The 72089-nt window shown below is 36.2% G+C and overlaps 2 non-coding genes and 1 pseudogene across 2 annotated transcripts; 1 reads left to right on the forward strand and 2 right to left on the reverse strand.

The window, feature by feature from the left end:
• Positions 1-925: 925 nt before the first annotated feature.
• LOC138804752 (U6 spliceosomal RNA) lies at positions 926-1032 on the reverse strand. Its single transcript, XR_011365336.1, has one exon. It is a non-coding gene; the product is annotated as a U6 spliceosomal RNA (small nuclear RNA).
• A 35246-nt stretch (positions 1033-36278) lies between these two features.
• LOC138804751 (U6 spliceosomal RNA) lies at positions 36279-36385 on the forward strand. The gene has a single exon (XR_011365335.1). It is a non-coding gene; the product is annotated as a U6 spliceosomal RNA (small nuclear RNA).
• Positions 36386-60772: 24387 nt separating this feature from the next.
• On the reverse strand, positions 60773-60872 carry LOC138804749 (U6 spliceosomal RNA; annotated as a pseudogene).
• Positions 60873-72089: the final 11217 nt, after the last annotated feature.

A 72089-nucleotide genomic window follows, 5' to 3' on the forward strand; every position in this document is an offset into this window, starting at 1 on the left:
GCAAGTTAATTAGTAAATTTCCTAATAAGCATTGTTATGTCCTCCTTCATATTTCCCCTACCATCCCTTCCCTCCCACATCCAGAATTATGCTCCCTTCCCCCTTTCTCCCCACCTAAATTTTAAAGTTCATTTTTCAACATAGTGTCTTGTGCATCTCATTGTTACAATGGGTCAAACTGTATCCTTATTTGAGCATTTTTTCCCCTTCCCCTCCCCAAATTAGAGAAGTGTACATACAAGATGTAGGGGAACCAACTTCAAATACAATGAAAACAGGGGTTATAGCGTGGAGGAGGAACATATAAAGAAACCAAAAATGACATAGCACATTATAAGTACGTTAGAAACAATAGCAAGAAACAAACCAACAAAAAAACTCGTGTCCTTATCTTGGTGTTCATTTCCCTTAACATCATCGTATCTGGTCATATGCACATAGCTTTTGACCTTTTCTGCTTATCCCAGACATATATTCGTTATTGAAAATAAGGGAAACCATGGGACCTATGTTTCTTTGGGCTTGGCTTACTTCACTTAATATAATTTTTTCCAAGGCTTTCCATTTCCTAACAAATGGGGCGATGTCATTCTTTCTGATGGAGGCATAGAATTCCATTGTGTATATTTACCACATTTTCTTGATCCATTCATCTACTGAGGGGCATCTGGGTTGGTTCCATATCTTAGCTATGGTATATAATGCAGCAATAAACATAATTGTGCTGGTAGTATTAGTATGTTCTTGTTTCTGATCATTTGGGTAAATCCCCAAAAATAAGATTGCTGGGTCCTATGGGATTTTTATGTGGAGTCTTTTGAGGAACCTCCAGACTGCTTTCCAAAGTGGTTGAACAGTTTACACTCCCACCAACAATGCCGTAAGATTCCAGGGTAGGCACATGCCCTCCAGCATCTGTTGTTGTATATATATGGAACGATCCAGGAATTTGCATGTCATCCCTGTGCAGGGGCCATGATAATCTTCTCTGTATTGTTCCAATGTTAGTGTATGTGATGCTGAATTGAGTACAGGATATTTTTATATAAAAAGTGTAATTAATTTTATTAAACTAGACAATTCAGCAAAAAGTATGTTCAAAACAATTGTCATGAAATTTTAGAACCAAATATTTCTTACATAAACACACATTTAATTAAAAAGTCTAGATTGATATGTCAAAAACAAAATAATTCCAGATATTTGTGGTTCAAGAGATTTGTAGGAGGAGGAATTCAATTATTCTATTCAAGGCACCTGTCATAATAAACACTACAGCAAGTGTTAAGGTTTGTTAAAAGTTTTAATGTTTTAAATATGTTTAATTTTGGGAATTTGCTTATATATGCCAAAATTAGGACAGTTTGGCAAGTATAAACTTTTCTATAAAGTATTTAAGATTTATGGTAGCAGACATATACTACTAAGTATGTACATTTCAGAGTTTATAGAAACTTTATTAATGAGAAGTTCCAAAGTATTTGTGTAAAGAAGCAGAATGAAGAGTTAAGACTTTAACTACACAGTTTCTTTTAAAACTTCAGGGATTCCTAACTTTATTTGTTAGCGAGAAACAAATGATGATGTAAGCCATAAACAAATGATGAGATGAGCCATAACTGGTAATCTTAGTGGCTAATTTTAAAGACTACTCATATTCTATAAAACTCTTTTTGAGCATCATAAACTGCCGGAGCCTGCAGGCAATGAAAGGGAATCCTGAATTAGGGGGTGAGGACGGAAAAATAAAGACATAAGACAAAGGATGGGGTCGGGAGGTCTGTAGCTCAAGACTAGAGCACCGTTTATTTTTAACTCTCCTTAATATATACTATTAGAATTCAAGAGGTAACCTAAGGTCACCATAGTGCAGAAAAGGAAGGAAAATTTTAATAAAAACAAGGTGCAGATTGAAACAAGACAAGGTCAACTGATAGAAAGTAAAACTAACACTACAGACACAAACCTGGGCACCTGGTGCTTTTCATGAAAGCCAGTTCCTTGTACGCGCCTGCAAGGGAGCACAAGGGTCAAGATGACCTTGGAGCTTTACTGTCGGCTCCCAACAATAAACTTAGCCATAGTTAAATTTACAGGAATATCAGAAAATAGTAAAATCTAATATGCAGTGTACTTCAAAGACTGAAATTGGTTTGTTCTTTTATTTTTTTAATCATTAATATTTAATTATTGGTTTCCTTTATTTGTAGCAATTTTTTACTTGCTATAATATAATAAAACATTTGTAAGTCATCATTAGGAGGTCATCATTGAGAAGGTTACTGGGATGTCCATACCATTTTTTATGTGTGCATGTGAATTTACAAAGAGGAAAATTAAGAACAAAATATTTATTTAAAAATGAACAAATAGAGTCTGAATCAGGAGAGTTGGTAAATGTAAACACCTAAAATCTTAGCCCTAGGCTGACACAGCATTATTGCAGAGTTGAGGCCACAAAAGTGAGAGACTGTGTTTTGTTTTGTTTGGTTTTGTTGATTTTGTTGGTCATGGCGCCTGTTTTCTGTACCTCAGCTCAGGGCTAGCGCTACCACTTGAGGCACAGCACCTCTTCCATCTTTTTCTGCTTATGTTGTGCTGAGGAATCAAATCCACGGCCTCATGCATGCAAGCCAAGCCCTCTAACACTGAGCCACCTTTTCCACACCTGAGAAACTGTGTTTTAAAAAAATCATCTAAACAATATTTGCTTTCTGCTTTCGGTCATATAATGAAATATATGAATATCTTTTTATGTTTTTGTGAATTGTCGTACTTCTAAATTTATACTAACTTCAGCCTCTTTATCCTTTACCAAGTCATGAAATATATCTAAGAATTTGTTTCTGTGAAGATTGTTTTTCCATTTATAATTTCTTCTGCATCATTTTTATTTTTATCAAAATAGCATTATATTTCATGTTGATGGGTTATCATACATCAAATATGAATATTCTCATACTGCTCTTGTTTATCTGTTATGCACTTTAAATATTATGATATTTCTCTCTCTCTTTCACTCTTTCATTTCCTCTTTCTCTTTCATGCTCCATGTCTGCTACTTAGAATTTCTGCTGGTCTACTATTATCCTTAAGGATCCACTGGTTTTGTGGCAGCATGATAGTGACCATCAGTTACTTTTGTATTCTTTAAGAGTTATAAAAGTGACGTGATATTATTCTTTGCGATTCTAAATGGCAAAACACCAGATCTCCCTTTTACTACTATTTATGTAAATTTTATCTCATAGGAATCATTGGGATAAATAAGATACTTTAACCTATAACCTAAAAGTACTTTTTGTTTTACAAACAATCTTTTTCTTTTATTATCAGTTAGTAACTTCCTGTAATGAAAACAGAGCTATCCTATAGAAAGTAGACAGAAATTGTTCACAGGGATGAAAAACAAAGGAATGGGGGAAGTGAGTACAACGGATGCACATCATACAGCACAGATCCTCAGAGCAATTTATCTTGTACACTTTGTGAGAATGACAATGTGCTGGTAACTATAGAGTAAAACACTGAACAACAGATATATATGCACATATATTTATATGTGTATATTTATTTACATATGCATATATGTGTGTATATGCTCTTATATGTGTACACATGTATGTTACTATTCACAAACATACATATACACATGTATACATGCACACATGGAGAAAGACACATAGTTACAGCCAACACAAGTTTCACAAGTTGTTGAATATGACTTACACGGAATGCTTGGAACAATATATTCTGAAGATATATTTGTCCCTAAGATTTCTTTACCACTCCTCTTATCTCTTAAATCCGGTGGTTTTAGAGAGATTTGACTGGTAAAATGCAGTACAAGTGATAGCAAGTCACTCGGAAATCTCAGTAAGTATAAGTCATATTGTGTCACCCTGCTCCTCATGGAATGCTTGCTCTGGTAGACACTCTCAACACCCAAAGCAGCAGGAGAATACCATGGTAAAGAATAAAGTTATAAGGCTTTAAATGGCATGCTTCTTTGAGCTCTTTTCCAACAGGCAGCATCAATTCCTAAGCAAAAGAGTGAGTCCTCAGAAGACTGGATTCTATATATATATTTAACCAACCCACGTGAAAAGTCCTATGTGAGAAATGCTGACTGAGGTCTTGCTGATTTCCTGGTCAATAAAATAAATAAAAAAGAAAGTATTTTTAATGTATTAATGTTTAAGCATAATTTGTAACCTGTCAATAAATGTGTAGAAAAAAATTATAAGAACTGACAAAGAATGATGTTTCATTTATGTGCTCTTGGATTGGTGAGTGATTTTAGGTGTGTCTACACAAGTAGAATCAGCATAAATCAAGCTATCATTACTTCAATTAAGATATAAGGAAAGAATACAGGTTGACCCATTGTAACAATGAGATGTACAAGACACTCTATCAGTGGGGGGGAGGGGTGAATGGGGGAGTTGGGGAGGTGTGAAAGAAAGAGATGGTAGGGGAAAAACAAAGGAGGGAGTAACAGTGTTTAGGAAAAATGTGCTTATATCTTAGCTATGGTAAATAATGCTGCAATAAATATAGTTGTGCTGGTAGCTGTAGTGTGATCTTGTTTGCAATAACAAGTATATGTCTGAGTCAAACAGAAAAGGTCAGATAAGTTGATGTTAGGGAAATGAATCCCAAGATAAGTATTTAAATGTTTTTTTTTCTTTCACGGGATTGTTTCTAACATATTTATAAGATGATTTCTTTGTTGCTTTGTATGTCCTTCCCCCATGGTATAAAACCTGCTTTCATTGTACTTGATGTTGGTATAATTTGTGGAGGGGAATGGAAAAAAAAAAACAAATCGTTTAAATAAGTTGGACCCATTGCAACAATGAGATATACAAGTCTTTATGTCAAAAAACGAACTTTACAACTTCGGTGGGGGGGGAGGATCAGGTTGGGGGGCGTGGGAGGGTATAGGAAGGGATAGGAAGGGGAAACAAAGGAGGGGGCAACAATGCTTGATAAAAAAATGTACTCATTGTCTTGCTCATGTCATTGTAACTCCTCTATACAGTATTTTCACAATAAAAAGAAAGAAATGTACCCATTACTTTACTTATGTAACTGTAACCCCTCAGTACATTATATTTTATGTATATACACGCACACAAACATAGATAGATAGATAGATAGATAGATAGATAGATAGATAGATAGATAGATAGATGATAGATAGATAGATAGATAAATGATAGATAGTTAGATAGATAGATAGAAGGAAAATTTCTGTACTTATAAGAAGTTGTAGGGGGCGGGGGGAGGCTGGGAAGAGATGTGAAGGGTAAACAAAGGAGGAGGCTGCAATGGTTGATAACAAATGTACTCATTATCTTGCCCATGTAATTGTAACCCCTCTGTACAGCATGTTCACAAAAAATTAAAATTAAAATAAAAAAAAGAAGTTGTATTTGTCACTCAATATCAGTAAGGTATTGGTTTTAGGACCAGAGGTATATTAAAACTTTGGATACTCAAATTCTCTACATGAACACAGTAAATTATTTACATTAGAATCTGCCCACAAGCTAGTGCAGTATAATTCCTATGATAATTTTTACTGCATTCTACGTTTGTAATGAAAAATAATAATATATGCGCTATCAACAGATACAAAATTTTTCAAATAAATTTTGTCTGCAGTTTGTGGGTGGAATTGGGACAGCAATTTTGAAAAGCACAAATTTCATCACCAAGACCTGTCTGCAAATTATAACAAGGAGCTAATACAGCATCATTGAATAGTATGGAAGTCCACATAGAAGTACTTGAATTGAGACATTATCAGAAAGTGTAACAACCCAGGGACTTTGATTTTATTATTGTGAAAATACTGTACAGAGGGGTTACCATTACATGGGCAAGATAATGAGTACATTTCTTATCAAGCATTGTAGCCTCTTCTTTTGTTTCCCCTTCCCATCCCTTCCCACCCTCCCTCCGCCCCCCTACCCAATCCGCCTGGCGACCAAAGTTGTAAAGTTCATTTTTCGACATAACGACTTGTACTTCTCATTGTTGCAATGGGTCCACCTGTATCCATATTTAAACGATTTGTTTTTCCCCTTCCCCTCCACAAATTATGCGGACATCAAATACAGTAAAAGCAGGGATTATACTGTGGGAGAAGGATATCCAAAGCAACACAGAAATAATCTTATAAATGTGCTAAAAACAATTTTCAATATCTAGTATATGTCTGAGTCAAGCAGAAAAGGTCAGATAAGGTGATGTTAGGGAAATGAACCCTAAGGTATGTATTCAAACCCAGGGACTTTTTAGAAATGCAGCTGCTAGTTCTCTGAAGGAGAGTTTTCAGAACACTTATTGAAGCACAAATCAGAACCTCAGTGAAGTGTAGATGGTTTTCCCTCATCTTTCTGACATACTCAGTCATTATTAATCAACATGTAGCTCATCTTGAATAATCCTCTAATAACGAAATGTTGATGGAGTGTTTATATGCCGAAAACGTGGAAGGCTAACTTTTTCCATTTTGGACAGTCTGTATTCTATGATCCAGCAGAGAGAAAACTAAGTATCAATTTAGAACCTTCTAAATAATTCTGATTTTGCCCACATCAGTTATTTATCCATACTTGTGCCTCAGTGAGATGATTTTAAAAGAATTTAGTCATTTAAAATTTAAATTTAGATATGGAATGAAATTAGTTCCAATGCATTACATTAAAATATTTAGCAACAACTGAAAAACCTAAAGGTCTATAAAAAAATTTTAATGGAATGAAGGGATGTTGGAATTTGGTACTCTTCAGTTTAAGCAATTTGCAAAAAGAATTGGCAAAATAAAATTTACATTTGCAGAAGACTTGACACTTATTAAAATTTGTATATTGAAAGGAACACAAGCCTCAACAATATGTTAATGCTATCCTCTTATTTATCTTTAAAGGTTTATGCTTCTGTTCTCTTAATAATAAAACTTCAAAAAATTTATTTTTACCTAGTTGTGCAAAGGGGTTTCGCTTCATCATGTCAGTGTTGAATAAAGTGTATGTGCATTTCAATGTATAGTGCATCTGGATCATTGTCAAACTTGCCATTTTTCTTCCTTCCCTTACCCCAACCCCACCTATCCCTATCCCTAATTATATTCTCACATATGTACATTGAGTGCTATATGTATATTGACTATATTAGTCCACCATTTCCCTCTCCATTATTCTGCCCTACTCCCTTCAAGCCCAGATCCCCTTTTAAGACTTGTTTGAACTTCATGGTATTTTGTTAAATATCTTTACCTTTGGCATTTGGCTATGGGCTTGCCACATCCACTGTTCCATGTTAGACCTACATAAATGTGTATATTTCTCTACATTTCTTATGTCTGAATGGCCAAGATAAGTCTCCTTTACTATTCACCTTCTCTCCTAAATTTAGAATTTGACCTTCAGGGCCATCCAATAGTGCTCTTTTTTTTCTCTACACTCTTAAGATGGAAGGGAAATAATTTCCATGTTCTTAGCATTATGGTTCCATCATGAATTTCCATCACATATTACTTTAGCAGTCTAAATTTAAAGTAATATTTTCTGCATTATATTCACACAGTTTAAGTGAATATCAAGGGTAATTTACCTAGTATTGGACGATCTTCAATTTCTGATGATAGAAGCAGGAGTCAGTTTTAATTATGCAGATAAAACTATTTATTGAGCCCTGTAGTCTAAATTTTTAATAAATTTCGAGTTACTTTTTATTAATAATTTTAAAAGTTTTATTTCAGTATTTGAAATGCTGCTCCAATTATTTTAAAAGTTTCACAATAAGTTAGACTGAACTTTTCCCCAATTTTCCCTTCTAGTTCAGATTGTCTCCTTTGGCTTTATTGTTTCAGAAGCCAAGGGAAGAGGATAAACAGAGAGATGATCATTACTCATGTATCCCCTTCCTTTTCTGTTTCTTCTATACTTGATCAGAGGAAGACTGGAGCAGAGTGATGCTTGACTTCACCATACAGGGAAGCATTCCTGGCATGTCAATTATTGTTTCTCAGAATCACTTAAACTGCTTACTCTTGCCTTCTCTGTAACAGTAACCTAACTGTGGCTACCTTGCAGCAGGAGGAAGCACACTAACAGGTTGTTACCTGTAAATCGTTATTTTAAATCTCAGCTTACTACTACCAAATATAGAAAGCTTTGTCTACAAATATGCAAAGGTACTGATTGTCCAAAAATACCTTAGTGAGGAGTAGACAATTCCACTCAGCTACCCCTCCTCTCGTATCCTCCCTTCCACTCCCCTCACCTCATTTACCCAGCCTTCCCTACTTATTTCTTTGTGTCTCTCTCCTCCATATTCATCTCTATCTTCTTTTTTTTCTTTTCCATTAGCAAGTGATTTGGTTTATCACACGACACATAAATAATTGAACAAATATTTCTTTCTCCTCTTTTTGTGATTATTTATTCTTGAGAAGTGAGTTCTAGATCTCTCTGTTCTATTCTAGCTCTCTCTGCTACCTAGCTCTTTCTCTGTTCTTTTCTAACTCTCTCTGCTCTCTCTCACTGCTCTATTTTAGCTCTCTCTGCTACCTAGCTCTCTCCCTGCTCTTTCCTAGCTCTCTCTGCTCTCTCTGCTCTTTTCTAGCTATTTCCCCTCTCTTTCCTCTCTTTCCCAGCTCTCTCTCATTCCCAGGCCTTTCCCAGCCACGTGGAGTTCCAATCTTGCCAGGTCCCAGCAGGTCTACTGAATAAACCTACCCCTTACCTGAAAAAAAGTGAGTTCTAGCAGAACACCAATGGCTTACACATAGATACTGGGTAGGTTCAAATTTGACAATTGCAATTCAAAGCTTTTCCAAGTAGACAAACCTAAGAGATTCTTTTCTCAACTTGTGGTAAAAGGAAGAAGTGAAGTTGTGGCCCAGGTGGTATAGAGCAAACATTGAGAATTAAAGCCCAGATAGAACTCAAGGCCAGGAGTTCAAAGCCCAGTATCAGCATAATATTAAAAAATGAATCCTTTGTGCTTGAAAAGGGATATTTCTCCAAAAATTCATACCCAGGACAATTTTCAAGGTCCAAGACTCTTTGAAAGTCTCTTTCACATATTAAACTGATTCAACTGTTTGATTCACATTATGGAAAATAGGAGTCACACTTCACATTAGAAAGTATGCCCACTGCTGAACAATTCTTACAATTTTTAATATAAAGGAAGCATGAGAGCAGAATTCACCTCACTTGGTTGAGTTAGGTTTGACTCACTGACATACTTTTGCAAGTAAATTAGGGACTTTTTACATGTAAGGAAGTCTATATAAATGGTTTTCTAGGAGAGAGAACGAGCTAGCTGCTGTCCAAGTTTGAAACAGAGTAAGTTTATTCCTATGATATGGTAAAGAGAAGCTCATCTCATAGAACACTATGCAGACAGTAATTCCAAAGGATTAAAAACCCATGTCTATGTTTTGAACAGCCAAGTTTTCACAAACAAGAAAGTTTTCTGAGTCAAGAAAATATAAGTTAGAGCAAAAGGAACTATGTTAAATATAGTTAATGGCTGAGTGACATGTGTAATCACAACCAAACTATAAAATTTTCATCATGTCCTTAACAAGAATCTCCAAGATAGGTCTTGCTAAATCTGTCATAGAGTACTGGGTTTATGCAATTGTCCATTTTGTTTAGGGTCCAATATCTTCTACAGTCACTTGGGTTGCAAACCGCTCACATGACATGCAATGTTTAGAGAAAGGTGCAGTCTTGTAGGCACCTACGGGATTTTTGTGCCACTGTGAATATTGATCGTTTCTCTTCTTGTAATTATACATGTCAGTGTGAAGTCCTTTCATGTAAGAAAATGCTTAACATGTTTTATAGAAATAGGTTGACTTTAGTCCAATGAGTTACTCTATGCTGCATTTTTATTTACTTTATATCCAGAAAAGCTAAATTCTTACCTTATGATTTTCCTTGGAATTAATACACAGGTTTAAGCTCTGATGGGTGACAGATAAAGATATAAACATTTATTAACAGTGGCTAAATTTAGGCTGAGGAATCTAGGTAGAACTATACTCATGCAGATAGTCCTCATAAGTCATGAGACCAAGATATCCAAATGTTAACCTATGCTTCCTGAAATCATGCTTATGAGATTTTGTGTATTATAAATAGTGGTTATTCGCATGTTTTATAAACTACATCATTTCATGTGTTAGGAATTGAAATGAGATATTATACTCAGAACAAAATTTAAGGAGGCATCCAAAATTAGTTATCAATATATACATCATTTAACACAATGTTTTTAAAATGCAAGATAAAGGAATTAATTTATGAAAAATAAACATTTACAATAAATATGGAATTAGTATGACTTATTTTTCTTTTATCCCAGTTGCAATATGGCTTGTATGATGACTTTTATGGTTATATGTTTGGTTAGAACTTGATATTTAGTTGGAGAACTTATGTTCTTTGATTTATTTATTTGTCAGATCAGAGGAAATGAATTCCATGCCAGAGTCAGCATCCATAATACAGTTGTATTCTACTACTTTGCCAAAATTTCAAATCACCTCAAGTAGCTTGGGTCTTTTTTGGATCTAAATAAATATGTATGCAATTTTGTCAGTACTAGATTTTGACCACCCTTTATTTAAATAATATTTTCCAAAAACTTCTTCTATTGTTTTTCATGAGATTTTTAAATTCATTTATATAATGTGCTGATGTTTTCCTTTAGATAACCCACATTCAGTCTTCTATAAGCAGTGTAATTTAGAGTACTTTTAAATTATGTACACTCGTGCACTTCTCAGATTCTATTCTTTGCATATTTTGTTGTTGTAAAGTCCGTAGTACTTAGTTCTCATTATGAATATTTTGGACTTACTAAATGCATTTCTGAATTTTTAAGTATGTCATGATCTTTTTGATTTGATAATGTAACATTTTTAATTTAAATATGTGCAGATCCTACTTCATATACAGTTACATTCATTTTAAACAATTTGATGCATTCAAGGGATTTGCTATATTAGGTTCATACAGATGAATTTAATTACAAATTAACAGAACCTTATTTTTGAGAGACAGTTATCCTTATAGCTCTACTCAAATTAACATGTACTTGAATGTTTTGTAGTTTAAAAAATAAACTGGCACAACATATTTTTGTTACTGGGCAAGTTCCAATTTGTTGGTTGTTTTTCCAGCTGTGATGGCTTCAACATATATTTGCATTTTATTTCAATTTTTTTGTGTCTATATTTTGATTCCTATAACAGAAAATGCAAAAAGAATCAGTGATTTAGGATTTTTCCAAATTGAATTCTAAGAGAGAAGCTTGAAGTTTTGTGGCACCTGGGAACAGGGAGGTCTTCTTAGTGGAGGGGTTAGCAGAATAACCGAGACGTTGTTTGACGTGATTTGAACTCTGCCACTTCTTGCCTCACTATTTCCAATGGCATTACTTCAAATTCTTTAGTGGAAAGAAAATAATTTTGTCTGTATGAACACAGAATTTTTGGTTTAATTGAGACACACTACATATTCATATTTGATTTTAACTCTAAAATATTTTTCCTTAGTTTAAAACCACAGATGTGAATTTATAATGCTAAAATAGCACCTAGAATTTCTATGAAATGGTCCAAACTACTTTCACTTCACACTATATGCAATATACAATGTAATCATAATAGTGTGTGAGATATAGTATGTAATAATTGACCTTGGGGAAAGTCCATTACAGTGGATTATTGTGAAATACTTCATAATAGTAAGAATTATATTTCATTCTATTAAAAAATTCAGTTACATCTAAAAATAACTCATAGTTATAAACTAATCTTGAAAAAATAAGATTGTTTACTGGAAAAAGCTAGAAGTTTCAATAAGCTTGCTTTTTTAACATTGACTTTGACACCAGTAAGGAGGTAAGAATTGACTTAAATTGTTTGTTCCATGTATCTGTTTCTGTTCTCAGAAAGTTCGAGTATGTAGGAGATGGTATGAGTATGCCTTAAAAAACAGCTTATGAGTAATGCTGGTATGTAATTTTTGGCTGTGATTTAACATTAAAACTAGCATGTCATTCTCTATTTTCATCTAATGCCGTGTCTTAAGCAGTCTGTGTATAATTTTGTAAGCAACTAAACAGGAGATTTGATCATCCATCTGAGGGATGCAGTTTAGCCCAGATCCTGCCTGGACCATCCCACCTCCACCACAGTACACTGGACTCCTGCCTGACTCCATCACACACAGCTGATTAATGGTAAAAGACTGCTTTACATTTACAAAAACTAAGACTTTTGTGGGACACTCTCTGACCTGAAAAAAACCAGCTATGTTGTTATGCAATTGAAACATGTATAGGCCAGGAGAGCCTCTTATACACTTTGGTTATCAGGTTTTCCAGGCAGCCAAGCTATGCTCAAACTCTCATCCTATCTATTGAGTTTTGTCATTCCAGAGTTCTGGCAACTATTTGTTGATCAATTCTTGACGGGATGCACCTAAGTTTTACTTGTTCCAATGGATCTCCTTTTTGCTTTTACTGGAAATAATGAGGGGTTTTTGGCCAAGATTGCAGTTCAAAGTCAGGCCAGGCAGAAAAATCCCTCTGAGATTCTATCTTCCAACTAATCAGCAAATTGCCAGGCTGGAAGCTGGCTCAAAAAATTAACCAGCCAAATGCTAAATGTGGCCTGTGATTCAAAAGTGTAGGAGCAGAAGTGCTCAGAGAAATTGCTCAGGCCTTGAGTTCAAAGCCCATATCCCAGCCACAAGCACCTAGATCCCAGGAGAAGGTGGAAAAGAATAAGAGAAAATGATGTCACATCAGCCACATTGTGCCTGCCCTTTCAAAATTAACCAGAGCCAGGAGGTCAATAGAAACAAGTGAGAAGCTTGTCCATCTAATATCCATATCTGTCTAACTTCTAACTAGACAGGAATTTACATTCTTGCCTTTGTTACTTGCTATTTATAGGAAATGATCAAGGTCTCTCACCAGGCCCTTAACTACTCCAATCCAGTCCTAGTTTCTGACTGGTTATGGGCTCATGATCCAAATGGAACTTTTCTGACTTGTTCCCAGGGTGTACTATGTGACTCATATCAACTAGTCCTGCCACCTTGTCAGTCTTTTGCTTGATCTCAGCGTCTTCAAGTATCTCTCTTACAGGATAACATCCTTCACTAAAGACCTGGGACCAAGTCAAGGCCATCCTATTACTACAGACAACCAGAGGCTTTGCTTACAGGGCCCTGTACACAGCACACACCTGGACCTGAAGACCGCAGCCCCAGTAACTCCTTGACACCCCCATGCCAGCTGGAAGTAGCCAGAAAAGATCACTATGCCCCTCCACCTTTTATACTCCAGAGTTTAAAATGATGGAATCTGTTTTGTTCTCATAACTCCATGATACTCCTCTCTCAGCCCAATTCTTTTTATGTATCCAAAGATCCTATATGAAGAATTTGTCTCTCCTCCCTTGGCCCTATCATTTTATGTATCTAAAGATGGAATATGAAGGATTGACTCCCACCCTACTGTCAAGTGCCCATACAGACTCCAGAGAAAATCCCAGGTATATGTGAACTCCTTTGAAGTGTAGGCAGGGCAATCCACCTAATCCCAGCTGTAAACATCCCATTGTTGCCCCAACTGAAAGGCCCCCACATTCCTTGACTTTGGGGCTTTTCATTAGCCTCTACCACCTTGCTCAGACCTCCTATAAAAACCCAGATCCTGTCCCAGTTCCCTCACAAAACCTCCAAACCTGCTGGAAGGGCTGTGCCCCTAGCTGTTCATCAATAAACACTTCTCACCTGTTGATGATCAAGTCTGGCCTCTTCATTTTCCATTCTCCTCCATTTTCCTAACACGGATAGTCTGCATTCTATGATCCAGAAGAGAGAAAATTAGGTAAGCATCCATTTACAACCTTCTGAATAATTTTGATTCAGCCCACATCATTTATCTGTCCATACATATGTCCAAGTGAGAGCATTTTAAAAGAATTTAGGGTTTTAAAATTTAAACTTAAATGTAGAATGAAATTGGCCCCAATGCATTACATTAAGTTGTTTAGAAACAACTGAGAAACCTAAAAGTCTATACGAATTTTTTTATTGGAAGTGTAGGGATAGTGGAATTTGCTACTCTATATTTTAAGCAATTTGCAACACAAATTGGCAAAATAAAATATACATTTGCAGCAGACTTAACACATTAATTTTTGTATATTGAAAGGAGCACATGCCTCAACAATATGTCAATGATATCCTCTTATTTGTCTCTAAAGGTTTATGCTTCTGGTCTCTTAATAATAAAACTTCAAAATTGTTTTCATCTTCAGCAAGTTGTGCAAAGGAGTTTTGCTTCATCATGTCAGTGTTGAATAAAGTGTATGTGCATTTCAGTTGAATAAAGTGTTCATTTCAATGTACAATACATCTGGATTATTGTTAAACTTTCCACATTTCGTCCTTCTCTTACCCCAACCCCACCTATCCCTTCAAGTTTCCTATTTAAATTCTCACATATGCACATTGAGTTTTATGAGTGTATTAGTCCACCATTTCCCTCTCCATTCTTCTGCGCTACTCACCTTAAGCCCAGCTCTCTGTTTTTAGACTTATTTCAATTTCATGGTATTTTGTTAAATTTCTCTGCCACTTTGGCATTTGGCTTTGGGCTTGTAACATTCTCTCTTCCATGTTTGACCTACATAAATGAGGCTATTTCTCCACTTTTCTAATCTCTGAATGGCTGAGATAGGTCTCCATTACTATTGTCCTTCTGTCCTAAATTCAGAATTGGTCCTTCAGGGTCATCAATTAAAGCTTTTTTCTTCTCTACACACAGATGATGGAAGGAAAATAATTTCCATGCTCTCAGCATTATGCTATCCATCATGAATTTCTATCACTTATCACTTCAGCAATCTATTTTTTAAATTTATCCATTTTTTATTGTACAGAAGGGTTACAGTTACATGAGTAATGCTTTCTGCATCATATTCAAACACTTTAAGTGAATATCGAGGGTAATTTATCTAGTATTGTATGTTTAGTAGCAGTCTTCAATTTCTGATGATAGAAACATGAGTCAGTTTAATTATGTACATTCCACTATGGAATGAGTCTTTTAGTCTTCTAAATTTTCAATACATTTAGAGTTACTTTTTATTACTAATTACAAACATTTTATTTCAGTATTTGCAACACTACCCCAATTATTTTAAAACTTTCACATTAAGCTAGACTGAACTTTTTCCTGCCATTTCCCCCACCGTTTCAGGTTAAGTCTCCTTTGACTTTATTGTTTGAGAGGCCAAGGGAAGAGGGAAAACAGAGAGATGATCATTACTCAGATATATCCTTCCTCTTCCTTTTGTGCTATCTTGTTGAGAGGAAGACTAGATTAGGGAACAAGAGTGATGCTTGACTTAACCATAAAAGGCAGCATTCCTGGCATGTAAATAGTAGTTTCTCAGAATCATTTAAACTGCTTGCTCTTGCCTTCTTTGTAACAGTACTTCACGGTGTTACCCTTGGTGCAGAAGGAAGCACACTAACAGGTTATTACGTGTAAATTGGTATTTTATATTTCAACTTATTACTACCAAAAGTATAAAGCTTTGGCTACATAAATGCAAAGGCACTGATTGTCCAATAACACCTTATAGACAATTCTATTCAGCACGCCTCTCCTCTCACATCCTCCCTTCCCCTCCCCTCATTTACCCTCCTTTCCTTTTTCTTTCTTTGTGTTTCCATCCTCCATATTCATCTTTAACTTCATGCATTCTATCTCCCAGTAGCAAGTGATTTGATTTATCAGACAACACACAAATAATTGAATTTTTTTTTCTCTTTTTTGTGATGATTTATGTTTAAGAAGTGAGTTCTAGCAGAGCACCAATGGCTTACAACTAGCTACTAGGTAGGTTCAAATTTGACAATTGCAATTCAAAGCTATTCCAAGTAGACAAACCTAAAGATTCTTTTCTCCATTTGTGGTAAAAGGAAGAAGTAAAGGTGGGGGTGAGGAGGTATAGTCCAAACATTGAGAATTAAATCCCAGATATAACTCAAGGCCAGGAGTTCAAACCCAAGTAACAGGACAATATAAAAAATGAGTCCTACCTCTTTGAATGGGGAAATTTCTCCAAAAATTCATGCCCAGGAAAATTTTCAAGGTCAAAGACTCTTTCAAAGGCTCTTTCACTTCTTAACCTGATTCCTCTGTTTAATTCACATTATGCAAAATAGGAACCACACTTTCCATTAAAAAGTATGTGCATGGCTAAACATGCACATGTTTACCATTTTTAATGTAAGGGAAACATGGGAGAGGAATTCACCTCACTTGGGTGAGTTAGGTTTGAATCACTGGCAGACTTTTGCAGGTAAATGAGCATTTGTTGACATATAAAGAAGACTGGACAGATGGTTTTCTAGGGGAGGGAATAAACTAGCTACAGTCCAAGTTGGAATTAAAGTAAGTTTATTCCTATGATACTGTAAAGAAAATTTCATCTCATAGAACACTATGCAGACAGTAATTTCAAAAGGATTAAAAACTAGAAGATGGCAGAGGAGAAGCTGGATGCTAAACAGCGTCTTGCAAAGAAAGCAGTTTTAGAGTTCCAGTGAACAGTCCTAAGCCAGAGAAGCACAAAAAATCCCTTAGGTGTTTAGCTAGACAGCAATTGTTTCCAGACACTGCATGTGGTGTGAGCAGTTTGCAACCCAGCGACTGTGAAAGATATTGGACCCTAAAAAAAACTGACAATAGCATAAACCCAGTCCTCTGTGACAGATTTAGCAAGGCCTATCTTGGAGATTGATGTTAGGGACATGACGAAAGACTTATAGTTTATTTGTGAATACAGAAAACATTTACACATATCACTCAGCCATTAACTCTATTTAACATAGTTCCTTTTGCTCTAACTTATTTTTTTGGCTCAGAAAACTGTTTTTTGTTTGTATAAACTTGGCTGTTCAAATTATAGACATGGGGAAGTGGTGCTGTAGCTCAAGTGGTAGAGTGCTTGCTTTGAGCTGAAAAGCTGAGGGACAGCACCCAGGCCCAGAGTTCAAGCCCCACGACCGACCAAAAAAAACAGAAAAACAAAAAAAACCAAAAATATAGGCATGGGCTTTTAATCCTTTTGAAATTACTGTCTGCAAAGTGTTCTATGAGATGAGCTTCTCTTTACCATATCATAGGAATAAACTTACTCTGATTCAAATTTGGACAACAGCTAGCTCGTTCTCTCGCCTAGAAAACCATATATATATATATACTTCTTTACATGTAAACAGACCCTCATTTAATTGTAAAAGTCTGTCAATGAGTCAAATCTAACTCACCCAAGTGTGGTGAATTCCTCTCTCATGCATCCTTTACATTAAAAATGGTAAGAACTGTTCAGTAATGTGCATACTTTATACTATGAAGTCTGACTTCTATTTTCCATAATATGAATCAAGCAGAAGAATCAGTTTAAGATGTGAAAGAGCCTTAAAAAGAGTCTTGGACCTTGAAAATTGTCCTGGGTACGAATTTTTGGAAAAATATCAATTTTCAAAGACAAAGGACTAAATTTTTTTTTAAGTATTGTACTGGTAATGGGGTTTGAACCCCTGGCCTTGAGCTCTATCTGGTCTTTAATGCTCAATGTTTGCTCTATACCACCTGAGCCACACCTTCACTTCTTCCTTTTACCACAGTAGAGAAAAGAATCTCTTAGATTTATCTATTTGGAATAGCTTCTAATTGCAATTGTCAAATTTGAACCTACCTACTATCTAGGTGTAAGCCACTGGTGCTGTGCTAGAATTCATTTCTTAAGAATAAATAATCACAAAAAGAGGAGAAAGAAATATTTGTTCAATTATTTATGTGTTGTCTGATAAACCAAAGAACTTGCTACTGGAAGAAAAAGAGAGAAGACAAAGATGAATATGGAGGAGAGAGACACAAAGAAAGAAGAAAGGAAGGGAGGGTAAATGAAGGGAGGGAAGTCGAAGACAGGATACGAGAGGAGGGGGTAGCTGAGTAGTATTGTCTACTCCTCACTAAGGTATTGTTGGACAATCAGTACCTTTGCATTTATGTAGACACCGCTTTCTATATTTGGTAGTAGTATACTGAGATATAAAATACCAATTTGCAAGTAATAACCTGTTAGTATGCTTCCTCCTGAACTAAGGAAGCCATTGTGAGTTTACTGTAACAGAGAAGGCAAGAATAAGCACTTTAATTGATTCTGAGAAACAATAATGGACATGCCAGGAATACTCCCTTGTATCGTGAAGTCAAGCATCACTCCTGTTCCCTGCTCCAGTCTTCCTCTCAACAAGAACAGCAGAAACAGAAGAGAAGGAGATACTTGAGTAATGATCATCTCTCTGTTTATCCACATCCCATGGCCTCTCAAAAAATAAAGACAAAGGGGCCTTAACCTGAACTAGTGGGAAACATGGGGAACATGGGGAACATGGAGCAGTATTTCTAATACTGAAATAAAACTTTTTAAATTATTAATAAAAACTAACTCGAAATTTATTGAAAATTTAGAAGACTACAGGGGTCACTATATAGTGGAATCTGAAAATTAAAATTGACTCCTGCTTCTATCATCAGAAATTGAAGATTGTCCCTAAACTTCCAATACTATGAAAATTACCCTTGATATTCACTTAAACTGTGTGAATATAATGCAAAAAATATGACTTTAAATTTAGACTGCTGAAGTGATAAGCGATGGAAATTCATGATAGATAACATAAAGCTGAGAGCATGGAAATTCTCTTCAGTGTGTAAAGAATAAAAAATGCTCTAATGAATGGCCCTGAAAGTACAATTTTAAATTTAGGACAGAAGGTGAATAGTAAAGGAGACATATCTCAGCCATTCACAGATTAGAAATGTGGAGAAATATACTCATTTGTATAGTTCAAACATGGAAGAAAGGATGGGGCAAGCCCATAGCCAAATGCCAAATTAGAGATATTTAACAAAAAACCATGAAGTTGAAACAAGTCTTGAAAGGGGATCTGGGCTAAAAGGGAGTAGGGTAGAAGAATGGAGAATGAAATGGTGGACTAGTACAGTCATAGCACTTAATGTACACATGTGACAATATAAGTAGGAAACTTGAAGGGATAAGTGTGGTTAGGGTAAGGGGCCGAAGAAAAATGGAAAGTTTGACAATGATCCAGATGCACTGTATATTCAAATGCATATACACTCTATTCAACACTGACATGATGAAGCAAAACCCCTTTGCACAACTAGATAAAGATAATTTTTTGAAGTTATGATATTAAGAGACCAGAAGCCTAAACCTTTAGAAATAAATAAGAAGAGAGCATTGACATATTGTTGAGGCGTGTGTCCCTTTCAACATACAACATTTAATGTGTCAAGTCTGCTGCAAATGTAAATTTTATTTTGCCTAATGCTTTTGCAAATTGCTTAAACTAGAGAACCAAATTCCTATATCCCTTCACTTCCAAAAAAATATCTTATACACCTTTAAATTTCTCACTTGTTTCTAAACATCTTAATGCAATGCATTATTGGAATTAATTTCATTCCATATTTGAATTTAATATTTTTTGTTGTTGTGAAAATACTGTACAGAAGGGTTACAGTTACATGGGTAAGATAATGAGTACATTTCTTATCAAACATTGTAGCCTCTTCCTTTGTTTCCCCTTCCCATACCTACCCATTCTCTCCAAGTTCCGCCAATTTAATCCTCCCCCCCCCCACAAAAATTGTACAGTTCTTTTTCGACATAACATCTTGTACATTTCATTGTTGTAATGGGTCCAACTGTATCCCTATTTAAACGATTTGTTTTTTCCCTTACCCTCCACAAATTATACAAACATAAAATACAAGGAAATCAAGGGTTATATCGTGGGGGAGGGACATACAAAACAACAAAGAAATAATCTTATAAATGTGTTAGATACAATCACATGAAAGAAAAAAATTCATTTGAATTCACATCTTAGGGCTCATTTCCCTAACATCAACTTATCTGCCCTTTACTGCTTGACTCAGATATATACTAGTTATTGCAAATAAGGGAAACCATGGGACCTACGTTTCTTTGGGGCTGGCTTACTTCACTTAATATAATTTTTTCCAACTCTTTCCATTTCCTAACAAATGGTGCGATATCATTCTTTCTGATGGGGACAGAATTCCATTGTGTAAATATAACACATTTTCTTGATCCATTCATCTACTGAGGGGCATCTGGGTTAGTTCCATATCTTAGCTATGTTAAACAATGCTGCAATAAACATAGTCGTGCTGGTAGCTCTAGTGTGGTCTTGTTTGTGAACATTTCAGTAAATACCCAAAAGTGGAATTGCTGGGTCATAAGGGAGCTCTATGTGGAGTCTTTTAAGGAACTTCCATACTGCTTGGCAAAGTGGTTGAACAAGATTACACTTCCACCAACAGTGCATTAGGGCTGCCTTCTGTCCACATCAACTCCAGCATCTGTTATTTGAGTTCTTGATTATAGCCGTTCCAACTGGAGTGAGGTGGTATCTCAATGTTGTTTTGATGTGCATTTCTTTTATGGCTAGGGAGGTTGGGCATTTCTTCCTGTGTCTATTGGCCATCCTTCTTTCTTCTTCAGAGAAGTTTCTCTTTAAGTCTTTCGCCCACTTATTTATTGGGCAGTTGTTTCTTTGAAGACTTGTTGTTGGGGGGTTTAATTTTTTGAGTTCCAAGTATATTTTAGATATGAGACCCTTGTCCGTTGTATGGCTAGTAAAGATCTTCTCCCAATCGGTGTGCTTTCTATTGGTCTTGCTAGCTATGTCATTTGCCCTGCAGAAGCTCTGCAACTTTATGCAATCCCATTTGTCCAACCTTTCTTTGATTTGTTGTGTTTCCGGGTCTCTATTCAGAAAATTTCGGCCTGAGCCAAGGAGACCTAGGGTTTCTCCTATTCCATCCTGTAATGATTTCAGAGTGTCTGCTTTGAGTTCAAGGTCTTTGATCCATTTGGAGTTGATTCTGGTGCAGGGTGATATATAAGGTTCTAGCTTAAGTTTTCTACATGTAGTTAACCAATTTTGCCAGCACCATTTACTGAAGAGGCTGTCTTTCTTCCATTCTACTGTTTTAGATCCCTTATCGAAGATTAGATGGCTATAGGACTGTAGGTTCATTTCTGGGTTTTCAATTCTATTCCATTGGTCCTGAGGTCTGTTCTTATGCCAATACCAAGCTGTTTTGATTTCTATGGCTTTATAGTAGAGTTATCAATTTGGTATTGATATTCCTCCAGCAGTGTTCTTTCCGTTGAGGAGCGTTTTTGCTATTCGGGGTCTTTTATTTTTCCATATGAATTTTTAGATTGCCTCTTCTATTTCCTTGAAGAATGAGGTTGGAATTTTGATAGGTATTGCGTTGAATTTGTAGATAGACTTGGGAAGAATTGCCGTTTTCATAATGTTAACCTTTCCAATCCAGGAGCATGGGAGCTTTTGCCATTTTTTAAGTTCTTTGTTGATTTCCTTTGTTAAGATTTTAAAGTTTTCATCATAGAGGTCCTTCACTTCTTTAGTTAAGTTAATTCCTAGGTATTTTATTTTTGTGGGGCTATTACAAACGGAGTTGCATTCCTAATTTCAGCCACACTTTTCTCATTGTTGGCATACAGAAAAGCCATTGATTTTGGGGGGTTAATTTTATAAACTGCTACTTTGCAAAAGTTTTGAATCAGCTTGAGTAATTTGGGAGTGGAGTCTATGGGATTCTTTAAATACAAGATCATGTCATCTGCAAAGAAGGAGAGTTTTATTTCTTCTTTCTCTATTTGGATCCCCTTTATGTCTGCACCTGGTCTTATTGCTGTAGCTAGGCATTCTAATACTAGACTGAAGAGAAGTGGAGAGAGTGGGCATCCTTGTCTTGTTCCTGAGTTAAGAGGAAATGGCTTTAGTTTTTCACCATTGAGTATAATGCTGGCTGTAGGTTTGTCATATACAGCCTTTATTGTATTGGGGAATGTTCCATGGATTCCTAATTTTTCCAAAACCTTCATCCTAAAGGGGTGTTGGATCTTGTCGAATGCTTTTTCTGCATCTATTGAGATAACCATGTGGTTCTTATTCTTGCTCCTGTTGATGTGATGTATAATATTAATTGATTTGCGTATATTGAACCAGCTTTGCATCCCTGAAATGAATCCTGTTTGATCATGGTGTATGATTTTTTGGATGAATTATTGAAGTCGATTGGCCAAAATTTTGTTGAGAAGTTTTGCATCAATGTTCATCAAAGAAATGGGTCTATAGTTCTCTTTCTTTGATGAGTCCCTGCCTGGTTTTGGGATGAGGGTTATGATGGCTTCATAGAATGTGTTCGGTAGTGAGCTTTCTCTTTCAATTTCATTGAAGAGTTGGAGGAGTATTGGTGTGAGCTCTGCTTTGAAGGCCTTGTAAAATTCCGCTGTAAAATCATCTGGTCCTGGACTTTTCTTAGCTGGGATGTCTCTTTTTTTTTTGGGTCCGGTCATGGGGCCTGAACTCTGGGCCTGGGCGCTGTCCCTCAGCTCTTCAGCTCAAGGCTAGCGCTCTACCACTTGAGCCACAGCGCCACTTCTGGCTTTTTTTTGTTTTTGGTTATGTGGTGCTGAGGAATCGAACCCAGGGCCTCGAGCATGCAAGGCAAGCGCTCTACCACTGAGCCAACTTCCCAGCCCAGCTGGGATGTCTCTTATTTGTGTTTCTATTTCAATGCTTGATATGGGCCGGTTGAGCTGGTTTAACTCATCTTGGTTTAGTTTTGGTATGTCAATTTTGCTAGGAAAAGGTCCATTTCTGTCAAGTTGTCGAACTTATTAGCATAAAGTTTTGAGAAGTATTCCCTTATAATGTTCTGAATCTTGGTTGTTTCCGTGGTGATGTTTCCATTCTCATCTCTGAGTTTATTAATTTGGGTGTGTTCTCTCCTTTTTCTGATAAGATTTGCTAATTGTCTGTCAACTTTGTTAAGTTTTTCGAAGAACCAACTCTTTGTTTTGTTGATTCTTTCTATAGTTTTTTTGGATTCTAATTCATTTAATTCTGATTTAATTTTTATTATTTCTTTCCATCTACTGGATTGGGATTATCTTGCTGCCCTTTTTCAACGAGGTTTAGATGTGTCATTAAATTGCTAGTTTCAGATCTCTCCAATTTGTTGATGTAGGAGCTCAGAGCAATAAACTTGCCTCTGAGTATTGCCTTTGCTGTGTCCCAGAGGAGCTGGTAATTTGTGTGTTCATTTTTGTTGAATAGCATGAACATTTGAATTTCTTTTCTAATCTCTTCCATGACCCACTCTTGATTCAGCATTGTGTTGTTCAGCCTCCATGTGATACCGGAGTTTCTTTGGTAGCGTTTGGTGCTGAGTTCTAATTTTATTCCCTTGTGGTCAGAGAGAATGCAAGGTATAACTTCAATGTTTCTGAATTTAGACAAGTTTGCTTTGTGGCCTAAAATGTGGTCTAATTTAGAAAATGTTCCATGCGCTGCTGAGAAAAACATGTATTCTGATACTGCTGGGTGAAATGTTCGGTTGATGTCTGTTAAGTCTAGTTGATCTATGCAGCTGTTTAGTATTGTGGTTTCTCTGTTGAGTTTTTGCCGAGTTGATCTATCTAGTGGGGAGAGTGGTGTGTTAAAATCACCAACAACTAAGGTCTTTGGATCTATATGGGATTTGAGGGAAAGTAGTGTTTCTTTGATAAATTTGGGTGCTCCATTGTTTGGCGAATCGATATTTAGAATTGTAACATCCTCCTGAAGGAGAGATCCTTTAATTAGTATTTAGCGACATTCTGTATCTCTTCTCACGAATTTTAATTTGAAGTCTATTTTATCTGATATTAGGATTGCAACTCCCGCCTGTTTATGAGGGCCGTTTGCTTGGTAGATTTTGTTCCAGCCTTTAACATTGAAAATGTTTTTGTTTTTACGGGCAAGATGTGACTCCTGCAGGCAGCAGATAGAAGGGTCTTGTTTTTTAATCCAACTAGACAATCTATGTCGCTTAATTGGAGAGTTCTGTCCGTTAACGTTAAGAGATAGGATTGAGAGGTATTTGGGAGTTCCTGCCAAGTTATCCACCTTCTTGGGGGCTGCGAAACCTGGGTTCTTCCTATGGTTCTTGGATTCTCAGTTTGGGTGCATTTTCTTGGCCTTTGTTGCAGTCTTATTGGTTTTCTTTGTGTAGGACATCTTTAAGAATCTTTTGTAGGGCAGGTTTGGTGGAGATGTATTGTTTCAATTTTTCTTTGTTATGGAAGGTTTTTATTTGGTCTTCAGTTACGAAGGAGAGTTTAGCTGGGTACAGTATTCTTGGTTGATAGTTGTTTGTTTTTAGGGCATGGCATACGTCATTCCAGGCTCTTCTTGCTTTGATTGTCTCTGCTGAGAAATCTGAGGTGATTCTAATTGGTTTTCCTTTATAGGTGATTACCCTTTTCTCCCTGACAGCTTTAAGGATCTTTTCCTTGTTCTGAGTTGATCCTGTGTGGATTATAATGTGAAGGTGGGATGTCCTATTCTGGTCTGGTCTATTTGGGGTTCTAAAAGCTTCTTGTATCTGAATAGGCCTATCTTTTTGTATGTTTGGGAAGTTCTCTGCTAGGATCCTGTTAAACAAATTTCCTAGACCATTAACTTCTGTTTCTAGGTGCTCCTCTACACACATTATCCTTAGATTAGGTCTTCTGATGGTGTCTTCCAGGTGTTGGATAAATCTATCATATTTCTTGGATTTGTCTTGGATGGTTGTATGTTCTGTCTCTATAATATCTAGGCTGTCTTCAATCCCTGAGATTCGATCTTCTGCATGGTCTAACCTGCTGTTAAGACTCTCTACTTTGTTTTTTATCTCTTTTCCTTCTAATTGGTCAACTTTGAGGGCTTCAAGTTCTTTGTTGAAGCTCTGTTTTAGGTCTTGTATGAATTTCTTTACTTCCTTAATTTGGTGTTCAGTGTTTGTTCTCAAATCACTTAGTTGATTGGTTATGGTTTCTTTGGACTCCCATTCCTTCTGTTGGGTTCCATTCAGCATTCCCTTTGTGGTCTCCCTGACTTCCTTCAGCTCTTTGTTAATGGATTCCATGAATGCCTTTAGTGATCTTTGTGTATTCTCATCCTGGTCTCTCAATTCCTGAATAACTCTTTGATTAGCTTCCTCCCGTTTGTGGGATTCCTATATTAATAGAAGGGTAGGGACATAGAGGAGAAGTTAAAATCTTAAGAAAATGCTTAAAATATTATATAGGTACAAAGAGGTAGTACTGCTATTAAGGAATTTAAGTCTCAGAGGTTTTGAATTGGGTAATAAATTTGTGGATTAAGTGTGTACACAATGGGGGATAGGGTCTACTATTTAACTACGGGTTAATCTGAGGATGTGCAGGACAAGAGTTAAGTCACATACAGAAGAGCAAAAGAGAGGAAAAGGCGAAAAGGATTAGAAAGGGAGAGAAAAAGATCAGAAGTTCAGTAGAGCTAGACAAAAAAACAAAAAGATAGTTAAGAAAGAAAGAAAAAGAGAAAGAAGACAAGAAAAGAAAGGAAAACGCACATTCATGTATTCCTAATATAAAAATTATAAGAGGAAAAAAAGTTACTGGAAAACAATTATATTTTCAAAAAAGGCAAAAATTAAAGATTAAAAAAATTTTGTAAAAGGAAAAAAAATTATATATATGTATATATATATATATATATATATATATATATATATATATATATATATATATATATGTATGTTACCAAAAAAAAAAAAGAAAAAAAAAAAAGAAGAGGAAGAAAAAAAAAAGTTCTTTGATTTTTTTTGGGGGGGAGGGGTGGGAAGAATCCTGTATCTCCCTTTTGTCTGTAAACAGCCTCTTGTTGGAGTCTCTGGTCAGCTTGAGGTCCTGTGGCTTGATTGGTTTCTTAAGTCAGTTTGTTCGAACAGGCAGAAAAATGTTCTGCTTTACCCAAGATTTTGAGATCCCCCTCCCAGATTAGTTTACTGGGAGGTTGATGTGCTTTGAGAATCACAAAAGAGGGGGATGCAGTGGTGAGGCTAGGTTCTGGGTAGAGTTGAGGCCTTTCAACAATCAGTAGCTTTTTCCTGGGGCTATTTTGTGAAAAAAAAACTCACAGAGCCCAGCCTGGAGCCATTCTCAGGGTTTCTGTTTTTCAATTGATTGTTGAGGCTGCTAGAGGGAGGGGCAGCCTCTGGCTCTGGTTACCCAGTGAGGAAAGCCACTCCAATGGCTGTTTCCTGAGCTGGGTGACTTTTCCCTGGATGGAGCCGAGTCTGGCAGGTCACTTCGCCGCCATTAACTTCTTGTGACCTGCTAAATGACTCATTTTATTCCAAGGCCTGGGTTGGAGCTAGCAGCTCCTCCGAGCTTTGTCGGTATCCAAGATGGAGATCACCGGTGCTGGGGGAGGGGAGGGGTGGCCTTCCCTCCTCTGCTCCCTGAGAAGGAGTGAGGATGTCGGGCTTCTACTCACTTCGAGTAGAAGCCATCTCTGGTCTGCGAATTGTAGGATGAAGATGTCCACTCGTTGTCGGTTCTTGTTGTTGTTGAGTAGAATCCTCTTGCCCGCTGCGTCTGGCTCCTTTGTCCTGGACTCTCTGTGTGAGCGCTCAGTTATGGCCCCGGCTGCGTTCTCCGCCGCAACCCTGCCGCCGCTGCCACAGCGGCTGCTGGCAGGCGCTCAGATGTGTCTTTTTGCCTTGGCTTCCCCTCTCTTGTCTAACTCTCTGTCCTGTGATGGCACACTTGGTGTGATTCTCTGGCTTAGGACTGTTCACTGGAACTCTAAAACTGTGAGAGCTTGTTCAGATTCCAGTTTCTCCTCCGCCATCTTCCCTCTCCTGAATCTTGGTTGTTTCTGTGGCGATGTTTCCATTCTCATCTCTGAGTTTATTTATTTGGGTGTGTTCTATTATTTTTCTGACGAGATTTGTTAGGGGTCTGTCAATTTTGTTAATTTTTTCAAACAAATTCTTTGTTTTATTGATTCATTCTATGATTTTTTTTGTATTCTAATTCATTTAATTCTGATTGACTTGTAATAATTTCTTACTGTCTACTGGAATGGAGTTTATCTTGCTGCTCTTTCTCAAGGAGGCTCAGATGTCTCATTAATTTGTTGGTTTCAGATCTCTCTAATTTGTTGGTGTAGGAACTGAGAGCTATAAACTTGCCTCTGAGTACTGCTATTGCTGTGTCCCAGAGAAGCTGCTCTTTTGTGTGTTCATTTTTGTTGAATATCTTGAAGATTTGAATTTCATTTCTAATCTCTTACATGATCCAATCATGATTCAATAGTGTGTTGATCAGCCTCCATGTGCTACAGGAATTTTTTGGTGCTTTTGGTGTTGAGTTCTAATTTTATTCCCCTGTGGTCTGAGTGAATGCAAGGTATAACTTCAGTGTTTCTGAATTTGGACAAGTTTGCTTTGTGGCCTAAAATTTGGTCTATTTTGGAAAATGTATCCATGTGCTGTTGAAAGAAACGTATAGTCTCATGCTGCTGGGTGAAATATATGGTAGATGTCTGTTAAATCTAATTGATCTATGCAGTTTTTTAGATCTGCGTTTTCTCTCTTGAGTTTTTGCCGAGTTGATCTATCTAGTGGGGAGAGTGGTGTGTTAAAGTTCCCAATAATTATTGTCTTTGGATCTATGTGGGATTTGAGGGAGAGTAGTGTTTCTTGGATAAATTTGGGTACTTCGTTTTTTTTTATCATAGATGTTTAGAATTGTAATGTCCTCCTGAAGGAGAGATCCCTTAATGAGTATGTAGCAACCTTCTTTATCTCTTCTCACTAATTTTAATATTAAGTCTATTAATCTGATATTAGAATTGCAACACCGCCTGTTTATGGGGGCTGCTTGCTTGGTAGATTTTGTTCCAGTCTTTCACATTGAAAATGTGATTGTTTTTATGGGTAAGATGTGAATCCTCAAGGCAGCAGATAGAAGGATCTTTCTTTTTAATCTAGAGACTCTATGTCCTTTAATTGGAGAGTTAAGTCCGTTAATGTTGACAGATAGGACTGAGAGGTATTTGGGATTACTTGAACCCCGTTGCTGTGGCAACTGGGTTCTTCCTATGGTTCTTGGATTCTCAGTTTGGGTGAGGTTTTTTGGAATTTATTGTGGTCTTGTTGGTTTTCTCTGTTTAGGACATTTTAAAGAATCTTTTGTAGGGCTGGTTTTGTGGAGATATATTGCTTCCATTTTTCTTTGCTATGGAAGGGTTTTATTTGACCTTCGATTATAAAGGAGAGTTTAGCTGGGTACATTATTCTTGGTTGATAGTTGTTTGTCTTTTGGGCCTGGCATACACCATTCCAGGTTCTTCTTGTTTTGATTGTCTCTGATGAGAAATCTGAGGTGATTCTAATTGGTTTCCTTTATAGAGAAACTGTAAGGATCATTTCCTTGGTCTGAATTGATCCTTTGTGAATTATAAACTGACGATGTCATATCCTGTTCTGTTCTGGTCTATTTGGGTGTCTAAAAGCTTCGTGTATAGGAATAGGTCTTTCTTTTTGCATGTATGGGATGTTCTCTGCTAGCATTCTGTTAAACAAATTTCCTAGACCATTAACTTCTGTGTCTAGGTTCTCCGCTACACCCATTATCCTCAGATTAGGCCTTCTGATGGTGTCTTCCAAGTGTTTATTAAATCTATCATATTTCTTGGATTTGTCCTGGATGGTTGTATGTTCTTTTTCTATATATCTACGCTGTCTTCAATGCCCGAAATTTGATCTTCTGCATGGTCTAACCTACTATTAAGACTTTCTTTTTTTTTAGTTTTCACTCTAGTTGGTCGGTTTTTATGGCTTCACATTCTTTGTTGGAGCTTTGTTTTAGATATTGTATGAACTTCTTTACTTCCTTAATTTGGTGTTGTGTTTAATCTCAAATCATTTAGTTGATTGATTATGGTTTCCTTGGACTCCCATTCCTTCTGTTGTGCTCTATTCTCTTTGTGGTCTCTTTGACTTCTTTCAGCTCTCTGTTTGTGGATTCCATGAATGCCTCTAGTAATCTTTGTCTATTCTCATCCCACTCTCTGAATTCTTGTATTATTCTTTTTTAGCTTCCTCACTTTCATGCAATATCTGTAGTTCTCTTTGAGTGTTCTCATCCTGCTCACGCCATTCCTGATTTTCTCTTTGTCTGTTCTCAGCCATCTCACGCAATTCCTGTCTATCTCTTTGGCTGATCTCAGCCTGCTCACGCCATTCCTTTATTTCTCTTTGAGATTTATCAAGCTGCTCATGCAATTCCTGTATCAGTCTTTGAGTAGCTTCTTCATCCTCATGATATTCTTGTATAGATCTTTGCTTTGCATCCTCTCTCTCCCTGTCATGCTCACACAGAGTCCTTTGCAGATTTTCAATATTTCCATTTACCCTGTTTACCAGTAGTTTTTAGAGAGCTTTTTGGGATCTCTCCTCTGAATTATTCATTATCTGTCCTTTCCCCTAATTATCGTGAGTGGGAATTGAGATACACGGACTTGCCATTTTTGTTATGTTTTTCCAGCTTGATCTGCCCATTTGGGATGAGAGTAACACCAGTTTTGTTCTAGAACACTATCTTAAGGCAAGCATCAACCAAAGTCTTTAGTTTCACAGTCAAAAGTGTTCAACAGAAATATCTATTAAACCTCAAACTACTATGTATTAATGGGCTACCAACCACAAAGAATTTGGCAAACCAGAAATTATAATGTTTAGGGAGAGATGTGGGTAAAAATAGGAATAGAGGGATGTGGAAAGGTAGAAGGAGAGTTAACTAAGTCCTAATCTCAAAGCGGGAAATAGGTTGGATAACTGATATTAGAGAGAAAATAAAGGAGAAAGAAAAAAGAGACAAGAAATGATAGAAAAACAAAAATTAAAATTAAAAAGTGAAACACTTTAAAATTATGCAAATTTAAAAATGCAATATTCAGAGAAGAACAGGAATAGGATAAGAGGAGAGGGATAGAAAGGAGACATGAAAAATTTAAAAATAAAAATGCTTAAAATATTATATAGATATAAAGAGGTTGTACTGCTATTAAGTAATTTAAGTCTAAGAGGTTTTGAATTGAGTAATAAATTTCTGCATTAAGTGTGTACACAATGTGGGGTAAGGTCTACTAATTGACTACGGGTATATTTGAGGAGCAGAACAGCAATTCAGTCACATAAAGAAGAATGAAAGAGAAGAAAAAGTCAAAAGAATGAGAAAGGAAGAAAAAAAGGATCAAAAGGTGAGTAGAGATAAAAAAAAAGAAAAAAAAGCACACACACATATACCCCTAAAATAAACATATTAGAAGAAAAAGAAGTTAATAGAAAAAAATTTAAGTTAAAAATTAAAAATTAAAAAAATTAAAAAATTTTTAATAAAATTTATAAAAAAAGAGTTCTTTCCTTTTTATTGGGGGGGGGGGCGGGATGGGAAGATCCTGTTTCTCCCTTGTGTCCATAACAGTCTCTTGCTGGAGTCTCTGGTCTGCTTGTGGTGTTTGATTTTCCTGTTCTTGGCTGGTTTCATAAATCAGATTGTTTGTGCAGGCAGAAAAATGGTATGCTTTACACAGGATTTTCTGATCCTCCTCCCAGGCTAGTTCAATGGGAGGGAGATCTGCTTTGAGTATCACAAAAGAGGGAGATGGCTGTTTCCTCTAGTTTGGAGATGCTGCGATGAGTGTAGGTTCTGGGTAGAGTTGAGGCCTTTCAGTGAACAGTAGCTTTTCCCTGAGAGGCTAGCTTCTGAGACACTCAGAGAGCACAGCCTGGAGACATTCTCCAGATTTATGTTTACCGAATTTCAATTGATTGTCAGGGCTGCTAGTGGGAGGGGCAACCTCTGGCTCTGTTTACCCAGTGAAGAAAGACATTGATTTGTATGGTGGCCCAGGCTGGGTGATTTTCCTGGGTGAAGCTGAGCCTGGCAGGTCAGGTAAGCTTCCTGTGACCTGCTAAATGACTATATTGTTTTCTTCCAAGGCCTGAGTTGGAGCTAGATGCTCAGCCAGGCATTTGTCAGTATCAAAGATGGAGATCTTCGGTAGTGGGTGGGGAGGGGTGGCCTTCCCTCCTCTGCTCCATGAGGAGGAGTGAGGATGTCAGCCTTCTACTAATGCCATAGTCTTGGTTCCTGGGTCATCTCTGTTCTGTGATCTACAGGATGAAGATGACTGCTTCTTGTCAGTTCTTGCTTGAGTTGAGGAGAATCTGCTCACCCGCTGCATCTGGCACGTTTGTCCTGGCCTCTCTGTGTTTCAGGTATGGTGGCTATGGATGCTGCAGCTCTCGCGGCAGCCGCAGTTGCTGGCAAGTGCTCAGATTTGTCTCCTTGCCTGGATTTTCCCTCTCTGACATAACTCTCTGAACTGTGATGGCACACTTGCTGTGATTCTCTGGCTTAGGACTGTTCACTGGAGCACTAAAACTGCTTTCTATGCAAGAGCTTGTTAGCCTCCAGGTTCTTTGCCGCCATCTTCCCGGAACCATAAATATAAATTTTAAATAACTAAATTCTTTTAAAATCCTCTCACTCGGTCACAGGTATGGATAGATAAGTGATATGGGCAGAATCACAATTATTCAGAAGGTTATAAATGGATGCTTACCTAGCTTTCTTTCAGCTGGATCATAGAATAGACTCTCCTAATTGGAAAAAGTTAGCCTTCCCAGCCTTTCTGCATATAAACACTCCATCAACATTTTATTAAAGGATTATTGAAGACTAGCTATATGTTGATTAATAATGACTGAACATGACAGAAAGTTGAGGGAAAACCATCTACACTTCAGTGAGGTTCTGACTTGTGCTTCACAAAGTGTTATGAAAGCTCTCCAGGAGAAATCTAGCAGCTGCATTTCTAAAAAGTCCTTGAGTTGATACACTTTCTGATATTGTCTCAATGCAAGTACTTCTCTTTGGAGTTCCATATTATTCAATGATGTTGTATTAGCTCCTTGTTAAAATTTTCAGACTAGTCTTTTTGATGAAATTTGTTTTTCAAAATTGCTTTCCCAATTCCATCCACAAACTGCAGACAAAATTTATCTGAATAAAATTTGTATCTGTTGATAGTGCATATACTTTTATTTTTCATTACAAACATAGAATGTAGTAAAAATTCTCATAGCAATTTCACTGCACTAGCTTGTGGGCAGATTCTAACTTAAATAATATATTGTGTTCACGTAGAGATTTTGATTATCAAAAGTAATAAGCCTGTGGTCCTAAAACCAATACCTTACTGATATTGAGTGACAAATACAACTTCATATAAGTGTAGAAGTTTTCCTTGTATCTTTTTAATATATATTTTTGTTGTAAATATACTGTACGGAACGGTTACAGTTACATAATGTAATGAGTACATTTCTTATTGAGCATTGTTACCCCCTCCTTTGTTGTTCCCCTACCATCCCTTCCCTTCACACCTCCCCACCTCCCTCCTTCACCTCCAACTCTGGTCGAGTGTCTTGTACATCTCATTGTTCCAATGGGTCAACCTGTATCCTTTCTTTATATCTTAAATAAAGAAATGCTGGCTTGATTTATGCTTATTCTGCTCGTGTAGACACACCTAAATCCACTCTCCATGTCCAAAAGCACATAAATGAAACGCCATCATTTTTCTGTCAGTTGGTATAATTGTGTTCTACACATTTATTGACAGATTACAAATTATTCTCAAACTTTAAAACATTAAAAAGTACTTTCTTTTTTTCTTATTTTCTTGGCCAGCAAATCAGCAGGACCTCAGTCAGCATTTCTGTCATAGAACTTTTCATATAGGTTGGTTAAATGTATATGTAGAGTCCAGTTTTCTGAGGACTCACTCATCTGCTTAGGAATTCATGCTGGCTGTTGGAAAAAGCTCAAGTAAGAATGCCATTTAAAGCCTTATACTTTATTCTTTACCAGGGTTTTCTCCAGCTACTTTGGTTGTTTAGAGTGTTTACAAGAGCAAATATCCCATAGGGAGCAGGGAGACAACACATGACCTATACTTACTGAGACTTCCGAGTATTTTGCTGTCACTTGTACTGCATTTTGTAAGTCGAATCTCTCTAAACCTACCAGATTTAAGAGATAAGAGGAGTGGTAAAAAAAAACTCTTAGAGACAAATACATCTTCAATATATATTGTGCCAAGCATTCTGTCTAAGGCATATTCAGCAAGTAATGAAACTTGTATTGGCTGTAATTATGTGTCTTTCTCCATGTGTGCATGTATACATGTGTATATGTATGTGAGTATAGTAACATACATGTGTACATGTATAAGGAAATATACACACATATATGCATATGTAAATAAATATAGATATCTAAATATATGTGCATATATATATATATATATCAGTTGTTCAGTGATTTAATCTATAGATCCCAGCACATTGTCATTCTCACAAAGTGTACATGATAAATGGGCATCCTTTGTACTCACTTCCCCCAGTCCTTTGTTTTTATCCTTGGGAACATCTTTAGTCTACTTTCCATAGTATAGCTTTGTTTTCATTGCATGTACTTACTGATAATAAAAGAAAAAGTTTGTTTGTAAAAGAAAAAGAACTTTTTAGGACACAGGTCACTGTCTTTTATCCATCCCAATGATTGCTATGTGATAAAATTTATAATAGTAGTAAAATTGAAAAGGAATTAATAGATTTGTTGTTTTGCCATTTAAATGTTAGAGAATAATATCACATCACTGTTATAACTCTTAAAGAATGCAAGGGTAAGTGATGGTCGCTATCATGTTCACACAAAACCCCTGGATCCTGAATGATAATAGTAGACCAGCAGAAATTCTAAGTAGCAGACATGGAGCATATAAGTGAAAGAGAGGAAATGAGAGAGTGTGAGAGTGAGAGAGGAATATCATAATACTGAAAGTGCATAACAGATAAACAAGAGCTGTATGAGAATATTCATACTGCTATCTTTAGACTCTACTTGTACATTTGAAGATATTTGATGTATGACAACAAATCAACATGAAATATAAAGTTATTTTGAGAAAAGTAAGAGTGACTCAGAAGAAATTATAAATGCAAAAACAATCTTCACAAAAACAAACACTCAGAGATATTTCATGACTTTGAAAAGGATGAAGTGGCTAAAGTTAGTATAAATTTAGAAGTATTAAAATTCACAAAAATATAAAAAGTATTCATATATTTCATAACATAACCCAAAGCAGAAGTCAAATGTTGTTTAAATGATTTTTTAAAACATAGTCTCTCAGGTGCTGGGAAGGTGGATCAGTGGTAGAGTGTTGCCTTGCATTCATGAAGCCCTTGGTTTCATTCCTCAGCACCACATAAGCAGAAAAAGATGGAAGTGGTACTGTGCCTCAGTGGTACTGCTAGCCTTGAGCTGAGGTACAGCACTCAGGCCCCAGAGTTCAAGCCCCATGACCACCAAAATCAAAAAAAATAAACAACAAAATGTCTCTCAAGTTTATGGCTTTAACTCAGTAATACCGCTGCTTCAGCCTAGGGCTAAGCATTCAGGTGTGGACATTTATCAACACTCCTGATTCAGACTCTACTTGATCATTTTGTAATAAATATTTTGTTTTTAATTTTCGTCTTTGTAAATTCACATGCACCTATAAAACCTGGATTGGCGATCCCAGTAAGCTTCTCAAAGTACCTCCTAATGATGACTTACCAAATGTTGTATTATATTACAACAAGGAAAACAATGCTACAAATAAAGAAAACCAATAATTAAATATTAATGATTAATAAAATAAAAAACAAAACAATTATCAGTATTTTCAGTATTTGAAGTGGAGAAATATTAGATTTTATTATTTTTTCAAATATCTGTACATTTAACACTGGCTAAGGTATTGATGTTCAACCAGAGTTTTATAGAATATGCATACTCTTAAAGTTTCCCACTAAGATGACTATTTATGGCTCATCTCATCATTTGTTTATGACTTACATCATCATTTTTTCCTCACTAACATATAAAGGAAGTTAGCCCTAATGTTTTAACAGAAACTGTGTAGTTAACATAGTCTTAACTCTTCAATCTACTTCTTTACACAAAGACTTTACAACTTCTCATTAATAAGGTTTCTATAAACTCTGAAATGTAAGTATTTAGTAGTTAATATCTGCTACCATAAATCTTAAATACTTTATAGAAAAGTTTTATACTTCCCAAACAATCCAAATTTTGGCATATATAAGCAAAATCCCAAAATTAAACATATGTAAAACATTAAAACTTTTAACAAAACTTAACACTTGCTAGAGTGTTCATTATGACAGGTGCCTTTTATAGAATAATTGAATTCCTCTTCCTGCACATTTCTTTTTTTATTTTTTATTTTATTTTATTTATTTTAATTTAATTTAATTTTATTTGTGAACATACTGTACAGAGGAGTTACAATTACATGGGCAGGATAATGTGTACATTTCTTACCAAGCATTGCAGCCTCCTCCTTTGTTTACCCTTCACATCCCTTCCCAGCCTCCCCCCTCTCCCCCAATCCCAATCCTTCTCCTTCCTCCCCTTCCCCTCCCCCCCCCCGCACCTACGTTGTAAAGCTCATTTTGGACATGACAACTTGTACTTCTCATTGTTGCCACAGGTCCACCTGTATCCTTAAACAACTGGTTTTTCCCCATCTCCTCCACAAGTTATACTGAAATCAAATATAGTGAAAGCAGGGGGAAGGACATACAAAGCAACAAAGAGATAATCTTATAAATGCGTTAGAAACACATGCATGAAAGAAAAAAACATTAAAATACACATCTAAGGGTTCATTTTCCTGACATCACATTATCTGACCTTTTCCGCTTGACTCATACACATACTAGATATTACAAATAAGGGAAACCATGGGACCTATGTTTCTTTGGGCCTGGCTTACTTCACTTAATATAATTTTTTCCAAGTTTTTCCATTTCCTAACTAATGGGGCAATGTCCTACACATTTCTTGAACAACAAATACCTGGAATTATTTTGTTTTGACATGTCAGTCTTGATTTTATTCTTAAAAGTGTGCTTATGTAAGAAATATATGGTTCTAAAATTACACAACAATTCTTTTGAACTTACTAGTTTTGAACTTACTAGTTTAATAAAAACTTACTAGTTTAATAAAATCAATAAAAGTATACTTTATATATAAAAAAAGTTCTTTGCTCAATTCAGCATCACATACACTAACATTGGAATGATACAGAGAAGATTAGCATAGCCCCTGTGCAAGGATGACATGCAAATTCGTGGAATATTCCATATTTTTACAAAAACAGATGCTGGAAGGGATGTGGCCCCCAGGGAACAGCACTGCATTCTTGGTGGGAGTGTAAACTTGTTCAATTACTTTGGAAAGCATTATGGAGGTTCCTCAAAAGACTCTACATAAAGCTCCCCTATGACACAGCAATCCCACTTTTGGGGATTTACCCAAATGATCACAAACAAGACCATACTAAAACCAGCAGGACAACTATGTTTATTGCAGCATTATTTACCATAGCTAAGATATGGAACTAACCCAGATGCCCCCATTAGATGAATGGATCAAGAAAATGTGGTATATATACACAATGGAATTCTATGCCTCTATCAGAAAAAATGACATCTCCAAATTTGTTAGGAAATAGAAAGACTTGGAAAAAAATTTATTGAGTGAAGTAAGCCAAGTCCAAAAAACATAAGTCCCATGGTTTCCCTTATTTTCAATAACGAATATATATCTGGGATAAGCAGAAAAGCTCAAACGATATGTGCATAATACCAGACAAGATGATGTTAAGGGAATTGAACCCCAAGATAGGGACACAAGTGGTTTTATGTTTCTTGCTATTGTTTCTAACTTACTTATAATGTACGATGTCATTTATTTTTGTTTCTTTGTATGTTCCTCCCCCACACTATAACCCCTGTTTTCTCTGTATTTGAAGTTGGTGCACTACATCTTGTAGGAAATTTGGGGAGAGGAAGCGAAAAATGCTCAAATAGGGATGCAGTTTAACCAATTGTAACCATGAGATGCACAAGACACTATGTTGAAAAATGAACTTTACAATTTAGGCAGGGGGATAGAAAATGGGGAGGGGAGTGTATTTGTGGAGGTGGGAGGGAAAGGAAAGTAGGGGAAATATAAAGGAGGAGGTAACAATGCTTGTTAGAAAATGTGCTAATTTCCTTCCTCATGTAAATGTGACCCCTCTGCACAGTATTATTACAATAAAAAACATATAAAAATGTTCTGAGATGGAAGAGTTCATTTCCTCTATTTTACCCATATATTATCGTTAACAAAGAAATTAATGCAGAACACTGATATGAAGGTAATTTGAATGTGTGTGTGTGTGTGTGTGTGTGTGTGTGTGTGTGTGTGTGTGTGTGTGTGTGTGTGTGTGTGTGTGTGATCTCGGCAGCGCACCAGCAAACATACGTGAGCATGCAAACGCACCCAATGCATGTGTGTTGGAGTGCTCAGAGTTAAAATCAGGGCTTCAAGGTCTTGCAAGGCCTTTCCTATCTAGCTTGTTGAGCTACTATATGAGCTACATCTCCATTCCTGGCTTTTTGCTAGTTCATTAAAAATTTTGAAAAATAATTTCATGAAATTGTTCTTTTTGTTTTTGTTTTTGTTTTTGTTTTTTGGACCTGATTGGCTCCGGAATGTTATCCACAGATCTCAGGCTCCTGAGTAGATATCCAGATTAGATAGGATTACAGGTGTGACCAGCCAACACAAGGCTTTCAGAATAATTTTTAAAATAGAAGAAAATTTACTTCGTGGGGCCTGTTTTATTATCTCCTACTTTTAAAGCATTTTAGAGTGATTATATGTGAATTTATTTCGTTTTTGGATTCTTAAAAGACAGTAAGTGATGATATTTAAGGGTTTTATTACTTTTTAAAAAGGAAACTGGAACTGTGGGACAGAAAAAATTTGGCTCTCTTTGGACCTCAATTTATAAGCTCTGCTCTGTGCATGATAACCCAATATCACAAACATAGTCTGTGTTGAAGACAAAATGTGATAGAAAACAATCACCATAATAACATAGCAAGTATTGCTATGCTATTATTTCTTGGTCAATATGAATATTGAATTGAGAGTGTAAGAGAATGGAGAGATTTTACCCACCTTTTTGATATTTCTGAAAGACTTTTGGAAACTTTGACTCATTTCCTTCCTTACTGTGTGTGTCTGTGGGACATGCACTTACTGTCTTTAATTACAATTTTTCTCAACAGTAAAATGGCAATAACATTAGCATTATAGCAAATGTTATCTTAAGAATTAAGAGAAATAAAACTTATGAAACACTTAACATATACTTCTATGAATGAACTTTTAGTTTAGCTATGTCTTTTTAAAATACTAAACAGAATGTGATGAGTAGTGCAGAAACCATTACATGTAATGAGCAACCAGAAGTAATATCTATTGACCATACTCTGCTTCCAAGGAAGCCAGGTAGATAACTTCTCATGCTGTAAATCAAACTGGTTATCTCATGCCTTGATCGTGTAAAAATATCAGGGACAGAACGATGAAGGAATGTTGTAGACTGAGGTGAAATACATATGAAAATGTGCAAAACTGAAAAAACATAAAAGTATCAGAGCAGTATATTGTGTTTACATCATTCAAGTTACAAAGATAAGGAAGACATAGAAAATGAATTCTCTTTTTGATGTGCTATCATAGGTCCTTAGAAGGATGAACACTTTCCTCATTCTTGTAGAGGAATCATCAGATGAGGGGAACTGTATATTTTTTTGTTTTCATCCTTACATTTATTCTTCACTTTCAAATCTGAACAACATGAGACAGAAAGAAACCAAGGGAAATTAGTCACACAGACTTTGGAAAGAAAAATCAAAGTAAAATAAATAAAATACATATAGCCTTGTAAAAGGTCTAACTAAATTGAGTTATATAGTCTCAAGCGTTAACAGAAAATGATCTAAGCAATATCATGTTATAAAAAATTGAAAAATGTTAGGAGTTGCTTAATGTTTTCCTTTCTACTACCGTGAACTAATTATTGATTTTGTATAGAGAGATTAAAGATGAGGTTAACAAGAAACTTGATTAAAAATGGACAAATGTTTTGAATAGACATGTTTTCCAAAAAGCCCTGAAAATCGCGTGTGGGTTTACAAATTTGTATTTAATACAACTTCTATGTGGCTTAATTCTTTGTAAAGAGAAGTCATTAGAGAATTGCAATTCAAAATTACTAAGATACTTACTACTTCATAACTATCATAACTCATCAAAAATATCCAAGGAACCAGGTAATTCCAAGCGATTAGGAGGTTGGGGTAAAAGGATTTGAGTCTAAAGGCCAGTCTTGGGTACTTCACACAGTAAAAACCTGCCCTTTAAAAAAACTCAAAAGGTAATAATGTTGGATCGCGAGACTGTGGAGAAAAGGAAATTTTCTACACTCTTGGTCAAAATACAGGTTAGTGTTCTCGTTGTAGAAAGTAGTATGCAGTTTTTTAAAGATATCCAAAGTTGAAATATCATCTGGCACACCAATCATGTGATTATTTCTCTCTGGGTAACTTGTAAATACATCTGTAGTTCATTGTTATTCACATTATTCACAACAATAGCCAAGATATAGATCGAAGTTCAGTGTTCAATTACAGACTAATAAAGCAACTGTGGTACTTGCACAAATATCTTTTTTCTGTTGATCCCAAAGTAAATTTTTTTTATTATTTTCCTGTTATCATGTGATTAACCTCTAAATTATAAATCCAGATATATGATTTAATTTAACCAAAACTATTTATTGAGTTTAAGGACCTTCTACTCTCTACATTCTTCACAGTAAGATCACCAAATATGATGAGTCTGAAATAATTAGTCTCTTTTTGGCCTATGTTAATATTATTTACAATGTGTGTGTAATGTTTAAAAAGTAGTATTTATTTTAGCTTAATTGCTCTGAAGAGATAGTAAATGATATTATCAAAGCCTAAAAATGATTAGATTTAAAATTTAGAATTCAGGAAACGGCTTTGACCACGCTGCTTACTGGAGCCTTCACTACAACCTGTGGGTGAACAAGAAAGAAGGGGGTAACAATACTCAGCAAGAAATGTACTCCTTACCTTACACATGTAACTAATCCCTCTTTAAAGCATCTTTACAACAAAATAATTTTTTGTTAAATAATGAAAATAAAACCTAACGGGAAATAGAAAAACAATTTAAAAATTTAGGTTTAAAACGCAAGTAAAATTTAGGCCTACACGCTGAGCAAGAGTTATGATAAATGTGAAAAAAAGAGGATTATATTAACATGATGGTTCGGTTATATTTAGGCTTAGGATTAGGCAAGGTGTTCCAGTTAGAGCTGGGGTTAGGATGAGAAAAAGATGTAAGGTATTGTGTAAAACTGCCACACATTTTAAGAAGAATGAATGGCAAGAATGAATGAAAACCAATCTGTGTTACTTTAAACATTCAGTTATAATTTGGTTTAATGTGTGAGATACAGTTTTATTCTGGTTAGGGTTAGGGAAGGATAAGTTTTAAGGTAAATTTTAGTTTTCCACTAAGAAGTAGAAGCCAAAAAATGTGTGATTGAATAGAATCTAGACAATTTTCTTTACATTAACCATTTGGTGTTAAATCAAACTTTGATTAGGATTAGGTTTCTGGTTATCCTGGGTTGAGGATAGAGTAAAGAAATGGTTTAAACTGGTGGCTCGCACCTATTATCCTAGCTACTCAGGAAGCTGATTTCTGAGGATAACAGTTGAAAGGTAGCCCCAGTAACGGTGCTGTTGCTCAAATGGTTAAGTGCACACCTTGAGCTATAGAACTCGATGATTGTGCCCAGGCCCAGAGTTCAAGCCCCACGACCGACAAAAAGAAAAAAAAAAAAAAAGAAATGTGTCAAATGTTAAGTAAAGCTGAACTTCTTTTTTAGGTTCTAGGAATTCAGGAAAAATTTTAATAATGGAAGTACAATGTATTTCATAATATCAGGATTTGAGATCAATGGGTATAATGATTCCTGTTATAGAACAAGATACATTCAGTGTTAAGAGTGAGAAAGTCTGTAGAGTTTACAGAAAACCTGCAATTTATTTCGAGAATGAGGGTCAAATTGAAGTTAAATTTTAATTATAATTCTAGAAAGTATTAGAATGAATGTGAACTAGAGAATTGCTATTAATAATAGAATGTACTTACAATTAGGCTGATGGTTATACTCAATGTTCCAGTTAAGAAAGATTAAGTTTAGGGTTAGAAAATGACTAAGATATTGGAAAAAAATTGAAACATATGTTTGGAAGTCTTATTTGAAACAAGTTAGGATGAGTGAAAACTAGTGTACTTGTGTTAGTGTTAGTATTGTCATATAATTTGGATTAAGATTAGGGTCAGTATTTTCTTCTGATTATATTTCTGTTATGAATAAGAAAGTTTTTAGTATAAAATTAGGTTCTCACTAACAAGTAGAAGCAAATATGTGAGAATGAATAGTAACTAGAGGTTTATCATTATGTTTATTCCTCAGTGACCATTCTTGTAAGGATTAGTAAGAGTTTTCAAGCCAGGTTTAAGTTGAGAGTTAGCTTTAAGTAATGTACTAGATGGTAAGTAAATCTGAAACTGTTTTAGGATACAGTGGTTCAGGAAAAGGTAGGATCAATGGAAACTACAGTATTTTTCCTGGTAAGACAATTTGAGGACAAATAATATAATGGTTCATGTTAGGGAACAAGATAACTTCAGAGGTAGAGTCAGATAATTTGTGGGAATTAGGGCAAACAAATTCATTTCCAGAGCGAAAACTGGAATATTCATGAGAATGATTAAAAACTAGACTTTTTCTTTAACATGAGAATTGGATTATAATTAGGGTGAAAGTTAGGTTTCAGTTCCAGCTGAGGTTAGTGTAAGCATAAGAGAAATGGAAAATTTAGGGTCAAACTGAATGTAAATCTTTGAATGAGAAGTCAAGTTAGAATTAGAATGAATGTGAAATAAGAAACTGCTAATAATATTAAGATTAGGGTATGATTAGTGTGAGGGTTAACCTCAATATTCCAGTTAGGTTAGGATTACAATAAAGACAAGATAATGAGTGAAACTACAAACTATGTTAAGAAAGATAAGTTGAATAGAATTTGGATGAATAAAACTAATGTATTTGTGTGTTTTTTAGATACCAAAGGCCATTAGTTCTAGGTTTAGGTTGACTTTTCTAATTAAGTTTAGGCTTAGGGTTAGGGAACGGTAACCTTTAAGGTAAAACTGAGTTTTCTGTTGACACTTTCAAGTAAACTAAGTATGAAATTTAACAAAAACTACAGAGTTTCCCTAAGTTTATTATTCAGGGTTCAATAGGGTTAAATTTAGAGTTAGGTTTCTAGTAAGGATTAGGTATATAGTTATGGTTTAGAAGTAGAGTAGATTTTAAGTAAACCTGCAACTTGTTTTTGGAGATACAGGAGTTCAGTAAAAGTTAAAATCTGTGAAAACTATGGTATTTTTTATGATATGAGGATTTGAGATTAATGATTCCTAATAGGGAACAAGATAGATTTCAGTGTCCAAGTCAGAGAATCTTTAGGATTTGGAGCAAACTGCAAATCATTTCAAAGACAATGCTTATCTAAAAGGAAGTAGTCTAAACTTGAGTAATTTCCATTAATTTCAGATGGGGTTACTATTATCATCAAGGTTACTCTTAGGGTTCTGACCAGAATAGGAGTTAGGATTAGGGAAATGGAAGGTTGAGAACTTGAGTGACTTACTTCCTTTGTGAATGTATATGCACTATTCCAGGACTTCAAATCAGTGCTTGGGTTCTGTCCCTGAGCTTTTTGTTGTAGGCTGACATTCTACCACTTGAGCCACAAGTCCACTTGCAGCTTTCTTTGGCAGTGAATTGGAGATAAGAGTGTCACAGACGTTCCTATCTCAGCTGACATTGAACTGAGATCCCCAGATCTCTGCCTTCTGATTAAAAATAGGATTAAATGTATGAGCTACTGGTTCCCAGAAATGTGCCTGACTTTTACTGAATGCTTTTACTTTTGTTCGAGATCGAGACATGAATTCAATATCTGACAGCTTTGCTCACTATGTAGCAATCTGCCACTTGAGCCATATCTCCAATAATGATTATTTTAAATAGCTGGAAATCATTAAATTTTCTTCAGATGATAGGCATCATTACAGTTGTTCTAAAATTCATCCTAATGAAAAAAGATTTATAAACCCTAGAGATGATCTGAGCAGATTCTCATGCTTTGCTTATAAATGCATAACATTTTAGGGACATGGTTTTTTAATTATTAAGTGGCAAAGGAGTTATCATTAAATAAAGCAATTTATGCATACAAAATACCTTGCTCAATGCCAACCCTTTCAATAGTCTCATCCATCCCTCCTCAATGAATCTCTTCCTTCACTCTTCTTAAATTTGTAGGATATTTACTGGATTCCTTTCTGAACTTCCCCCCTTTCCTCCTGTTCATTCTACCTTCTTTTCACCCTTTACCTCTCGTTTGACTACCCACTTCCATATTATCCATCAACTCTACTCCTAGGCATTTATCTGAAAGTTTGCAAGCCAGGATATAGTAAAATTTTCAGCACAACCATGCTTACTGAATCAGCCCAGATACACCTCAAGAGAGAAATGAATGAAAAAAATTTGCTACACACACACACACACACACACACACACACACACTGGAAATTTTACTGACCCATCAGAAAGAATATTGTACCATTTGTATCTCTCATTTCTCATTTCTTCTGCCTGGTATCCCATTTTTGCCTTACTGTCTCTGTACTGCAGTAACTGCCACATGCAAACTGATGTAAAAGATTTTCAGAGTTATTGGCTATCCATAGATTCCTGAATATGATGTCTTTGCTCATTTTGTATATTCATGACTTTGATTAGTGATTGTGCAAATACATTTTTACCATTTGCTACACAGAAAAGAGATGAACCACTTGTACATATATTTACATACATGTATATACATACATACATGGATATATGCATTTTATGTTTACAAGAATGATGGGGATAACAAAAATCATATGCATTTTACTTCCTTTTCAGTTCTTTCAAAGCCGAAATAACTTTGTCTCTTTTGAATACCTAATTTTAAAGAGGATGTCACCATATCTGCTCTGTCAGTGGCCTTGAAATTAGATGTTCAAATAGGACAGTTATTTAGGCTTTGTGGTGGAAGACAGGAATATTACTAGGGTTTTATTCAGGAAAAAGCAGTAGGCTCTGTAAGGGTGAATGAAGCAATTTTTCATTAAATTAAATATTATCTCCTGCGATAACCTGATTTTTTCTTATTTTAAACCTAAACTTTTTTGACATTAAAATTTAGATTCATACATTTTTTGAATAGATAAAACTCTTAGTGGGCTGGGAAGGTGACTCAGTGGTAGACTGCTTGCTTTGCATGCATGAGGCCCTGGGTTCGATTCCTCAGCACCACATAAGCAAAAAGAAAAAAACCAGAAGTGGTGCTGTGGCTCAAGTGGTAGAGCACTAGCCTTGAGATGAAGAGCTGAGGGACAGTGCCCAGGCCCAGAGTTCAGGCCGCAAAAACGGACCCCGCCCCCAAAATAATCTTAGTAACTGGTCATGTATTTCTGAGGTTTGATTACCAAGACATTTCAGATAAACACTGAATTTCATGGATTTTATGTCAAGGTTTTTTTAGAAATTGAATCAATCTCCATATGAGATAAAGCAAGATATTCCATGACTTATGCAATTATTCCAATAGACTTGAATATACCTTACTTTTGAATGGTAGGAGATTCATATTATACTTACAATATAGAATAATTAAGAAATAAATGATCGTATTCATTTTTCCCTCATCTAGAAAGAAAGAATCTCATCATAGATGACAAAAACTTGAATGGAAGGGTCATAAAATTATGAAAAATTCATCATTAAGAGTTAGATGAAATAGTCATTTTTGAAGATCACCTCTTGAAGCTTCCATTTCTTTTAAACAAAATGTATTTGCACTCAAAATATCCCTCCAGCAATGTTATAACCAAACCACCTCCTTGCCAAATAGTTTTTCTGATTAATCAAATAAATATTTAACTATGTTGCCATAAAGAGGTGAACCCTTTCAAGTGGGCATAGTTGTAAGAGATTTGGTCACTGAGGACTTATGATCAAAGAGGGTGTTAAGATCAAAGTCTTTTCCTCCTCTTCCTTCTTTTTCGTCTCTGTCTCCTTCTCCTTGTCCTTTTCCGTCTCCCTGTCCCACTCCGATTCCTTCTCTTCTTTACTTCCTGGCTTCCATGAATACACATACTCCATCACATGTTCCTGACATGGTGTACTGTGCCACCACCAACCCAAAGCAATGAGGATAAGAAACATAAACTGAAATGTATAAAATCAGAAGGCAAGAATAACCTTTTCCCCTTTTAAGTTAATTTTATAAAGTATTTTGTCATATTAAAAGGAGACTCTCACAGCATGCTCTCATTTATTATGAGGGATAAGATTTACAGGAAAAAAATCTGGCTAACATCGCCCTAATACAATGATGTATTAAATTAACATTATATTAGAACAAATCTACTTTAAAATATCAGATATACTTCAATAAGAGGTAAAAAATCACCTCTATGGTTTCCTATGAAAAGATGATAGAAAACAATCTGTTCCTCAAGGAAATTGACCTATAATTGGCAGTATTAATAAATGATGTAAGAAGACTATAGAACAAATTTCAACTCAAAGCGCATGATATAAAATTTACTTTGTCCCATGTATAGTATCTATGTCTGGCTCCCAAAATGACTGGAATTTTATCATATTTTTAATTAACTTTAAGTAGTTGTGTGGGAGTTGCTGTTTGACAAAGCAGTTTCTGAATAGTGTTTAGTAAGTTCTTTTTTTCTTTTTTCTTTCCTGAAGTTTGAGCTCTGGGGCTGGGCCCTATCCCTTACCCAGGGATGCCTTTGGATGAATGCTAGAACTCTATCACTTGAGGCACAGCAGAACTTTCAGATTTTTCTGAGATTTAATTGGAGATAAGAATCTCACAGATATTTTTGCCTGGGCTGTCTTCAAACTTCAATCCTCAGACTCCTGAACTCCTGAGAATTTGGATTACAGGCGTAAACAGCTATTTCCCAGCTTAATACAATGCACCTTTTTTTTTTTAATTTAATTTTATTTTATTTGAGAGCATACTGTACAGAGGGGTTACAATTACATTGGCAGGATAATGCATACATTTCTTACCAAGCATTGCAGCCTCCTCCTTTGTTTACCCTACACCTCCCTTCCCAGCCTCCACCCTCCCCCCCACCCAATCATACCCCCCTCCCCCCCCACACCGACATTGTAAAGCTTGCTTCGACATGACATTTTGTAATTCTCCTTGTTGCAACAGGTCCACCTGAATCCTTAAACGACTTGTATGTCCCCATCTCCTCCACATGTTATACTGACATCAAATAAAGTGAAACGGGGGTTACACTGTCGGGGAGGGACATACAAAGCAACAAAGAAATAATCTTATAAATGCTTTAGAAACACATGCATGAAAGAAACGAAAACATTAAAATACATATTTAAGGGTTAGTTTTCCTAACATCACATTATCTGACCTTTTCCGTTTGACTCATACCTATACTAGATAATGCAAATAAGGGAAACCATGGGACCTATGCTTCTTTGGGCCTGGCTTACTTCACTTAATATAATTTTTTCCAAGCCTTTCCATTTACTAACAAATGGGGAAATGTCATTCTTTCTGATGGAGGTGTAGAATTCCATTGTGTATATATACCACATTTTCTTGATCCATTCATCTACTGAGGGGCTTCTGGGTTGGTTCCATATCTTTGCTATGGTAAATAATGCTGCAATAAACATAGTTGTGCTGGTAGCTTTAGTGTGGTCTTGTTTGTATACATTTGGGTAAATGCCCAAAAGTGCGGTTGCTGGATCATAGGGGAGATCTATGTGAAGTCTTTTGAGGAACCTCCATACTGCTTTCCAAAGTGGTTGAACAAGTTTACATTCCCACCAACAATTCTGTCCACATCCCCTCCAGCATCTGTTGTTGTTAGAGTTCTTGATTTTTGCTGTTCTAACTGGAGTGAGGTGATATCTCAATGTTGTTTTGATGTGCATTTCTTTTATGGCTAGGGATGTTGAACATTTCTTCATGTGTCTATTGGCCATCCTTCTTTCTTCTTCAGAGAAGCTTCTCTTTAAGTCTTTCGCCCACTTATTTATTGGGCAGTTGTTTCTTTGAGGATTTGTTGTTGGGTGGTTTAATTTTTTGAGTTCCAAGTATATTTTAGATATGAGACCCTTGTCCGTTGTATGGCTAGTAAAGATCTTCTCCCAATCGGTGGGCTTTCTATTGATCGTGCTAGCTATGTCATTTGCCCTGCAGAAGCTCTGCAACCTTATGCAATCCCATTTGTACAACCTTTCTTTGATTTGTTGTGTTTCCGGGTCTCTATTCAGAAAATTTCGGCCTGAGCCAAGGAGACCTAGGGTTTCTCCTAATCCATCCTGTAATGTTTTCAGAGTGTCTGCTTTGAGTTCAAGGTCTTTGATCCATTTGCAGTTGATTCTGGTGCAGGGTGATATATAAGGATCTAGCTTTAGTTTTCTACATGTAGTTAACCAATTTTGCCAGCACCATTTACTGAAGAGGCTGTCTTTCTTGCATTCTATTGCTTTAGCTTCCTTATCGAAGATTAGATGGCTATAGGTCTGTAGGTTCATTTCTGGGTTTTCAATTCTATTCTATTGGTCCTGAGGTCTGTTCTTTGCCAATACCAAGCTGTTTTGATTACTATGGCTTTATAGAAGAGTTTGAAATTTGGTATTGATATTCCTCCAGCAGTGTTCGTTCCGTTGAGAAGTTTTTTTTGCTATTCAGGGTCTTTTATTGTTCCATATGAATTTTTGGATTGCCTCTTCTATTTCCTTGAAGAATGAGGGTTGAATTTTGATAGGTATTGCGTTGAATTTGTAGATAGCCTTGGGAAGTATTGCCATTTTCAAGATGTTAATCTTTCCAATCCAGGATCATGGGAGGCTTTGCCATTTTTTATGTTCTGTGTTGATTTCCTTTTTCAAGATTTTAAAGTTTTCATCATTTACGTCCTTCACTTCTTTGGTTAAGTTAATTCCTAGGTATTTTATTTTTTGTGGGGCTATTACAAATGGAGTTGCTTTCCTAATTTCAGCCACACTTTTCTCTTTGTTGGCATACAGAACTGTTCACGCTATTCAACAAAAATGAACACACAAATTACCAGCTCCTCTGGGACACAGCAAAGGCAGTACTCAGAGGCAAGTTTATAGCTCTGAGATCCTACATCAACAAATTGGAGAGATCTGAAACTAGCAATTTAATGACACATCTATACCTCCTTGAAAAAGAGCAGCAAGATAAACCTCAATCCAGTAGACAGAAAGAAATAATCAAAATTAAATCAGAATTAAATGAATTAGGAACCAAAAAAACTATAGAAAGAATCAACAAAACATAGAGTCGGTTCTTCGAAAAACTTAACAAAATTGACAGACCCTTAGCAAATCTTATCAGAAAAAGAAGAGAACACACCCAAATTAATAAACTCAGAGATGAGAATGGAAACATCACCACGGAAACAACCAAGATTCAGAACCTTATAAGGGAATACTTCTCAAAACTTTATGCTAATAAGTTCGACAACTTGACAGAAATGGACCTCTTCATAGCAAATATTGACATGCCAAAACTAAACCAAGATGAGTTAAACTATCTTAACAGGCCCATATCAAGCATTGAAATAGAAACAGCAATAAGAGACCTCCCAGCTAAGAAAAGTCCAGGACCAGATGGTTTTACAGCGGAATTTTACAAGGCCTTCAAAGCAGAGCTCACACCAATACTCCTCCAACTCTTCAATGAAATTGAAAGAGAAAGCTCACTACCGAACACATTCTATGAAGCCATCATAACCCTCATCCCAAAACCAGGCAGGGACTCATCAAAGAAAGAGAACTATAGACCCATTTCTTTGATGAACATTGATGCAAAACTTCTCAACAAAATTTTGGCCAATCGACTTCAACAATTCATCCAAAAAATCATACACCATGATCAAACAGGATTCATTTCAGGGATGCAAACTGGTTCAATATACGCAAATGAATTAATATTTTTCATCACATTAACAGGAGCAAGAACAAGAACCACATGGTTATCTCAATAGACGCAGAAAAAGCATTCGACAGGATCCAACACCCCTTTAGGATGAAGGTTTTGGAAAAATTAGGAATCCATGGAACATTCCTCAATACAATAAAGGCTGTATATGACAAACCTACAGCCAGCATTATACTCAATGGTGAAAAACTAAAGCCATTTCCTCTTAGCTCAGGAACAAGACAAGGATGCCCACTCTCTCCACTTCTCTTCAATCTAGTATTAGAATGCCTAGCTACAGCAATAAGACAAGATGCAGACATAAAGGGGATCCAAATAGGGAAAGAAGAAATAAAACTCTCCCTCTTTGCAGATGACATGATCTTGTATTTTTTTTTTTTTTTTTTTGGCTAGTCCTGGAGTTTGGCCTTGGCAATATCCTTGATCTTCTTTTCCTCACACTAGCACTCTATGACTTGTGTCATAGTGCCAATTCCAGCTTTTTTTAATGAAGTATTGAGGAATCAAACCCAGGGCTTCACACATGCAAGGCAAGCAGTCTACCACTAAGCCACATTCCATGGACAATACAATACATCTTTATGATCATTACTCCTCATCCTTCACAATCCTATCTCATCCCTTAATTTACCTAATTTTGTAGAATATTCACTAACTTGCAATATCATGTATAGTCACTCTGGTTATAACATAGACCATACTTTCTTGATAGTCTTTTTCATCAACATATTAAGTTATGCGTTACAGAATTCTGATTTTAAATTCTAAATTATCACTCAGATTCACCCATTACTTGTCTGAAAATGTTCCCAAGTTAATGCAAATGCGATCTGTATTTCGTCAGTAAAGTATAATGATTCTCAGAATGTAAAGAGTTGGAGTAAGAACATCACTTTCAGTTCTAGAACATTTTATTACTACCCTCTCAAAATACTCCAATATTTATTAGTAGTCACTCTCTGTCATCATTTCAACCTACTTCCCCTTGAGCAGCTATTATTTCATATTCTACCTCCACAGATGTGCCCATTTTAAAATCTCTTATAATTAGAAAATATAGTCTACTTTATCTATTCTCCCATGTAATGTCACTCTTTCCAAAGTAAGTCCATGTAATTTTTTCTCATGGATAGAGCATATTGTTTTGAATCCATGTGTGTAATTGAATAATATACTCAATGAACATTTCAATATTTTATTATATGTTATTGCAAAAGGTTTTGCTATGTATATTCTTGTACATGTTTCTCTTTGGACATATATTGAAATATGTTTTGTATGTAAATTTATGGTTCAAAATGCTGGATCATAGAGGCAACTCTATATGTAATATCTTAAAGATTTCCAGTATTTTTGTATGTGTGTGTGGGGAGTCAGGTAGTGGGGCCTGAACTCTGGGCCTGGGCGCTGGCCCTCTGCTCTTCAGCTCAAGGCTACCACAGCGACACTTCTGGCTTTTTTTATTTTTTTGCTTATGTGGTGAGGAGGAATCAAACCCAGGGCCTCATGCGTGCAAGGCAAGCACTCTACCACTGAGCCACTTTCCTAGCCCTGCCAGTATTTTTAACAAACTGACCATATCATTTTAAGTGCCAAGCACCAATGTATAAGGATTCCAATTTCTACATAATGGTTGTGCAGGGCTATCTGATTGTTTATATTTCCTCTAATCACTACATGTAAGCAATGTCTAGGTATATTATGATATTTCCATATGTTCCTTCCTTGGTTGTTGTTATATTACTATAGAGATATGTATTTGGATTTTTTGATAATGTATTCAGCATGTTTAAAGATTTTCATTATCATTAATATGCTCTTTATATATTTCTGATTCAAGTCTATTTAAATAAATGCACATGTATACACACTATGTGTACAAATGCATGTATTCATACTTTTATGTGTATATATACTAATAATTATATATGTGTGCATATATAAGAATATACAGATATGTACATACATGTATATATACATATATGAATATTATTATTTTCATTTTTCTGTAAGTTATCATTTCACTTTATTGGCCAAACATTCCTTTATTGATTTTACTTTATTTTATTTTATGGTCAAGATGTTGTACAGAGGAGCCAGGTGCTGGTGGCTCATCCCTCTAATCCTAGCTACTCAGGAGGCTGAGATCTGAAGGTCGTGGTTTGAAGCCAGCCTGTGAAGGAAAAGTCCATGAGACTCTTATTTCCAATAAACCACCAGAAAACTAGAAGTGACCCTATGGCTCAAGTGGTAGAGCTCTAGACTTGAGCTGAATAGCTGAGGGACAGCACCCAGGCCCAGAGTTCAAGGCCAACGACCACCACCACCACCAAAAACAACAACAATAAAAAGAATACTGACTCAAAAAGCAATAGTATTAAGCAGTCTTACAAATAGACTCAAGTCTAACTTTTTAGTATTATCTTAGATACCAGCAGCCTTCTAGTATAATGAGCCATGAGCCCTCAGAATGTTGACAGAATTTCTTAGTTTATGTACACATTCACTAGAAGTATGTATTTTCTCATCTTTCTTTCATTGCACCAGAGAATGTGTATTTATCCTTTATGTCATACTTGAATACCAAAGCTTTTGGATGATATTTATTCATTGGTGTATATTAATTGTATGAAGAAATCTTATTGAAATATTTTACACTCTCACATATTGATGAAGGTCCTGATTAACCCATTTCTGGCTTTCTCCATTCCCATTGCCCTTTATTTTTCAACAGTTTTCTGTGAATTTCTTTGTGCTATCTTCACTTATCGTCAACATGTATGAGAGTGCTGTTCACCCACCAACATTGAAAATTATAAAATGCTGAGTATAAAAGCAAAAATCTAAATAAATGGAGACATAACTTTTGTGGATTGGAGGATACAATGGAGAAAAGATATAAATTGTCCCCTGCCTCCTTTCTTTTTGGTCATTCATGGTGCTTGAAATCTGGTCCTGGGCTTTGTCCCTCGGCTCTTCAGTTCAAAGTGAATGCTCTACTCATTGAGCAACTGTGCGACTTCTGGTTTTCTGGTGGTTAATTGGACCATAGAATCCTGTGGACATTCCCATTCCAGCTGGCTTTAAACTACAATCCTCAGATCTCAGCCTCCTATGCAGCTAGGATTACAAGCATGGGCGAACAGTGCTCAGGTTCACAGTTTTATTTATGTTTATGACAATTTCGGAAAACACCTAACTAGCACTCCTTGAGTCACTGACAAAGAAAAATAATCTGGAATATATTCTCTGTCCAATATTAAAGCTGTTAGTGTGAAATTGTTATATTTGTAGAGGAAAGATTATACAGCTCAATGGGTCTGTAGGGCACCAGATTAAATTCTCATAAATATTATCAAGGAAAATTTAATAAGACATAAAACCAAACATTTCTGGAATGACATTCTCTTTAATAAGTAGTGATAGGTTAGACAGTATTTGGGAGAATTAAAAAGTGAATATTGACTTAAACATAACAATTTATTCAAATGTTAACTTCAAGCAGGATTAAAACATGGCATATAAAACAAAAAGAGTGATGTAAATGTAAAGCAAAGGAAGATGTTTTGACAATTTTGGAGATGAAGCATTCTTAAACTTGGATTTAAAATTATAGGAAAGGAAAACAATATAGTTGAACTCAATAAAAGTGTAAAACAGTTTAGTCTGTGAAAGGTCACATACATGTAGTGAATAGAGGAGCAGGTGGCTCATATATCTCATCCTAGCTACTTGGGAGGCTTTGAATTGAGTATTGCTGTTTGAAGGCAGCCCACAAAATAAAGTCCCTGAGAATCTTATCTATGATTAATCAGCAAAAAAGCCAGAATTGAGGCATGAATGAAATGGTAAATTGTTAACAAATTGCAACAAATCTCAGTGACCCTGAGTTCAAGTCTCACAACCATACATAGATGTACAAAAGTAATAGTAGTAATAGTTATATGATAATGATGATGATGATGATGATGATGATGATGATGATGATGATGATGATGATGAAGGGTACCCATAGTCAAGGATAAAGTATTTGCAAATCTTATACCTGAAGAATGCCTCAAATCTAGCCTCTCAAAACCCAATATTAAAAAGAACATCAATTAGAAACAAGCAAAATACATCTTGTGAAAAATAAGCACAAAAAAGCATCATTAGTCATCAAATAAATGAACATTAAAACAAAAATGACATCATAAAACATGAATGAGAATTACTTCACATAATACCATGTTTACCATACTAAATGCTATCAAGAAACAGAGAAACAGGATGCTGGCAGGAATGTCAAATGGGAAAGCCACTTCTGAAAACATTTTGACGGGTTCCTAGAATGAAATATGCAACCACCCACAGTATAGCACAGGAATTGAGCTCTTCAGGCTTTGTCTCCTAGAAATAACATATAACATTCATCCAAAGGCCAAAAACACAGAGGATTATAGCAGCAGTATTTCCTCTAGTCAAAGAAATAGAAATCAATTTGGGCTTTCTTCAGATTAATGGGAAATTAATTGTGCTACATGCTCTAATAACAGAACCAAGAGGCAATTAGACTGAATACCATACAATATTAAGGCATACAATAACTGAGAATAATCTACCATAGATTTGAGGGCAATCTTAAAAAGCTTATTTATTGCGTGATGTAGAAGTAGGAGAAAAAAAAATGTGTTAGTTGCCAGGATGAAACAGGTTTGGTATGGGACAAACAGAAGTAGTGGGTTTAATTATAAAAGGGAAGCATGACACAGACTTATTTTGGTAAAGAAAAGTATCTGTAAATATTGTATATTCACATAGAGTTGATAAAATTATATTGGACTTAATATGTGCACAAAAATTAAAGTAACTGAAGTCTGCATAAGATACTTGTGAAATATCAATGTCTTATTTATGATGTATACTAGAAATATTTAAATGAATTGGAAAAAGTATTCAAGGTATTTATCTGTGTTCTTACAACATCATAACGATCCATATTAACCTCAATAGGATTTAATAATATCTAGAAAACAGAAGTCAATATTAAATGTTTACATTGAAAACTAGTCTGGGTCCAAGCTTGAGATGAAATATACATTGCAAATTAAAAGGCAGAGATTTAGAAGACTGATATCAGGCCAGTTTTGGCAAAAAAAAAAAATCGTGAGAGACTACAAAAACAAAGAAAGCTAGATATAGCGTAATTTCCCTGTTATCTCTCGTTTGTGGAAGTGGAATTACATAACGATACCTTCCTTGGACAAGGTAGTATAATTTTTCTCAATAAAAAATAAAACCAAACAACAAGAAAGGAATACACAGTGAGAAGTTTGGGCTAATTTTGTCACTATGTTTTGGGAAGTTTCCTATTGAATTGCAACTCATATATAATCCTCACTTGTGTATTAGACACGCTCTTCATTAAAGAACATTCCTAGATGCAAAATAGCTCATGATTCCCAACCAAAAATTTGAAAAAGTAAGTGTAATTCTGTTGGATTACAAAGAAATGTTGAAGGATTACAAAGACTTAAGCCTGGAAAAATAGCAAAGTTCATCTAATGTAGGACTTTGTCGACTTGGCTAAATTGGAAATTAGATTTAAAATATTTTTGTTTGTAATTTCATATTCTATAGGATACTACAAAATTCTTTTCAAGTAGAAGATTTAATTTACAAATTCACAAATGATTCTGGCATTCTATTTTCCTAGAATATTCTTTCAATTGAGGTATAATTAGAAATTAATTAATAGATAATTCCAACAGATCATGTATAACATGATAATGTGAATAATCTGGACAGAGTTGCCATCAAATGGATGCTATTAATTGATAAAGTTAGAAAAAGAGCAATTTTTGAGACTTTGATGTAACATCGTATAAGATACTATTTGTGTGACATCTTTTTGCTTCTACATATACATAACACAGGAAGAAATGTTCTTAATTACATACCTCTATATACAATGAGAAAAATGTTAGATTTGAGGTTTGTTTTTATTGTTTTGTTTGTCCTAGGGCTTGACCTCTGGTCCTGGACACTGTCCCAGATTCTGTTTGTGCTCAAGGCTACTGTTCTAACACTTGAACCTTAGTGTCACTTTTGTATGGCTTTTCTTAGCAATTTATTGGAGATAAGAATATAAGGAACCTTCCTGCCTGGGTGGCCTTTGAACCATAATCTTCAGATCTTAATATTCTGATATTCAAATCTCCTGAATATTTAAGATAAATAAAAATAATATAAAATAAAATAAATATAAAATAAAAATAAATAATATTTGCAAGTGTTCCAATCTCAAGAATACAACTGGGGGAAAATGATGCAGCAAAGTTTATTGTACTGTTCTTTGAACAATTGGGAGGGCATCACAGCAGAAGTGTAGTATTTTTTCACAATAGTAATAAGCTAGTCTTGATGTGAATTTAAGGAATTTTAAGGTGCACCTTACAAGTTGGAAACTGTTGGGCTAGGATGACTTTACGAAATAAAAACATGGGATTGATTGTCATAGAAATAATAGCTTACTCTGATGAACAAATGTTTACTCTTCAGGAATTAATTATTATAGATAGGTCATAGTCTTATCTTCTATAAGAATGTGGCTATTTTTACTGTTGACTTTTAAATATGTAACATCTATTGGAAATTGCATGTATTGCAGTACTAATATTCAAACAGATACTTTTAAAAATATCTCTGGTATGGCATGATCAGAATTTGACAATGAGTAGTTAGTAGTCATAGGAATTTTGGAGAACACATATATTCTGTTCTCTTAATTATTCAATTTTAAAAGTTAGGAGTTTCCATAGAATTGAACTGTTTTCTGTTTTAGTATGAGGCAATACTAAAATAATGTTTTTTTTCTAAATAATGGTGAGTATATTGTGAAAATATTGTATAGTTTGATAACATTCAAGTTAATAACCCTCTAATAAAGGGGTAATAGATTAGTATTTACTATACCAATACATTGAAATTATATTTTATGTAGCTAATTTTTTAAATTAAGTTTTATTGTCAAGTTGATATATAGTAGGGGTTGCAGTAATTGTAAGTTAGTGAATACATAACATGTCGAACTTTTTACCCCTCCCACACTTTTCTCACAGTTTTCATTCACCCCAGTAACCCTCACAAGTTGTAATGTAAATTTCCACCATGTTGTCTTGTGAGTATTGCTATTACATTGGTTTGCCCTTTGTCCTTTGAGTCGCCATTTTCTTAGTCTTCTTCCCTTGCCACATTAAGATAAATGTGAAATCAACTACAGCAGGGGACAAGCCATAGGGGAAGACAGAAAAAAGAAATCACATAGTACACCTAAAAGAACTACCTCTGTTTCCATATGTAGGAGTTCATTTTGCTCATCATCAGCTTTTTTTTAAAATTGTTTTTGGGGGGTCAGGTCGTGGGGCTTGAACTCTGGGCCTGGGTGCTGTCCCTCAGCTCTTCAGCTCAAGGTTAGCACTCTCCCATGAGCCACAGCGCCACTTCCGACTTTTTTCTTTTTGCTTATGTGGTGCTGAGGAATCGAACCAAGGGCCTCAGGTATGCAAGGCAAGTGCTCTACCACTGAGCCACCTTCCCAGTCCCTCATCATCATCTTATACATAGCTATTGAGCCATTCTGCTCATCTGCTAGGACTATCCTAGATATTTCCTAATTATTACAAATTAGCAAATCCATGGAATCTCTTTCTTTGTGTCTTGTTTATATTATTTAGTAGGATTTTACCAAGTCTTTCCATTTCCTTATAAATTGGAAACATAGAAATCCACAGTGTATATACATATATATATGTATATATATATGTACACACACACACACACACACACACACACACACACACACACACACACACATATATATATATATATATATATATATATATATATATATACCACATTTTGTCAATTCGTTCAACTACTGAGTGGCATATTGTTTTAAAAAAAGATTGGATGTAAGTATCACTTAGGGTCATACAAAAATGACAGATGTCACTTCCCAGACATTCTAAAACATTTTATTGCTTGTACCACAGATTCATTTCTAGCTTTTGTTGGTTACTTTCTCTTTTTTTTTTTTTTTGTCAGTCATAGGGCCTGAACTCTGGGCCTGGGCACTGTCCCTCAGCAATTCTGCTCAAGGCCAGCACTGTACCGCTAGAGCCACATAGCTACTTAAGGCTTTTTCTGCTTATGTGATGCTGAGGAATCTAACCCGGGATATCAAGAATGCCAGGCAAGCACTCTACCACTGAGCCCCCTTCCCAGCCCAACTGATGGTTACTTTCAAATCAGAATCTAATGGACTTTTTATTTTTGCTTGGTCTGGTTTCAAACCACAATCCTGAGATTTTATCTTTGTGATTAGCTAGGATTAAAGACTTGAGACAACATTGTGGCTTCTACTTTTTCCTCTATAGTTATCTAATGCACATAATTAGTAATTTAAAACTGAGAGTATAGAAGCAAGATGGACATGATGATATTGTGCTGTCAGAAATTTAAGCTAGTAAATTTCTTCTTAAGAGCATAAATAATACCATGATATAATATCAAGGAACTCACTATTGAACATATGAGCTTAAAGATCTTTCTAATAGGTCCATTCTTTATTGTTACCCAATACTAGAAAAAATGTATAATTAAGTAATAAAGTAGAAGTCCTTTGTAGGACTCCTTAACTTCCTTGTTTTTTAAAGAAACTTTTCATCTAAAAAAGTAGGCCTTTCTATTGTCTCCATGTGATTTTGATGATTGAATGTGCATAATTAGAAGTCCTTTAGTAGTCCTTTGCTATCAATTTAATCTCACTTTTTGTTCTTGGAGAATATAATGATTAAAGCAATAGTTTAGAATCAGCAAGCAATAGTTCAGAATCACACTTCCAGTGCAAGTGGATCACCAGTAAGTAATCCTCAATACCATTTTCCACAAAGTTTTGTCACAGATACAATCGGCCTGCCTTCTCTAACTGCTTTCCTAACAAGGACCTATTCCTTCACTGTACAGGAAAAGTGTGATTCAACTGATTTCAGTCATATCTGTTATTAGAATTATCAAGGATTTAGATTCTTGTTTGTAAATTGGTCAAAGCTATGTCTCTTTATCTAGGCTACTAAAAATGCATTTATTAATTTCAAGTAAATACAGAAATTCTATTTACATCTCCTTTAAAAAATAAAATTGTTTGCCGTATAAATTTATCAGAGGCATGGATTTGTGGCTTGCTAGGTCATTGCACATCTGTCTCTCTCTTCCTCTCTCCCTTTCATGGTTCTCACAGATAATATGATTGATCCATTACTTTCCTAATTTATTTTGCTTTTCTATTTTTGGTTGCATCATTTAACTTTCTGCTCTGCCATTTCCCAAATTATTTACATAAAACACATTATTTCTTTTTTTTTTTTTTTTTTGTCGGTCGTGGGGCTTGAACTCTGGGCCTGGGCGCTGTCCCTCAGCTCTTCAGCTCAAGGCGAGCGCTCTACCACTTGAGCTACAGCGCCACTTCCGGTTTTTCTGGTGGTTTATTGGAGATAGGAGTCTCACGGTCTCTCCTGCCCGGGCTGGCTTTGAACCGTGATCCTCAGATCTCAGCCTCCTGAGTAGCTAGGATTACAGGCGTGAGCCACCAGCGCCCGGCAACACATTATTTCTTATTTTCTCATTCCTAGAATCAACTGCACACTAAGGCACTATTGGTCCTCATTTTCTCTCTGTACCTTTGAATATAGAGGAAAATCTTTCCTCTGCTTCCTATTAATTCCCTACTCTCGAGTTAGAATAATTTAGAATAGTAAAACTAGAAAATGTGAAAATAATTCATGGTGAAAAAACAGATGCAGAAAATTCACCGGATTTTTCTGATGAGTCCAACCATCCATCGGGAACTATTTGGGAAATATATGTACACCTCATGCCCACTGGTACTCAAAGTCTCTGGTTAGGCAATTCTAATGAAGACAAAGAACAAGATGAAAAAGTGAGGAATGGTATCATTGGCAAGAAAAAGAAAAGATGGAGAAGGATCCCAGCAAATTTCATTTTTGAGCTGCCGAAAATTATAAGGTAACTACAATGGGGAGACTACTTCCCAAAAAGTCTACTTATGTGGATACTCGGGATGACGATGAGTATACCCCTCTTCATCAGGAAGGCTACAGTGGACACTTAGACAATATCCATGAATTGGTGGCTCACGGCAGATATTCATGCAATAACTGTGAATGGATGGACACCCCTGCTCAATGCTTACACATGGAATAATACCAGAGTGGCTTCTTTATTACTTCATCATGATGCAGATACCAATGCCCAAACTAAATTCCTCTTGACCACCTTTAATCTTGCTGCTGGGAATAGAAATAGCAAAGATACGCTGGATCTCCTTCTGTTGAAGCATTATATCAAACCAGGTATGAAGAACAAGTTGGAAGAAACTGCATTTGATATTGCCAAAAGGATAAGTATGTATCACTACCTCTTTGAAATTGTGGAAAGCTTTAAAAATTGTTCTCCTAAGTCATAATGGTTTGATTAGGTTTCTTAAATTTCAAAAACGCCAGTCCAGCCATTGTGTCCTTACAAAATATTTCTACAATACAAAATAACAGCAATATCTTACTTTAAAAATGCATGGATTCCATTGTATTCTTCCAAGTGAATTGCCTGACTTTGATGTCAAAATGTATTCGAGTTGTTTGTATACGTCTATAATGATTTCTCCAGAGTTTGTGATTGGGGGGGGGTTTCCGGTCATGGGGCTTGAACTCTGGGCCTTGGCGCTGTCCCTCAGCTCTTCAGCTCAAGGCTAGCGCTCTACCACTTAAGCCACAGCTCCACATCAGGCTTTTTTTCTTTTTTCCTTATGTGGTGCTGAGGAATCGATCCCAGGGCCCCATGTATGCAAGGCAAGTGCTCTACCACTGAACCACCTTCCCTGCCCCATGAGTTTGTGATTATTTTAAATCAGAAATAATTTTAACTTACCTGTTGAAATTAGTAGTACAGAAATTAAAGATATGTCTGGTGCTTGTCTGAGAAAAGTACATTTTAAAATATTCTGTATTCTGATTGTATAATGTCCATAATCTATTTCATTCTCTCCTAGGTATAATACGTTGAATTCTACATTGTTTTATAATATATGGGTTCATTAATAAATGTGTCCTTTCAGATTACATTCCATAAAGAAACAGTTTAAGATTCCTTTTTTCCTAGCTCCTTATAGTATTTTATTTCTTTGGGATAAAATGAAGATGTTATCTAATTTCAAATGTTTTGTAAAGGTTATGCTATGTAAAAGCCTTTCTAAGGTGAAGATTTAATACACTATATCAAATTAACTTTAATTCTATGATTTACATGTATTGTCACACTTGTATTTTTGCAATCAACTTTTTAATAACTATTTTTCATTTCTTGCATCTGAAGAATGAAAAATATGGAATACTTTACAAATTTTCATATCATGCTTGTGCAAGTGCCATGTTAATATTTGTATTGTTGTAACTTTGATAGTCGTACTGCTGAAGCATGTAGTATCCTGTAAATTTAAGTAGTTAATGATGGAATCTTTATACAGGAATATATCCTTGGTTGCCTCTTTATAACAAGGAAATCTTATTGTTCCTAAAAATGCTATTGATCTTATTTCTCCTAAATTCTCTGTATAGTGGGAAATACTTATATTGTTCAGTCAATTGCTCACATTTGCAATTTTTTTGGTCAATGACTATTTTACGTCTTTTTCATTTTAAATTTGATCATACTTTGAAGTCTTTATACCTAGGTCCAAAGGTGATGGCTGTGGGGCTGGGAAGGTGCTCAATGGTAGAGCACTTGCCTTGCATGCATGAGGCCCTTGGTTCAATTCCTCAGCACCACATAAGCAAAAAGAAAAAATGCCAGAAGTGGCACTGTGGCTCAAGTGGTAGAGCATTAGCCTTGAGCTGAAGAGCTGAGGGACAGCTCCCAGGCCCAGAGATCAAGCCCCACGACCTCAAAAAAAGGTGATGGCTTTTCAAGTACTTATTTATCTAATGAGTTACCTTTGTGGAACTAATATATTCAAAGTAAGCCTTGCTTAAGAGCTACTTCTAAATTTCTACAGCTTAAAATTCCCAAATGAGGTCTTACAGGCACAAATGTCTACCTGACACTTTACCCTTCTTCAATGTAGGAACAGACCAACCAGAATATGTTACCCTGACAGCATAGATTATCTTACTTGAACAAAACTAATATTAGTAACAAGGGATCATAGAGAGATGAACAGTTCAGATATAACTGTTCTGACTAGAAGGTATTTTATCAAAATGTAATTATTATACCTACCATTACAAAAGTAGCTAAAGCCAAGAAGATGAAAAAAATGTTCATATGCATGATTACCTAATGTCCTGGTCTGTCTACCATCCAACCAGGCAGGAACTCACACCACTGATATTCTATCACAAAATATTTCCATAGCTCCAGGAGCAGTCTGTCGCTACCGCCTCGACCAGCAAGGGAGACGCGACACCGGACTCTTCTCTCTGCAGTTTATTCAGGACCTTTTAGTAATCTTCTGACCCCAACCCCGGGGAGCATTCCCCACAGCCTTAAGTACCCACTGGGTAGCCAACCCTGATACGCCACGTGGGAACCACCAATAGGTTCAGGTGCGAGGAAGCAAGCCAGATTCTTTGCCTTAGCCATATCAGGAGTTGTTTACCACGAGAGCACTCGCCATCGGGAAGGCAGAGGGCGGAAGCTGGCACCATCTTCCAGGTGCGGCCTCTCGCAGCTCTCTACAGTTCCCCCTTTTTTGTTTAAAGAACACAGATGAGAACAGAGGTCTGATCCCTGTTGTGCAATTGCAAGGACTGCATACAAGCCTTCTCCCAGAGGGAGCCTTCTCTAGGGATGACTCAGCCTGTCCATTGATTCGTTTTTCACAAGGACGGGAAAAGGCGAATCGAACCCGTGTGCAATCAAACATGCTCTCCTCGAGGGCAAAACTCATGCCTCTCGACTGCAGTACTTTGGCTTTGCAATCTGTGTTCATTGTTTTAGGGTGGCAAGCCACGCTTATGGGGACTGACCTGCTCCAATGACTGTAAAGGCTTGGATAATCATGGCTGCACGGCGACGCGGAGAACCTCTAATTTGGCAATGCACCACAGACATACCAAGGAGGCTAACACCAGGAGGCCTATCAGGGCTCCCAAACCCGCCCCCTCCTTGAGATGAATCATAGCAGCGGAGATCCATGAAGATAACCCCTCCGCCAATCCGGCATCCACTGGGGTTGAGTTCACCATGACGATGGCAACCCTGAGCTGTTCCATCAGGCTGTCGAACTCCCCAGTTCAATTACCTAAAAGATAACTAAACAACTGTTTAGACAAATTTGCAGCATTTTTTGAATAGGTTTTTTCCTGGGCCTGAACTCTGGGCCTGGGTGCTGTCCCTCAGCTCTTCAGCTCAAGGCCAGCACTCTACCACTTGAGTCACAGCGTCACGTCCGGCTTTTTTCATTGTGCTTATATGGTGCTGAAGAATCGAACCCAGGGCCTCATGCATGCAAGGCAAGCGCTCTACCACTGAGCTACCTTCCCAGCCCCATTCTTCTGGGTTAATTGCACCACAGCAGCAGCTAATACAGCATTAGTTAGTGGTCCGCCCAGCTCTCTGCAAACTTTCATCCATGCTTCCAGTCCCCTGTTCTTATATGGGGTTATGGCGGCTCTGCATTCCTTAGTGCACTGCTCGTAAACAAGCTGTTTAATTAATGGCATGGCTGCATCTGGGTCACCAAAAATTCTGCCAGCGGCCTCGACCATACGGGCAACAAAGTCCGAAAACGGCTCTGTAGAGCCCTGCAGGATTTTGGTGAGATTGCCACTCACCTCGCCTTTATTTGGTAAGGCCTTCCATGCCTTTATGCCAATTTTATTGATTTGTTCATAAACTTGAACCGGGTAGCCTATCTGCTGATTGGCGAATCTCCCCTGTCCAAGCAGCATATCTCTGTCCCAAGCTGGGTTCCCCCTAGCCTGATTGGCTGCAGCCTCTTCACTAGCAAATTCAATCAAAAAGGCCTTCCAATCTAAATACTGACCTGGGCTCAAACAAGCTCGTGCAAGCCCACTCCAATCACCGGGTGTCATGCAATGTCTGTTTAGGGCCTCCACCTGGGCTACAGTAAAGAAGGCCGTGATTCCGTATATCCGCACAGACTCAGCTAAAGATTTTATCACCTTAAAATCTAAGGGTTCATGATACCGCTGTCCCTGTGGATCCTGAAATATTGGACAGGCTAGATGTAACTCGGTTCTGACCGCTTTCCACATGCCTGGGCTGAAAGAACAGCCGGGGCTGCCACTTCCAGGGTCCTCCGCATAGAGCTGAGGGGCCAAAGGTGTGGCGCGGCACATGGAGGGCGTGCATTCGTCTTTATCTGGGTCCTCTCTCTCCTTCCCTTTCCTCCTCTTTCTTATCTTTGTTTTTTCTATTTTTTCTATGAGTGATTGTAGTTCCTCTGAGTCTGTAGACTCAGAGGTCTCTAGTTCGGCAAAATCAGGGTATAACCCCCCCCTGCTCTCCTCCTTTTCGCTGTCTGCCCTTTCCGATCTTTCTTCCTGCAGCATTTCTAGGGCGGCCTGACCATTCTCTACCGCCTCACTGCAACGCTGGTCCTCGAGACAGCCTCTTATCAGTTTCCATATTGGTCTCACTCCGCTCTTAAGCGTTCCTTGTTCAGAGGCAAAATCTAGGTCCCTCCCTAGTTTCTCCCAAGAGGCCACCGTGAGGCTTCCGGAGACAGCGAACCATGAGGCAACGGTGTCACATTCATTCAAAAATCTCTCTAAAGTACTCTTTTTTATTTTTAACTTTTTTGAGTGCTGTAGCTCATTGAGAGCCAAAAAAATTGGGTGCGAAGAAGAAGCACCCATGTTTTAAACATTTAAAGCTGGTAAACAAACTTTTACTTTCACTTTTGGCTACTCTACTGACTAGCCCTGGGTTTTCGCTCTCTCTTTATCTACCGAGAAGAGCAAAAATCCCCCCGCTCTTGTGGCGGATTCCCCTTTTACCTGGGAATTTACTCCCCGCTCTTGTGGCGGATTCCCCTTTTACCTGGGAACTTACTCCCCGCTCTTGTGGCGGATTCCCCTTTTACCTGGGAACTTACACCCCGCTCTTGTGGCGGATTCCCCTTTTACCTGGGGATTTACCCCCGCTTTTGTCACGGATTCCCCTTTTACCTGGGGACTTACCGGTGCACCACCCTGACCGCAGAGAGTTCTGAGTCCTCATTGGGGTTATGGCTGAGTCCCCGTACGGGCCACCACGTGTCGCTACCGCCTCGACCAGCAAGGAAGACGTGACACCGGACTCTTCTCTCTGCAGTTTATTCAGGACCTTTTTGTAATCTTCTGACCCCAACCCCGGGGAGAATTCCCCACAGCCTTAAGTACCCGCTGGGTAGCCAACCCTGATACGCCACGTGGGAACCACCAATAGGTTCAGGTGCGCGGAAGCAAGCCAGATTCTTTGCCTTAGCCATATCAGGAGTTGTTTACCACGAGAGCACTCGCCATCGGGAAGGCAGAGGGCGGAAGCTGGCACCATCTTCCAGGTGCGGCCTCTAGCAGCTCTCTACAGCAGTCCATAGGTTTCTCCTCGATATTAAGCCTTAAATTGGTAATGTTTTAATCACAGTGTTTCACACAGTGAATCTTACTAGAATTAATTGATAATTTGACAAATTGATATTTATGCCAATAAAAAGATTGGAATATAAATAATTCAGTTTAGAATATATATTAGAATATAAAAAGAATCAATGCAATGTCTTTGGTATAAACCTGTGATACCTACTAAGTGTTCTTGATCTTCTGAATTCACATGGTAAAAAAAAGATGTTGTTTTTCTGTAATCTATTAGGGATTTTAACTCTCTGGTCTCAAACTGTTTTTCAACATATTTCTGAAGCATTCCTACTGATTATACCCAATATGATGTCTAAAATGTATTATTCTTCTGCAGGACCCACGGGTCCTAGGATCCCAGCTCCCATCATCATATAACAAGGACAAGACTTCTCCTCTAGGCCCATGTAACATGCCAACAAAAAGTAATTGAAGACCCATCTCAATTTTTCATTTCCTATTTCAGGGACCCAATTGCTTAAGACAGTAAGCAATTGTGAAATGCAAGGCAACTTAAAATTAAAAATGAGATCACAGAGCTGGGAAGGTGGCTCAGTGGTAGAGTGCTTGCCTTGCATGCATGAGGCCCTGGGTTGGATTCCTCAGCACCACATAAGCAAAAAGAAAAAGCCAGAAGTGGCACTGTGGCTCAAGTGGTAGAGCGCTAGCCTTGAGCTGAAGAGCTGAGGGACAGAGCCCAAGCCCAGAGTTCAGGCCCCACAACTGGACCCAAAAAAAATTTTAAAAAAAATTTTAAAAAAGAAATTTTAAAAAAATTTAAAAATGAGATCACAAAATCTGAGAGAAAGTACAGTAATTCAAACTTTCAATTTACAAATGACCAGGCCATATGAGTGAACAAATCACAAATGTCACAGGATTTTTTAATACCCTTCCTCTAATGATTAATGAAAAATTTCAGTCCAGCATAAGTAGGCCAAAAAATAGTTCCTGAAATGATAGATCCATAATTGGTCTACCAAGGCTAGGTAAATTTGACTTAGAGATCAAATATAATACAGTAAAACATTAATTGAGAAGATCCTTAGTGCTTCAAAACACTGGTACTTCAGTAAAACTTGGTTTTATAGTAAAAAATGTTGTCATTCTCAAACCAATGATAACCTACATTTAATCTCCTGAAAGTGTATTCCTTTTCAAATAAACTTTTTAAAATCACATTCGCAAAAATAACATTTGACAAGTAGATGATACTTAGTGACATTACAAGTTTTTCATGTGTAGGGAGTAAGTTACAACAGAGTTGATTTATTTACCCAGCACTAATGCCAAACAGGTTCAACCATTCATTAAAGTGTAGAAATAATACCCACCAGCATTTGTGTTGTTCAATATGTGCCTTCCAGAAATGTGTTAATAGATCAGCCTCCCATAATTCAAACCCAAACTAGCTAATAAAGTAAATTTCATTACTTAATAAGGTATATTTTAAAAAGTCACAAATATTTGCCTTAGCATATGTTGTTTTATGTTTTCCCTATCTGTCTAACATAGGAAGAAATATAAATTTAAGCCTTAAATATGGGTACTCATCAGAGATGTGACAAACATAAAAATCTGTCTTCTATTTCTATCATATTCCTCTATACTAGTAAATCGAAGCTTCCTTCTTTTTCCAAAACTTATAGGTAGTAGAAAATATTATCCCATGTAAAATAAAATAATCAAAAACCATTGTACAAAGCCATTTATAAAAACTGGTAGTTAGGAATACATTCTAAGCCATTTTTATACTTTCTTGTTTACTAAAGATTCATCTTCCAAATCGATGAGAATAAAATCATGTCTAGGGGCTTCACGTCTCCAGTCTTGCAAATTGTTATTGCAGATGAGTGATTTATGGAAATATAAACTGACATCAGTTCAAGTATATGCAGGATTGAAACTCCATGGAATGTATATAAAACTTTCAAAATATTAACCAACAGTTTAACAGAATGACTATCACGAATTTGAAACCAGAGAGGAATAATAGTAAAGACATAGAATGAATGAAAAATAGAACAAGGGGCAAGTACAGCTAGAATGCTCAATGTACACATGGGATAAAGGAATTAGTAAATCTGAAATTAATCTTGCAGAAGGGGTTGGTTGAGAATGATAGAAGGAGTGACTCTAATCCAGTAGCATTGGACAATTAGATGGACATATTTTATTTTAACACACTTGCAAACCTTCTGAAATTCAGTTAAAAAAAAACACAACAAAAAAAACAAAAACACACAGAAATCGCAACCAAACAGTAATCCCTAGATTGTTGAATATGACCTCTCAAAATTTTAAATAGTTAATGAAGTGCAGTCTTTGGAAAAGCAAACAAAGCTGTTCGAAAGAGAAGTTTGGGGCAGGGGAGAGTTTTGAACAGATTTAAATAGATTGTCTAAGGTTATAAATCACCTATATCTGCTGCAAATATTTTCTTCAGCGAGTTTTCTTTTTCTGAACTGGATACTCCAGTCCTGAGACACACTTGATAGCTTGTGAATAGAATGGAAGAAACAAGATCAAGAACCCAGTGCTCCACTGGAAACAAAACAGTCCTCTATGTTTTCGCTCATCTCTCTTCACTACTCTTTTCTCGTACTTTTCAGTCAAGTGATTTTGAGTTATATCTTTCTTCTTTGTTCTGGAAAATAATTGGTCGAAGTAATTCACTAAATATTATTTGCCATTTTTTTCTGTCATGCTGTTTACTTGTCCAAGCGAGCCATTAAACTTTACACTTGTATTTGGTTGCCATGAAAACCCAACATCTATGTTAATGAGGACAAACTCTAATGTAAATCTTTGTCTCCAAAAAACCAGTCCAAGAAGCTGTGATCACAAATATTTAGCTATTCGTTTTCTTTTTTCTTTTACCTTTAAAGTCTTCCTGTGTTTAAAGTGCCCACAAAAATAAGTACTCCACCACTTTTTGGTTCAAACACTTCTAAACTCAAAGATATATTTTGCTAACAAGATGTTTAGAGGAAATCGAAGAATACTCCACTTTTATCTTCTCTTTCAGTATTCTCCTTTGATGCCATATCGGGAACAGGAAGTTACTCGTTGCAAAATGATTTCAACCGATTATTTTTTTCTTGGTCTTTCATTTGCTCAACAAGGTTTACTAAGGCGACCAGATTTAAATCACCCATACCTTGAATGACTGTGTCTGTTACAAAGGACAATACTTCTGTGTTCTACTTTGATGTCCTCCTCTTAGCTCTTGCCTGATTTCCAATTAATCACAGCTTCTGGACTTCAAGTCTAGTGAAGCTGAAGGACTATTCGGCCTCCCTCACTGCTACATGTTGATGGTTTCTCTTTTAAAGCTCATTTATTTGGATGTGGAATTTACTGTCATGTTTTCATTCAATCTGTTCTGCATTAAGGAGCCAAATAAGCTCTGTAAAATCACATTAGGTACCAAAAATATTATCACAATCTATATCATAAAGTTTTGGCCTCCCTCCACTGTTGGAGCCAATATGCTTAGGTAGGGCTTCTAAGAACGCCTTTTCTTTCCTTTTCAATTTGCTCACTTCTTTTCTGATTCCAAACCTTTTTGGCTTATGTAATAAGGAAAGTCTTCACTATCTCATGTTAATAAGGATATTATATTTTGTGAGCTACTTAGAAATGTGAAATCATTGGTTTGAAGTATCCAATAAGATTTTTTTCTGTTTCACTGCTTCACGTGCAAAGACATTATGGAAAGTATTACAAGCAGAAAAGTGTAAACCCAATACCTTCTTTCATTGTGGAGAACACTTTCTCCCTAAATATTTTGACCCAAATTATGTTTTTCAGAGAATTACTGCTTGGCAATTCACAAATTTTGATGCCTTATTTTTTTTTAAGAATTTTGAATTTAAATTCCACTACAACCTTGTTTCACACAGTGAGAGTACATTTCCTGGGTAAGGACAATTCTCAAAGGAACCTACAGGATTTATTGCAAGGTTTCTGAGATTTGTTTGTTTTTTGTGAAAATGAGCCATCTTCACCCACATTGCTCCCTCTCAGCTTAGTCTCCATGGATTCTTTGCATGAAAGCCTATTTTCCCAGGCAAGTTTAAATTTTCTTAATAGGCTAAGATGTTAAAAAATTTGCACAATTAAATTTTACCTGTCATAATTTTAAAACTCTTTTGAAATTACTTTATCAGAATCACGAACTCACCAATCCTAATTCCACCTTTACCATCAAAACACTTAACGTATAGTTTTCATGATATTTTGTCCATGAAACTATTATTTTCCAGTGGCTTTGTTATACGTATATATGACCATATAATCTGATGCTGAGCAAAATGAACTCTAAGATATGGAAACAGAGATTTTTATTTGCGATTGTTGTTTTTTTAATGTACTATGTGATTTCTATTTTCTTTGGATTTTCCCCCTATGGTTTATCCCCTGCTGTATTTGATTTTGGTACCCTGTGTGTTGTATATATATATTTCCCTTAATTAGGGAAGGGATAGGGAACAACTTAATGGCGAGACAAAGGACAAAGGGCAAAACAATGCAATAACAATACGCACAAGACATTATGTTGGAAATGTACATTACAACTTGTGAGGGTATTAGGGTGAAGAAAAATTATGAGAAAAATGAGTTATGTATTCACTAATTTACAATTACTTTGACCCCACTGTACATCACTTTGTCAATAAAATTAAATTAAAAAATAAGTTGCATAAAATATACCTTATCTCTATTGTGAAAAAATACTACACCTCTGTTAATGTGATGCCCTCCTTGTTCTGGAAAGAACACCACAATAAACTGGGTTACATGAATTTATCTCCCACTGATATTCTTGAGATCAGAACACTTACAAATATTATTTATATTTATACATTTTTAACCATCATAGATATTCAGGATGGTAAGATTGGAAGGTTACAGTTCAAAGCCCACCCAGGCAGGAAGGTTCCTTAGATACTTATCTCCCATAAACTTCTCAGAAAAAGCCAAACACAAGTGGCACTGAGTTTGGAGTGGTAGGGCATGAGATTTGAGCAAAAACAGGCTCAGAGACAGTTTCCAGGCCCAAAGGTCAAGCCCTAGGACAAACCAATAAAACAAAACAAAAATTAAAACAAACCCCAAACCTCGCATTTTTCTCATTGTGTACGGAAGCACGTAATTAAGGGAATTGCTTCCTGTGTTACATATAGGTAGAAGAAAGAGGATCTCACAGAATTATTCTCTTCATACCAAGTTATACCAAAGCCTCAAAAAATTGCTCTTTTTCTAAATTTATAAATTAATACAATCCATTTGTTGGCAATTCTGTCTACATTATTCACATTATCATTTAATACATGAACTATTGGAATTATCTATTAACTAATTTCTAATTATAACATTCTTGAATGAATATTCTAGGCAAATAGAATGCCAGAATCATTTGTGAATTTGTCAATTAAACCATCTACATAAAAAGAATTTTTGTACTATCCTATAGATTATGAAATCACAAACAAAACCAAAATATTTATTTGAAATCTAAATTCTAATTTAGCAAGATCTACAAAGTCTTACATTAGATTTAATTTGTTATTTTTCCAGGCTTAACCTTGTAATACTTCATTATTTCTTTAGAATCCAACAGAATGATTACTTACTTTTTCAGATTTTGGATGGGATTCATAAGCCATTTTGCATCTAGGAATGTTCTGTAATGAAGAGAGCATTTAAAACTGAACAGATGATTATATATGAGATGCATTTCAATAAGAAACTTGACTTCTCAAAACATAATGACAAAATTAGCCCAATCTGCCTACTGTGTATTCCTTTCTTTCATTTTTTTGGGGGGGTCCTGTGGTGGGGCCTGAACTCTGGGCCTGGGTGCTGTGCCTCAGCTCTTCAGCTCAAGGCTATCACTCTACCACTTGAGTCACAGCGCCACTTCCACCTTTTTTTCTTTTTGCTTCTGTGGTACTGAGGAATCGAACCTAGGGCCTCAGGCATGCAAGGCAAGCGTTCTACCACTGAGCAACCTTCCCAGCCCCTGTATTCCTTTCTTGAATGGCTTGTTTTATTAAGACAAAATTATACTCCTTGGTTCAGGGAAGCTATCACTATGTAATTCCACTCTCTAATCTCCTGTCTTGGTCTGAGTGCTAGAATTCTAGCCTTTTATCACATTGCTCTGCCATATTTTCTTGATTTAATCTAGATACAGACTAGTAATCCTGAACTTCTCCAGTGATATTATCCATTAGACTGACTGTTCAGACTGTTCATCTACTATTTTCAAAGATGTTCTAACATTTCATACAAGATATGAACATTTTCAGATGCACCTGTGGGGTCTCTGATTCATTCCTCCGTGGATCTGATCCCTTTAATAATGATTACTTGATTCTCTTACTATCTCTGGTCCCTACCTATGTAATAGTCTCAAACATTTTTTAAGGTAATTCACTTGAGGACATTCTAATTTTAACAATTATCACTTGATTCTAGTCTTACTCAGGACATATTTTATATTGTTTTCTAACTTTTCTACATGTTCTGAGAGTTGTTTCATGTTTGTATTCATGTGTGCACATGTAAGTGCCTCTATGTGTGAGTATGTTTGTATGTATGTATGCAAAAGCCCCAAGCTCTTATTGATCAGTCTTGCTCATGACTGGTATTCCATCACTTGAGCCATTCTTCTAATCCAGGTTTTGGCTGGTTAATTATTGGTAGAGTCACAAAGACTGTTCTGCCCAGGCTGGATGCAAACTGAGCTTCCCAGACTCCTTTACATACTTAGGTTTTATTTATCCAGTAATATGAACTTTTAAATTAAAAACATTTTTGTTAGTGTAAAGTCTAAGCTGTATACCACATTTTTAACTCAAGAATTCATATAAAGATAGATGAACATACACATTACATATGCTGAGTGTTAAACCGGATGGCGGTGAGATCTGAGGATTGGAGTTCAAAGCCAGATCGACTAGGAAAGTCCCAGAGACTCTTTTCTTCAATTAACTACAAGAAAAGTGGAAGTGGCACTGTGGCACAAGTGGTAGAGCATTAGCCTTG

Source organism: Dipodomys merriami, unplaced genomic scaffold (genome assembly GCF_024711535.1).
Source record: "Dipodomys merriami isolate MVZ:Mamm:240054 unplaced genomic scaffold, mDipMer1.0.p SCAF_370, whole genome shotgun sequence".
NCBI lineage: Eukaryota > Metazoa > Chordata > Mammalia > Rodentia > Heteromyidae > Dipodomys > Dipodomys merriami.